General features: G+C 37.7%; 3 protein-coding genes and 1 pseudogene across 3 annotated transcripts; 1 reads left to right on the forward strand and 3 right to left on the reverse strand.

Annotated features, from left to right (window-relative positions):
- Positions 1–18,210: 18,210 nt before the first annotated feature.
- Positions 18,211–19,189, reverse strand: LOC125104922 (olfactory receptor 11G2-like). Its single transcript, XM_047737858.1, is given in 2 exon segments — positions 18,211–19,173; positions 19,175–19,189. Coding segments are annotated over 2 exon segments (966 nt in total). The 5' UTR covers positions 19,178–19,189.
- Positions 19,190–28,292: 9,103 nt separating this feature from the next.
- On the reverse strand, positions 28,293–29,237 carry LOC125104920 (olfactory receptor 11H6-like). Its single transcript, XM_047737856.1, has one exon. The coding sequence runs from the start codon at positions 29,235–29,237 to the stop codon at positions 28,293–28,295; it is 945 nt and encodes a 314-aa protein (XP_047593812.1).
- A 17,144-nt stretch (positions 29,238–46,381) lies between these two features.
- LOC125104912 (olfactory receptor 11H6-like) lies at positions 46,382–47,323 on the reverse strand. The gene has a single exon (XM_047737833.1). It carries the CDS (start codon positions 47,321–47,323, stop codon positions 46,382–46,384), a length of 942 nt encoding a protein of 313 aa, XP_047593789.1.
- Positions 47,324–71,635: 24,312 nt separating this feature from the next.
- Positions 71,636–72,089, forward strand: part of LOC125104400 (olfactory receptor 11G2-like) — a 943-nt pseudogene continuing 489 nt past the window's right edge.

Below are 72,089 nucleotides of genomic sequence, written 5' to 3' on the forward strand. Positions count from 1 at the left end.
TATATCAATAAGTGTGGCCAGTCATAAATTATGTTAGGGTAGTAAGTGCCCTATGGACACTTATTCTAGAAACCCTTCTGTGTATTGCCATATACTTGTAGATACAATGTGACCTATGAATGGTTAAATGCATTTTTCAGGACTTGTCATGCTTTCTCACCCCTTAATACTCTTGGCTTTTATCTGTACTCTTTTTTCACTTGCTCCCATATCAACTTAGGATTCCTTTCTTTATAGCACATCTTGTCCATTTACCACTTGTTTATGAGCCCCACAAGAGAAAGTAATATGTCTTATTCACTTCTGTATAGTCACCTTCTAGCTCAGTGCCTACCAAATTAAATATATTTAATTGTTTTAATGAGTAAGTGGTCATGGAGGAAAATGGTACAACAGGAATAAAAATGTAGCCACTTTCACTTTTTCATAGTTTATTTATTCTCATAGCTCCTCAGAGGAGGAAGTCATTTCTCCTTTGTTCTAACAGAACCAAAGAATTTTAGTGGGATAACATTAAGAGGTTGTTTTTTTTTTTTAATCATTTTTAAAAAAATTTATTTTCAGCATAACAGTATTCATTGTTTTTGTACAACACCCAGTGCTCCATGCAATCCGTGCCCTCTCTAATACCCACCACCTGGTTCCCCCAACATCGCCCCCCACCTCTTCAAACCCTTCAGATTGTTTTTCAGAGTCCATATTGAAGAGGTTGTTTCTTTTCTTCTTTTTCATTTTCCACCAACAATCAGTCCTCTTCCTAATTTCCCAAAGAATCAAAGAATTATGAAGAAATGTTTCCCTGGTTCTAATTTCATAGTAGAATAATTTTGAAGTTTATTTTTTTAAAGCTTTCTTTTTTTTTAAGATTTTTATTTATTTATTTGACAGAGAGAAAGATTACACAAGTAGGCAGAGAGGCAGGCAGAGAGAGAGAGAGAGGGCAGTCTCCCCGCTGAGCAGAGAGTCTGATGAGGGGCTTGATCCCAGGACCCTAAGATCATGACCTGAGCTGAAGACAGAGGCTTAACCCACTGAGCCACCCAGGGACCCCAAAGTTTATTTTTTAATGTTACCATTACCATTGTTTAAATCCAATACATGCTTTGTAAAAATTCAAAAGCATATATAGTGATCGTCTTTTTCTTTCCCTGCCCCAAACACCCAGTTCTCTTTCTCAAAAACAATCACTGTTCTGCTTTCTTCTTTCTTCTTCAAGAAGTGTATAATGTATTTATGAACACAAACATACACTTACCCATAATCTTTCTCCACCTGAAAGATAGCCCAAGATAGAGATTTTTTTCATCTTGGTTTTCATTTAATTATGTATGTTGAGGATAGTTTTAGATCAATAGTTTTTTATGGATCTTCACTTTTGAAAAAAGATTTTATTTATTTATTTGACAAAGAGAGGGATCACAAGTAGGCAGAGCAGCAGGCAGAGAGAGAGAGGGGGAAGCAGGCTCCCTGCTGAACAGAGAGCCCTGTGCAGGGCTCGATGCCAGGACTCTGGGATCATGATATGAGCCAAAGGCAGAGGCTTAACCTACTGAGCCACCCAGGCGCCCCAGATACTCATTTATTACAGGTTTGTAGTATATTTCATTCTATGGATATATAGTAATTGAACCAGTCCTTAATTGATAGGAATTTAGATTGTTTTAATTTTTTGCTGTTAGAAACAGTACTAAATATTCTTGTATGTATGCCATTTTTTCTTATATGTGAGTATACTCAGATCAGTATCTAAGAGTGGAATTGCTAGTTCAAAAGGAATGCCCTTTATTTTATTATTATTATTATTATTTTTAATTTTTATTTTTTCAGCATAACAATATTCATTATTTTTGCACCACACCCAGTGCTCTATGCAATCCGTGCCCTCTACAATACCCACCACCTGGTGTCCCCAACCTCCCAACCCCCACCCCTTCAAAATTCTCAGATCGTTTTTCAGAGTCCATAGTCTCTCATGGTTCACCTCCCCTTCCAATTTCCCTCAACTCCCTTCTCCTCTCCATCTCCCCTTGTCCTCCATGCTATTTGTTATGCTCCACAAATAAGTGAAACCATATGATAATTGACTCTCTCTGCTTGACTTATTTCACTCAGCATAATCTCTTCCAGTCCCGTCCATGTGGCTACAAAACTTGGGTATTCATCCTTTCTTTTTTCTTTTTTTTTTTTTTTTTTACAGCTTTATAAACATATATTTTTATCCCCAGGGGTACAGGTCTGCGAATCGCCAGGTTTACACACTTCACAACACTCACCATAGCACATATCCTCCCAAATATCCATAACCCCACCCCCTCTCCCAACCCCCTCCCCCCATCAACCCTCAGTTTGTTTTGTGAGATTAAGAGTCACTTATGGTTTGTCTCCCTCCCAATCCCATCTTGTTTCATTTATTCTTCTCCTACCCCCTCGACCCCCCATGTTGCATCTCCTCTCCCTCATATCAGGGAGATCATATGATAGTTGTCTTTCTCCGATTGACTTATTTCGCTAAGCATGATACCCTCTAGTTCCATCCACGTCGTCGCAAATGGCAAGATTTCATTTCTTTTGATGGCTGCATAGTATTCCATTGTGTATATATACCACATCTTCTTTATCCATTCGTCTGTAGATGGACATCTAGGTTCTTTCCATAGTTTGGCTATTGTAGACATCGCTGCTATAAACATTCGGGTGCATGTGCCCCTTCGGATCACTACGTTTGTATCTTTAGGGTAAATACCCAGCAGTGCAATTGCAGGGTCATAGGGTAGTTCTATTTTCAACATTTTGAGGAACCTCCATGCTGTTTTCCAGAGTGGTTGCACCAGCTTGCATTCCCACCAACAGTGTAGGAGGGTTCCCCTTTCTCCGCATCCTCGCCAGCATCTGTCATTTCCTGACTTGTTAATTTTAGCCATTCTGACTGGTGTGAGGTGATATCTCATGGTGGTTTTGATTTGTATTTCCCTGATGCCGAGTGATATGGAGCACATTTTCATGTGTCTGTTGGCCATCTGGATGTCTTCTTTGCAGAAATGTCTGTTCATGTCCTCTGCCCATTTCTTGATTGGATTATTTGTTCTTTGGGTGTTGATTTTGCTAAGTTCTTTATAGATTTTGGACACTAGCCCTTTATCTGATATGTCATTTGCAAATATCTTCTCCCATTCTGTCAGTTGTCTTTTGGTTTTGTTCACTGTTTCCTTTGCTGTGCAAAAGCTTTTGATCTTGATAAAATCCCAAAAGTTCATTTTTGCCCTTGCTTCCCTTGCCTTTGGTGATGTTCCTAGGAAGATGTTGCTGCGGCTGAGGTCGAAGAGGTTGCTGCCTGTGTTCTCCTTGAGGATTTTGATGGATTCCTTTCTCACATTGAGATCCTTCATCCATTTTGAGTCTATTTTCGTGTGTGGTGTAAGGAAATGATCCAATTTCATTTTTCTGCATGTGGCTGTCCAATTTTCCCAACACCATTTATTGAAGAGGCTGTTTTTTTTCCATTGGACATTCTTTCCTGCTTTGTCGAAGATGAGTTGACCATAGAGTTGAGGGTCTATTTCTGGGCTCTCTATTCTGTTCCATTGATCTATGTGTCTGTTTTTGTGCCAGTACCATGCTGTCTTGATGATGACAGCTTTGTAATAGAGCTTGAAGTCCGGAATTGTGATGCCACCAACTTTGGCTTTCTTTTTCAATATTCCTTTGGCTATTCGAGGTCTTTTCTGGTTCCATATAAATTTTAGGATGATTTGTTCCATTTCTTTGAAAAAAATGGATGGTACTTTGATAGGAATTGCATTAAATGTGTAGATTGCTTTAGGTAGCATAGACATTTTCACAATATTTATTCTTCCAATCCAGGAGCATGGAACATTTTTCCATTTCTTTGTGTCTTCCTCAATTTCTTTCATGAGTACTTTATAGTTTTCTGAGTATAGATTCTTAGCCTCTTTGGTTAGGTTTATTCCTAGGTATCTTATAGTTTTGGGTGCAATTGTAAATGGGATGGACTCTTTAATTTCTCTTTCTTCTGTCTTGTTGTTGGTGTAGAGAAATCCAACTGATTTCTGTGCATTGATTTTATATCCTGACACTTTACTGAATTCCTCTACAAGTTCTAGCAGTTTTGGAGTGGAGTCTTTTGGGTTTTCCACATATAGTATCATATCATCTGCAAAGAGTGATAGTTTGACTTCTTCTTTGCTGATTTGGATAACTTTAATTTCCTTTTATTGTCTGATTGCTGAGGCTAGGACTTCTAGTACTATGTTGAATAGCAGTGGTGATAACGGACATCCCTGCCGTGTTCCTGACCTTAGCGGAAAAGCTTTCAGTTTTTCTCCATTGAGAATGATATTTGCAGTGGGTTTTTCATAGATGGCTTTGATAATATTGAGGTATGTGCCGTCTATCCCTACACTTTGAAGACTTTTGATCAGGAAGGGATGCTGTACTTTGTCAAATGCTTTTTCAGCATCTACGGAGAGTATCATATGGTTCTTATTCTTTCTTTTATTAATGTGTTGTATCACATTGATTGATTTGCGGATGTTGAACCAACCTTGCAGCCCTGGAATAAATCCCACTTGGTCGTGGTGAATAATCCTTTTAATGTACTGTTGAATCCTATTGGCTAGTATTTTGGCGAGAATTTTTGCATCTGTGTTCATCAAGGATATTGGTCTGTAGTTCTCTTTTTTGTTGGGATCCTTGTCTGGTTTTGGGATCAAGGTGATGCTGGCCTCATAAAATGAGTTTGGAAGTTTTCCTTCTATTTCTATTTTTCGGAACAGTTTCAGGAGAATAGGAATTAGTTCTTCTTTAAATGTTTGGTAGAATTCCCCCGGGAAGCCGTCTGGCCCTGGGCTTTTGTTTGTTTGGAGATTTTTGATGACTGTTTCAATCTCCTTACTGGTTATGGGTCTGTTGAGGCTTTCTATTTCTTCCTGGTTCAGTTGTGGTAGTTTATATGTCTCTAGGTATGCATCCATTTCTTCCAGATTGTCAAATTTGTTGGCGTAGAGTTGCTCATAGTATTTTCTTATAATTTCTGTATTTCTTTGGTGTTCGTTGTGATCTCTCCTCTTTCATTCATGATTTTATTTATTTGGGTCCTTTCTCTTTTCTTTTTGATAAGTCTGGCCAGGGGTTTATCAATCTTATTAATTCTTTCAAAGAACCAGCTCCTAGTTTCGTTGATTTGTTCTCTTGTTTTTTGGTTTCTATTTCATTGATTTCTGCTCTGATCTTTATGATTTCTCTTCTCCTGCTGGGTTTAGGGTTTTTTTCTTGTTCTTTCTCCAGCTCCTTTAGGTGTAGGGTTAGGTTGTGTACCTGAGACCTTTCTTGTTTCTTGAGAAAGGCTTGTACCGCTATATATTTTCCTCTCAGGACTGCCTTTGTTGTGTCCCACAGATTCTGAACCGTTGTGTTTTCATTATCATTTGTTTCCATAAATTTTTTCAATTCTTCTTTAATTTCCTAGTTGACCCATTCATTCTTTAGAAGGATGCTGTTTAGTCTCCATGTATTTGGATTCTTTCCAAATTTCCTCTTGTTATTGAGTTCTAGCTTCAGAGCATTGTGGTCTGAAAATATTCAGGGAATGATCCCAATCTTTTGATACTGGTTGAGACTTGATTTAGGACCAAGAATGTGATCTATTCTGGAGAATGTTCCATGTGCTCTAGAGAAGAATGTGTATTCTGTTGCTTTGGGATGGAATGGTCTGAATATATCTGTGATGTCCATCTGGTCCAGTGTGTCATTTAAGGCCTTGATTTCCTTGTTGATCTTTTGCTTGGATGATCTGTCCATTTCAGTGAGGGGAGTGTTAAAATCCCCTACTATTATTGTATTCTTGTCGATGTGTTTCTTTGATTTTGTTATTAATTGGTTTATATAGTTGGCTGCTCCCATGTTAGGGGCATAGATATTTAAAATTGTTAGTTCTTCTTGTTGGACAGTTCCTTTGAGTATGATATAGTGTCCTTCCTCATCTCTTATTATAGTCTTTGGCTTAAAATCTAATTGATCTGATATAAGGATTGCCACTCCTGCTTTCTTCTGATGTCCATTAGCATGGTAAATTCTTTTCCACCCCCTCACTTTAAACCTGGAGGTGTCTTCGGGTTTAAGATGAGTTTCTTGTAGGCAACATATAGATGGGTTTTGTTTTTTTATCCATTCTGATACCCTGTGTCTTTTGATTGGGGCATTTAGCCCATTAACATTCAGGGTAAGTATTGAGAGATATGAATTTAGTGCCATTGTATTGCCTGTAAGGTGACTGTTATTTTATACTGTCTCTGTTTCTTTCTGATCTACTACTTTGAGGGTCTCTCTTTGCTTAGAGGACCCCTTTCAATATTTCCTGTAGAGCTGGTTTGGTATTTGCAAATTCTTTCAGTTTTTGTTTGTCCTGGAAGCTTTTAATCTCTCCTTCTATTTTCAATGATAGCCTAGCTGGATATAGTATTCTTGGCTGCATGTTTTTCTCATTTAGTACTCTGAATATATCATGCCAGCTTTTTCTGGCCTGCCAGGTCTCTGTGGATAAGTCTGCTGCCAATCTAATATTTTTACCATTGTATGTTACAGACTTCTTTTCCCGGGCTGCCTTCAGGATCTTTTCTTTGTCACTAAGACTTGTCAATTTTACTATTAGGTGACGGGGTGTGGACCTATTCTTATTGATTTTGAGGGGGGTTCTCTGAACCTCCTGAATTTTGCTGCTTGTTCCCTTTGCCATATTGGGGAAATTCTCTCCAATAATTCTCTCCAATATACCTTCTGCTCCCCTCTCTGTTTCCTCTTCTTCTGGAATCCCAATTATTCTAATGTTGTTTCATCTTATGGTGTCACTTATCTCTCGAATTCTCCCCTCGTGGTCCAGTAGCTGTTTGTCCCTCTTTTGCTCAGCTTCTTTATTCTCTGTCATTTGGTGTTCTAGATCGCTATTTTTTTCTTCTGCCTCATTTATCCCAGCAGTGAGAGCCTCCATTTTTGATTGCACCTCATTAATAGCTTTTTTGATTTCAGCTTGGTTAGATTTTAGTTCTTTTATTTCTCCAGAAAGGGCTTTTATATCTCCCGAGAGGGTTGCTTTAATATCTTCCATGCCTTTTTCAAGCCCGTCTAGAACCTTGAGAATCGTCATTCTGAACTCTAGATCTGACATATTACCAATGTCTGTATTGATTAGGTCCCTAGCCTTTGGTACTGCCTCTTGTTCTTTTTTTTTGTTGTGAATTTTTCCGCCTTGTCATTTTGTCCAGATAAATTTTATGAAGGAGCAAGTAAAATACTATAAGGGTGGCAACAACCCTAGGAAAATATGCTTTAGCCAAATTAGAAGAGATCCCGAATTGTGAGGGGGGAGAAAGGGGATAAAAAGGGGTTCAGAAAGAAAGAAAAAAAAAAAAAAGAAAAAAAAGAAACTATTAAAAAAAAGAAAGCCGATAAAGAAAAAATATAAAAAGAGGAAAAAAATATATATATTAGATAAACTATTTAAAAAACGTTAAAAAAAGAAAACGGTAAAAGTTAAAAAAAAATTTAGCAGAAGAAGAGAAAAAGAAAAAAAAATTGAAAAAGAGAAAAAAAATTAAATTAACTGCAAGGCTAAAAAATCATGGTGAGAAAGCCATGAGTTCCGTGCTTTGCTTTCTTCTCCTCTGGAATTCCACTGCTCTCCTTGGTAGGTGAACTTGGTCCTGGCTGGGTTTCCCATTGATCTTCTGGGGGAGGGGCCTGTTGTAGTGATTCTCAAGCGTCTTTGCCCCAGGCGGAGTTGCACCGCCCTTACCTGGGGCCGCGCTGAGTAATCCGCTCGGGTTTGCTGGGTTTGCTTTCGGGAGATTTTGTTCCCTGAGCGCTTTCCGTAGAGTCCGGAGGACGGGAATAAAGATGGCGGCCTCCCGGTCTCCAGCCCGGAGGAGCCAAGAGCCCGGGGCCCCACTCCTCAGTGCGCCCTCAGAGAACACGCCCAATGACTCCCGCCACCCTGGCCTCTGGCCGCGCTCCGAGCTGACCGAGCCTGCGACCGGTTCAAGGCGACCCCGAGCTGAGAGTCACTCCTCGGCTCTGTCTCTATAGCCGGCTTCCCCGTTCTAATACCGGTAAGCTCTGCGACACTCAGACAGCCCTGATCCTTCTGCGACCCTGCGGGAGCTGAGGCCGCGCTGACCCCGCCTGGGCTTCACCCCAGTTAAGCCTCTGGAGCGATGTCCCTCAGGGGAACCAGACTTTTAAAAGTCCTGATTTTGCTCCGTTGCTCCGCCGCTCGCCGGGAGCCGGCCCCTCCCCCCGCGGTCCATCTTCCCGTGGCTTTGGATTCACTTCTCCGCCAGTTCTACCTTTCAGATAGTGGTTGATTTTCTGTTTCTGTAATTGCTGTTCTTCTTCTCTTCAATCTCCCGTTGGATTTGTAGGTGTTTGCAATCTTTAGATAAGCTATTTAGCTGATCTCCCGCTACCCGAAGTAGTCTCAGCCTGCTACTTCTACGCCATCTTGACTCCTCCCCTATTTTATTATTATTTTTAAAAAATTTTTTTAAGGAATGCCCTTTAAATCAATCTATTGATCTATCTATCTATCATCTATTTATTTATTATGTTAGTCACCATACAGTACATCATTAGTTTTTGATGTGGTGTTCCATGATTCATTGTTTGCATATAATACCCAGTGCTCTATGTAATATGTGCCCTTCTTTCTTTTTTAATCATTTTTTAAATTTATTTTCAACATAACAGTATTCATTGTTTTCGTACCACACCCAGTGCTCCATGCAATCTGTGCCCTCTCTAATACCCACCACCTGGTTCCCCCAACCTCTCCCCCCAACCTCTTCAAACCCTTCAGATTGTTTTTCAGAGTCCATATCTCTCATTGTTCACCTCCCCTTCCAATTTCCCCCAACTCCCTTCTCCTAACTCCCCATGTCCTCCATGCTATTTGTTATGTTCCACAAATAAGTGAAACCATATGATAATTGACTCTCTCTGCTTGACTTATTTCACTCAGCATAATCTCTTCCAGTCCCGTCCATGTTGCTACAAAAGTTGGGTATTCATCCTTTCTGGTGGAGGCATAATACTCCATAGTGTATATGGACCACATCTTCCTTATCCATTTGTCTGTTGAAGGGCATCTTGGTTCTTTCCACAGTTTGGCAACCATGGCCATTGCTGCTATAAACATTGGGGTACAGATGGCCCTTCTTTTCACTACATCTGTATCTTTGGGGTAAATACCCAGGAATGCAATTGCAGGGTCATAGGGAAGTTCTATTTTTAATTTCTTGAGGAATCTCCACACTGTTCTTCAAAGAGGCTGCACCAAATTGCATTCCCACCAACAGTGTAAGAGGGTTCCCCTTTCTCCACATCCCCTCCAATACATGTTGTTTCCTGTCTTGCTAATTTTGACCTTTCTAACTTGTGTAAGGTGGTATCTCAAAGTGGTTTTAATTTGAATCTCCCTGATGGCTAGTGATGATGAACATTTTTTCATTTGTCTGATAGCCATTTGTATGTCTTCATTGGAGAAGTGTCTGTTCATATCTTCTGCCCATTTTTTGATATGATTATCTGTTTTGTGTGTGTTGAGTTTGAGGAGTTCTTTATAGATCCTGGATATCAATCTTTTGTCTGTACTGTCATTTGCAAATATCTTCTCCCATTCCGTGGGTTGCCTCTTTGTTTTCTTGACTGTTCCCTTTGCTGTGCGGAAGCTTTTGATTTTGATGAAGTCCCAAAAGTTTATTTTGGCTTTCGTTTCCTTTGCCTTTGGAGACATATCTTTTTTTTTTTTTTTAAAGATTTTATTTATTTATTTGCCAGAAAGAGAGAGCACAAACAGAGGAAATGACAGGCAGAGGGAGAGAAAGAAGCAGACTCCCATTGAGCAGAGAGCCTGATGACCCAGGACCCTGAGACCATGACCTGAGCCGAAGGCAGAGGCTTAACCCTCTGAGCCACCCAGGTGCCCCTTTGGAGACATATATTGAAAGAAGTTGCTGTGGCTGATATCGAAGAGATTACTGCCTATGTTCTCCTCTAGAATTCTGATGGATTCCTGTCTCACGTTGAGGTCTTTTATCCATTTTGAGTTTATCTTTGTGTATGGTGTAAGAGAATGGTCGAGTTTCATTCTTCTACATATAGCTGCCCAGTTTTCCCAGCACCATTTATTGAAGAGACTGTCTTTTTTCCACTGTATATTTTTTCCTGCTTTGTCGAAGATTATTTGCCCATAGAGTTGAGGGTCCATATCTGGGCTCTCTACTCTGTTCCACTGGTCTATGTGTCTGTTTTTATGCCAGTACCATGTTGTCTTGGTGATCACAGCTTTGTAGTAAAGCTTGAAATCAGATAACATGATGACCCCAGTTTTATTTTTGTTTTTCAATATTTCTTTAGTGATTCTGGGTCTCTTCTGGTTCCATACAAATTTTTTGGATTATATGCTCCAGCTCTTTGAAGAATACCGGTGGAATTTTGATTGGAATGGCGTTAAAAGTATAGATTGCTCTAGGCAGTATAGACATTTTAACAATGTTTATTCTTCCGATCCAAGAGCATGGAATGGTCTTCCATCTTTTTGTGTCTTCTTCAATTTCTTTCCTTCTGTAGTTCCTTGAGTACAGATCCTTTGCCTCTTTGGTTAGGTTTATTCCCAGGTATCTTATGGTTCTTGGTGCTATAGTAAATGGAATCGATTCTCTAATTTCCGTTTCTGTATTTTCATTGTTAGTGTATAAGAAAGCCACTGATTTCTGTACATTGACTTTGTATCCTGCCCCATTACTGAATTGCTGTATGAGTTCTAGTAGTTTGGGGGTGGAGTCTTTTGAGTTTTCCATATAAAGAATCATGTCATCTGTGAAGAGAGAGTTTCACTTCTTCATTGCGAATTTGGATACCTTTTATTTCTCTTTGTTGTCTGATTGCTGTTGCTGGGACTTTTAATACTATGTTGAACAAGAGTGGTGAGAGTGGGCATCCTTGTCGTGTTCCTGATCTCAACGGGAAGGCTGCAGGATTTTTCCCATTGAGGATATATTTGCTGTGGGTTTTTCATAGATAGATTTGATGAAGTTGAGGAATGTTCCCTCTATCCCTCTACTTTGAAGCGTTTTAATCAGGAATGGATGCTGGATTTTGTCAAATGCTTTTTCTGCATCAATTGAGAGGACCATGTGGTTCTTCTCTCTTCTCTTATTAATTTGTTGTATCACATTGATTGATTTGCAAATGTTGAACCATCCTTGTAGCATAGGAATGAATCCCACCTGGTCATGGTGGATAATCTTTTTAATGTGCTGTTGGATCCTGTTTGCTAGGATCTTGTTGAGAATCTTATCATCCATATTCATCAGTGATACTGGTCTGAAATTCTCCTTTTTGGTAGGGTTTTTGCCTGGTTTGGGGATCAGGGTAATGCTGGCTTCATAGAAAGAGTCTGGAAGTTTTCCTTCTGCTTCCATTTTTTGAAACAGCTTCAGGAGAATAGGTGTTATTTCTTCTTTGAAAGTTTGGTAGAATTCCCCAGGGAATCCAACAGGTCCTGGGCTCTTGTTTTTTTAGGAGGTTTTTGATCACTGCTTCAATCTCGTTACTAATATCAGTCTATTTAGGTTGTTGATTTCTTCCTGCTTCAATTTTGGGAATTTATAGTTTTCCAGGAATGCATCCATTTCATCTAGGTTGCTTAGCTTATTGGCATATAACTGTTGATAATAACTTCGGATGGTTGTTTCTACTTCCTTGGTGTTAGTTGTGATCTCTCCCTTTTCATTCATAATTTTATGAATTTGGGCTTTCTCTCTTTTCTTTTGGATTAGTGTGGCCAATCGTTTATCGATCTTATTGATTCTTTCAAAAAACCAGCTTCTAGTTTCATTGATACGTTCTACTGTATCTCTGGTTTCTACCTCATTGATCTCAGCTCTAATCTTGATGATTTCCCTTCTTATGTGTGGAATTGGTTTGATTTGTTGTTGATTCTCCAGTTCTTTAAGGTGTAGAGACATCTGCTGTGTTCTGGATTTCTCAATTTTTTTGAGAGAGGCTTGGATGTCTATGTATTTCCCCCTTAGGACCACCTTTGCTGTACCCCATAGGTTTTGGACCGAGTGTCTTCATTCTCATTGGTTTCCATGAATTGTTTCAGTTCTTCTTTGATCTCCTGGTTGATCCAAGCATTCTTAAGCAAGGTGGTCTTTAGCTTCCAGGTGTTTGAGTTCCTTCTGAACTTCTCCTCGTGATTGAGCTCCAGTTTCAAAGCATTGTGATCTGAGAATATGCAGAGAATAATCTCAGTCTTTTGGTATCGGTTGAGTCCTGACTTGTGACCCAGTATGTGGTCTATTCTTGAGAAGGTTCCATGTGAACTTGAGAAGAATGAGTATTCTGTTGTTTTAGGGTGGAATATTCTGTATATATCTATGAGGTCCATCTGGTCCAATGTGTCATTCAATGCTCTTGTTTCTTTATTGATTTTCTGCCTCAATGATCTGTTTATTACTGAGAGAGGCATGTTAAGATCTCCTACTATTAATGTATTCATATCAATATGATTCTTTATCTTGATTAACAGTTTTCTTATATAATTGGCTGCTCCCATATTGGGGGCATAGATATTTACAATTGTTAGATCATCTTGGTGGATAGTCCCTTTAAGAATGATGTAGTGTCCTTCTGTATCTCTGACTACAGTCTTTAGTTTAAAATCTAATTTTTGTGATATGAGAATCGCTACCCCAGCCTTCTTTTGAGGCCCATTGGCATGAAAGATGCTTCTCCATCCTTTCACTTGCAGTCTGGGTGTATCTTTACGTTCAAAATGGGTCTCTTGTAGACAACATATGGATGGGTCCTGTCGTTTTATCCAATCTGCAACCCTGTGCCATCTTATGGGCACATTTAGGCCATTCACATTGAGAGTGATTATTGATAGATACTTTTTTATTGACATGGTGTTACCTTTGAAATCTTTCTTTCTGTAGATTGTCTCTATATTTCTGGTCAATGCTATTCTTAGGATTTTTCCTCTTTTATAGAATCCCCCCTTAATATTTCCTGCAGTGTTGGCTTGGTGGTTGCATAGTCTTTTAAGCCTTGCCAGTCTTGGAAACTCTTTATCTCGCCATCCATTTTGAATGTCAGTCTTGCTGGATAAAGTATTCTTGGCTGCATGTTCTTCTAATTTAGTGCCCTGAATATATCTTGCCAGCCCTTTCTGGCTTGCCAGGGCTCTGTGGACAGGTCTGACATTATTCTGATGGGCTTTCCTCTCTAAGTAAGGAGCCTCTTTGTCCTAGCGGCTTTCAAGAGATTATACCTACAATTATGATTCCTCAATTTGACTATCAGGTGCCTTGATGTTTTTCTGGAATCTGTCATCTTGGATGGTGACCGTTTGGCCTCTAGTACATGAACGCTGGTTCCATTTGCGAGATTGGGAAAATTTTCATGAAGAACTTGTTCCACTATATCTTCTAGACTTCTTTCTTTCTCCTCCCCTTCAGGGATTCCAATAATTCTGATGTTAGAACGTTTCATGGCGTCATTTATTTCCCTGATTCTGTTTTCATGGTTTCTAAGCTGTTTGTTCCAGGCTTCCTTTTGATCCTTTCTCTCTATCTGTTTGTCCTCCAGATCATTAATTCTATCTTCTGTCTCAGTTACCCTAGCTTTGAGAGAATTTAGATTAGATTGGAACTCATTGAGACCATTGTAAACCTCAGCCCTGGTAGCTTTTAGCTCTGCCCTAACATTGTGAACATCCTGTCTGGTCACTTTCAGTTCAGCCCTAATTAATTCCATTTGGTCATCCATGGCTTTCTCCCACCTAGCTATTGCCTGGATAATTGTTAGCCTGAATTCTCTTTCTGACATATTGTCTATGTTGATAGCCATTAGCTCTGTTGCAGAAGGCCCATCCTCTGTATTTTTCTTCTGTTGGGCATTCCTCCTCCTATCATTTTGGCGAGAGATGACTGAACAGATGTAGCTGGTTGTATCAACCGTGGTGCAGTGGGGTGCACCCTGGAACACTTCTGAGCAATCAGGATTCCCCACCCAAATGAGAGAAAAAAGAATAGAAAAAGAAAAAAAAAGAGAGAGGGAGAGAGAGAGAGGAAAGAAAGGGAGGATGACAGAGAAGGTGCAGCCCAAATGGGCCCCAAGGTAAGATTTATGAGGTATACAAACAAAAACAGACAAACAAAAAGACTGATTAAAGTATATAACAAAAGAAAAAAATATATATGCAAATAAAGGAAGAACCTTGTTGAAAAGAACCCCAAGTATAAGATTTATATACTATCAGGACAAACACAGAACACAGAAACACTGGTGGAAGGAAAAGATGGGACAGTGGTTATAAATTCTCAGTGTGGGTGAGGAAGGTTGTTTTGAACTTCCTGGATGTATCTTGATATCTTTGTTAAGGGACTCAACTTTCCTAGGCTAAAGGGGGATTAAAAATTGGTTTACCTATAGGGGTAGTATTGATTGGGGGAAAGGGGATTACTTGGAAGTTTAACTCTATATGAATATTAGAAAATTAAAATAAAAAAGGAATAAACTAGACTAAACTAAGCTAAAATTAAAAAAATATTCAAAAAATAGAAATGCAAAAGAAAAACACAGGTGTATGTATCAAAAAGTTCAGGTTAGAAGGTTATTATGCAATTTGATGTACTGGACAGCTCGCTGTGATGGTAAATAGGTTAAAAAATTATCTATTTAAAAAAATGAGCCAGAATAGTGGGAAAAATTAAAAATAAAAGTTGTCCTATGAAGTAGTGGTGGTGGTTCTCGTGTAGTCTTATTTATTTTTTTTCTTTCCTGGTTGGTTTTCTGGGGGAGGGGCCTGCCACGTGGGTTTTCAGTCAATGATGTTCCCTGAGTTAAGTCCTCCAGTCCCCCTCAAGGGGGTGGGCTCTGAGGAAACCAGTTTTTTCAGGCTTTTGTTCTCTGGAGGTTTTTATGTTTGTTCACCTTTTTTTTTTTTTTTCCTCTTGCCTTGACTGCTTTTGATGGTTTTTGTAGGTTTAGAGGAAAGCAAACTGCACCCTGACCTCCCTCTCAGAGAGAAGCCTCAGTCTGTTCTTCTGTGGGTGTTGCAGAGCCCATATACATCCCCCCTTGGGCCGCTGGCGGAGCAGGTTCTGAGTCGCGGTCCCTGGGGAAGCAGGATCTTCTGCTGCAGCTGTTTGGTCAGCTCCAGACCGCCAGAGAGGTTCCAAGCAGTGATCACACACTGAGATTTTCCCGCTGGCCCGGGCTGGGAGTGCCTGGTCTTTCTGGGTCTAAGAGCGCCCCGCTTGCACGCACCTCTTTCAGGGGAGGCTGTGGGTTGCATGCGAGTCTCAGGTTCTGAGAACGGGGCGCAGGTCCGAAAGCACCAGACGAGGCCTTCGCGCACCTCTCTCAGGGGAGAGTTTGGGGCACGCATCTTAGGCTGTGAAACAATGGCGCGTGTCAAAGAGCACCGGCTGGGCCTTTGTACCTCTCTCATGGGAGGATGCGGGGCACTCGCATCTCAGGCTCTGTAGCAGGGCTCGCTCGTTCTGCTGTCCGGCGTGGCTCCCATCCCCTCACAGGGGCCAGAACCCACGCAATCTCGGGCACGCTGGTGGCTCAGGGACCAAGACCTGGCTTCTCTGCTGCACTCTCTCTGGCTCAGCGCCAGGGGAGGCTGTCAATAAGTGCCCAAATTAATACCCATCACTGAATGCCTTTAAAATTTTTTTTTTACATTTTTTTTTTTTTTACAATCACAAAAGGTTGAATCTACAGAAGACAATTATTTATTTCATGAATAAGTTTTGGTAAGTTGCCAGTGGGTTGCGGAATGCCTTAAATTATAGGATACAGGCCAAGGAAATAAGTGTTCTAGGTGAAAGAAGCTAAAATAGTTTTAAAGCAATACTTTTAATCTTCAGTATGTTAACATTTAATTGTAGGTACATTAACTAAACATCCAGATAGTGAACACCAACAATGTGTCACACATTTTTGCTTCTTAGTTTTCTATATATGATTTCAGTTAATTTTCATGCTGAAGTAATTATCAGCATTATCCATATTATTAGTACCTAAGTGTAGGAAAGAAACTGAAGCCCTAAGATCCATAGTCACTTACTAATGTCACACAGATAGTGGAATTTGTGCCCTTTAAATTTTGATAGTTTTTGTCAAAATGTCCTCTATAGCTGTTGTAACAATTTATGTTCTACTAGCAAAGGAAGAGCTTGGTGTTTACACCAACATCATGTTTAATCTTTGTCAATTTTTGTATCCTTCTAATTCTGAATAAAATAGAATGTCATTTTAGATATTGAAAACATCTGCCATTTTTTTTCATTCATTTGTCACTTTTTCTTATGTGCTGATGCTATTTTCTTCTTGATCTGTAGATATATATATATATATATACATACATATATATATAGCTTAATATATACATATATTAAGCTATTAATCTTTTGTCTATAATTGATATTCCCAACATTAAATTTCTGGAGGGCAGAAATTTAATCTTGACCAGAAAAATAAGGCCAATTTGTTGTTGTTGAAAGGATAATAGAAAACTGTAGCTTTTGCCATAGAGTTATAACCTTGTGTAATTTGTAAGGTTAACTACAAATGAAAAATTAGAGGCTGAATTATCCCTATTGAAAATAAGGGAAGAGATTTTCTGCCCCCCCCTTTTTTCCTTGAGCATTGACTTTAGAAAACTTATAAATTGTTTTTCTGTCTTTGAAATGTATGTAAAAATTTAAAACATCTAAATGAGCCTCTTTTTTTTTATTACATTCAGTTAGCCAACATATAGTACACCATTTCTTTTTGATGTAGTGTTTAATGACTCATTAGCTGCATATAACACACAGTGCTCATCACAACACATGCCCTCCTTAATACCCATCACCTGGCTACCCCAGCCCACCACCTCCCTCCCTTCTATAACCTTCATTTTGTTTCCTGGAATTCAGAGTTTGTCATGGTATGTCTTCCTCTCTGATTTCTTTCCTTTCAGTTTTCCCTCCCCTTCCCCTATGGTCCTCCATGCTATTCTTTATGTTTCACATATGAGTGAAGCCATATGATAATTGTCTTTCTCTCCTTGATTTATTTCACTTAGCATAATCCCTGCTAGTTCCATCCTTGCCAGTGCAAATGATAGGTATTCATCTTTCCTGATGGCTGAGTAATACTCTGTTGTATATATGAACCACATCTTCTAAATGAGCCTCTTGCCCGATTTTGACTCAGGAATGTCTCTGTCAAGGACCTAGGAAGTCTCACTGAAACGTAATCATCAGAGGGGTAGTGCCTCAATCTCCCAGTTTCTGTGGGGGTATAGGAGCCTAGCTTTGGTGGCCTATCTTCCAATCTACAAAACTATCTCAGGTAGTATAAATAGACTTATTTTTCCTTTGTAGGAAGCCAATTGGCAAACACATAGGGCCATCCCAATTATGAGGTGAATCTAGGATGAACCATGTGTGACAAAGGGTGCTGTCCAGTCTTTCTTGAGGACTAATAGTTATTTATCTTGAGAACATGTATGTAAATGGGTTGTATCTGGTTGGCTACAAAAAGGAAAGATATTTCTTTATGTATTTGCCATCTCTTAGCAGATTGCTATGATACACATATTCCCTTGCTTTAATGCTTATTCAATAATAAAACTGTTTTATACTGTTCTACCACTGTGGAGAGGTTTTCTGACTTGGCAGGAGATGTTTTTAATTCTATTTCTCCAACAAACTCCATTATCACTCTAGTACTTTACCATTTGTAAAATTAGGGAGATGGAGTGCACCTTTGAGATCCCTTATAGCCCCATTAAATCTAGGAAATAAACTGTCTGGTGTATAAAGTTAAAAAACAATACATATAATTTTCTGAGTGATGTGAGTTGTCTTTTTAACTAAGAAATTAAAAACAGGAGCACCTGGGTGGCTCAGTTGGTGAAGCATCTGCTTTTGGCTGGGGCCATGATCGCAGGGTCCTGGGATCGAACACCATATTAAGCTTCTTGATGAGCAGGAAGCTTGCTTCTTCCTCTCCCTCCCCTACTGCTCCCCTGCTTGTACTTGCATGCGCTCTCACTATCAAATAAATATATAAAATCTTAAAAAAGAAAAACAGATTCTATCCCCAAATCTTTGAAACCAAGACTTATTTTTAGGTTCCCAATAATTTCTTCATAGCATGTTTCATATCTTTGTTCCTCAGACTATATATTACAGGGTTGATAAGTGGAGTTACTATGGAATAAAACAAAGTTACCATCTTCTGCATCCCAGCTTCACGCTCAGATGTTGGGCTCACATACATGACCATCACTGAGCCATAGAACAGTGAAACTACAGCCAGGTGGGACCCACAGGTAGAGAAAGCTTTTCTTCGTCCAGCTGCTGAAGGGACCCTCAACACAGCTCTCAGGACCAGAGCATAGGACCCCATGATAAAGAGAAAGGGAATAAATAAGAGCAGAGAACTTAAGGTGGAGCTAGTTAACTCTATTACAGGGGCTCTAGTACAGGTGAGGGCCAGCAAGGGACCTGGATCACACAGGAAGTGATCAATGATCCTGGATCCACAGAACGTCATTTGGGAGATGATGATGATGGGAATCAAGAACCAAAAGAAACCAAGTATCCAGCAGGTGACCACAAGATTGGTACAGAGACGTCCTGTCATAGTGGTTGGATAATGTAGAGGCCGGCAGATGGCAAGGTACCGATCAAATGCCATAATAGCCAAGAAAAAGCATTCTGTAGAGCCCAAGGAGAAGAAAAAGTAGAACTGGAGAAAGCACCCAGAGAAGGAGATGACCTTGGTGTCAGAGAGGAAGTTGGCTAACATGTTGGGGACAGTGGAGGTGACATAGCAGATCTCTAGGAAGGAGAAGTTGGCGAGCAAGATGTACATGGGAGTGTGGAGTTTCTGATCCCAGTACACAGCACAGATGATAGACCCATTGCCCATGAGGGTCAAGAGGTAGACAACAGAGAAGAGCATAAAGAGGAGGATCTGCCCTTGCTTGGGGCAAGGGAAGCCCAGAAGGATGAAGCCAGTGATGGTGCTGGAGGTGTTGGGGGTGTCGGAGATTTTCATGGGTCTGGGAGCTGTGAAAAGACCATCACATTTTTGAATATCTGTGTAGATGGGGACCCAGATATGTATCAAAACCACCTTGTGGAATGTGATAAACACTTATATCTCAGTAATTGCTATTTTTGTCTAATCCTGAAATACTGTTCTAGTTTAGTTGTTGGACTGAAAGCCACAAGAAGTAGGTGAATATCAGTGGATAGATAGAGACGTTTCTTTATTGTAAAATATATGCCAAAACATGCTTAATACATAGATTATAACTTTAATATTATACATAAACCTCTGTAGTAACTACCCCTGAGGTCAAGAAATAGACTATCATTTGCACCCTAGAATCTTCCCTCATATTCCATCCCAATCAGTATCTTCTGCCTCTCTGTTCTTCCAACTGTAACGTTCTCCTTTCCTAATGGTAATGATTCCTTGTTTTTCTTTATTTTAATAACTAAGTATGCTTCCCTATAGTGAAGTATTTGGTTTTGCTTATTTTTGTACTTTACATAAATGGAATTATACTTTTGGCTGGCTTCTTTTGTTTAACAGTAGGTTTGAGAAATTAATGTTATTGCATTCTCTGTAGTTTCCCCATTTTTACATCTCTATATTATTACATTCAATGAATAAGCCACCACTATGAATTATGTCCACTTTGGAGCTATCAGGAATAATTCTACTATTATTACATTCTATGAATAAACCACCAGTATGAATTATGTCCACTTTGGAGCTATCAGGAATAATTTTACTATGAATATATAGTTCATTTTCCTGGCTCACACTTGCACTCATTTCTATAGTCTGGACCATAGACTGTATCTTCAACTTTATTAAACTAAACAGTGTTCCATCATTGTTGTGCCTTTTTTCACTTCCATTGGCTGTATATGAAGGCTCTGATTGTCTACGTTCTTTTCTAATGTTAAGGTCAATGTGTACCAGGGCCTGGGGAATGCTATATAGACTGTGTTTTAACGGCTTCACCCTTTTTTTTTTTTTTTTTTTTCCTGGTGATTAAAAAAAAAAAACCCCTCAGATTGTTTTTCACAGTCCATAGTCTCTCAAGATTTTATTTACTTATTTGACAGAGAGATAGAGAGTACAAGTAGGCAGAGGGTGGGAGAAACAGGCTCTCTGCTGAGCGGGGAGCTGATGGGGGACTCAATCCCAGGACCCTGGGATCATGACCTGAGCCAAAGGCAGCTACTTAACCGACTGAGCCACCCAGGCATGCAATAATGTCCTTTCTAAAGGGCTGTAGTAAAGATTACTGGATGAGATAAATGTCTGTAGCAGTACCTTGACCCGTGACTGACCCATAAAAGCTTAAGAACTAACTGGCTGTGGCTAGAAGCTTGTAGATTATGACTTTGGCTCTTCTAAATACTTCATAACCTCTTTACCTGTGTCAGCAAGGGGAATTCCAAACTGAAGCTTCTGAAAAGCTGCTTTTTTCATTTCCTTAGAGAGATGGCAGTGACCAGAGAGGAGAAAAGAAGTGGAAGTGGTTTGTGGAAGGATGAAGGGGTTATAAACAGAGTCTGTCAGGAAGTAACCCAGTTTTTTTGATCCTTGAAGAACCATTTACTGCTTCTGAAAGGAAAACAGTGTCAAGAGACATCTTTCTGCTCATTATGCCCTTCCCTTGGGGAATTTCTTAATTTCTCTGTGTGTGTGTGTTTGTGTGTATGTGACCTATACAAGTTGAAGTATTGTCTTTGTTTTAAATCTCATGTAGGTAGAATGATATATTAACAAATCAATTAATTGTGTCATTTATTAGCCAACCTACAAATCTATCTCTAACTTCCCTAAGTGTGCCCCTTTGAAATTCCTACCTTCTATCCTTTCCTGACATCACTCCCCAGGTAACCACTGATCTATCTCTTACTGCAGATGTTTGCACTTTTCATATGTATATATGTATATGTATCATACCTTACTTTTTTTTTTTGGTTTAGTTTCTTTCACTCAGCACAAGTATTTTGAGATACATCCATGTTGTCGTATCTGTCGAGGCATTATTCCTTTTTCTTGCTGAGTCATATTCTGTTGTATAGACAGACAGGAATTTGCTCATGTGTTTGGGCTTTTGATGGATGTTGGGGTCACTTCCAATTTTGTGTCATTATAAATAAAACTGCTAGGAACATTTATGTGTAAGAGTTTGTATGTCACATGCTTTTTTCTCCTAGGAAAGTAGCTAGGGGTGTAACAGTTTTATGAAATGGTAGACACATACTTAACATTTTAAGAAACTGGCAAACTGTTTTCCAAAGTGCTTGTACCATTTTACATTCACACTAGCAGTGTATGAAAGCTCTGGTTCCTTTATATCACCACCAACATTGGTATAGTTGTTCTTTTAAATTGTAGTGATTCTGGGATATATATGGTGGTAGCACATCGTGGTTTTAATTTGTAATTCCTTAATGAGAAGTGATGTTGAATAGATTTTCATTTGTTTATTTTCCATTTGTATATGTTCTGTTCTGTGTGTGCTCAAATATTTTTCCATATTTTTATTGAGGTATTTGCTTTATTATTATTGATATTTTTAAAAATTTTATTTATTTATTTATTTTTAAAAAATTTCTTTTCAGCGTAACAGTATTCATTGTTTTTGCACCACACACAGTGCTCCATGCAATACATGCCCTCTCTAATACCCACCACCTGGCTCCCCCAACCTCCCATTCCCCACCCCTTCAAAACCCTCAGGTTGTTTTTCAGAGTCCGCAGTCTCTCATGGTTCACCTCCCCTTCCCATTTCCCTCAACTCCTTTCTCCTCTCCATCTCCCCATGTCCTCCATGTTATTTGTTATGCTCACAAATAAGTGAAACCATATGATAATTGACTCTCTCTGCCTGACTTATTTCACTGAGCATAATCTCTTCCAGTCCCCTCCATGTTGCTACAAAAGTTGGGTATTCATCCTTTCTGATGGAGGCATAATACTCCATAGTGTATATGGACCACATCTTCCTTATCCATTCGTCCATTGAAGAGCATCTTGGTTCTTTCCACAGTTAGGCGACCGTGGCCATTGCTGCTCTAAACATTGGGGTACAGATGGCCCTTCTTTTCACTACATCTGTATCTTTGGGGTAAATACCCAGTAGTGCAATGGCAGGGTCATAGGGAAGCTCTATTTTTAATTTCTTGAGGAATCTCCACACTGTTCTCCAAAGTGGCTGCACCAACTTGCATTCCCACCAACAGTGTAAGAGGGTTCCCCTTTCTCCACATCCTCTCTAACACATGTTGTTTCCTGTCTTGCTAATTTTGGCCATTCTAACTGATGTAAGGTGGTATCTCAATGTGGTTTTATTTTGAATTTTGAGTGTTTTTGTTTTTTAAAAATGTATTCCAGATGCAACTCCTCCAACAGATATAAGCTCTGCCAATATTTCCTCCTAGTCTGTGGCTTGTCTTTTCATTCTCTTGATAATGTCTTTCCAAGAGCAGATATTTTTAAATTTGGTGGAGTCCAGGTTAGGAATTTGTTGTTTTATGCATCATGCTTTTGGTGTTGTATTTGAGAAATCTTTGCCTAAGCCAGAGTCAGAAGGATTTTCCCCTGTGTTGTCTTTTATGTATTCTATAGTTTTAGGTTTTATAATCGATGACCCATTTTGAGTTCATTTTTGTGTATTTTGAGAGGTATTGAGATACTAAATTTATTTTTTTGATATGGGTATTCAGTTATTCCAGCACCATGTATTGAAATTACTATTCTTTCTCCACTCAATTGCTTTTGTTTAAAATCAGAACTATTTCTGGATTCTATTTTCTTCCATTGATCTCTTTGATTAATTTAATGTCAATGGCGCATTGTTTTGATCATTTGTAGTTTTATAATATGTCTTAAACAGCATTACTCCAACTTTATTTTGTCTAGTGTAAATCCTTTGCATTTCCAAATAAATTTGAAAATTTGCTTTCCAATTTCTCCCAAAAAAGTCCCACTGGGATTTTGATTTCGCTTTCATTGAATCCATAGATCATTTTGGGAAGAATTGATATCTTAACACTACTGAATTTTCCAACCCATAGACAAGTTGTATCTTTTTTTTTTTAAAGATTTTATTTATTTGACAGAGATCACAAGTAGGCAGAGAAGCAGGCAGAGAGAGAGGGGGAAGCAGGCTTCCCGCCGAGCAGAGAGCCCGATGCGGGGCTCGATTCCAGGACCCTGGGATCATAAACTGAGCCGAAGGCAGAGGCTTTAACCCAGTGAGCCACTCAGGCATCCCAACAAGTTGTATCTTTATAGTTAAATACCTCTTTAATATCTCTCAAATATATTTTGTCATTTCCATTGTATAAATCTTTTGCATCTTTTATCAATTCTGTCTGTATTCAATATATTTTGATGTCATTGTAACTGGTATTATTTTAAAAAACTCAATTTCTGTATGTTCTAGGACTTGCTTATAGAAATATAATTGGTTTTGATTTCTTTATTTAATTTTTTACGGATTTATTTATTTATTTAACAGAGATTGAGAGAGAGAGAGAGAGAGAGAAAATTCAGAAGCAGGCAGAGCTACAGGCAGAGGGAGAGGGAGAAGCCGGCTCCTTGCTGAATGGAGAGCCAGACTTGGGACTTGGTCCCAGGACCCTGGGATCATGACCTGAACCAAAGGCCGATTCTAAACTGACTGAGCAACCCTCTGCTTAACTGACTGAACCATCCAGGAGCCCCCAAACAATTGATTTTTATATATGGTTCTTGTATCTTGAAATCCTGCAAGACTTGCTTATTAGTTATAGTAGCCTTTTTTGTTGATTCCACTGGATTTTCTACCCAGATGGTCATGTCATGTTTAGTTAAAGACAGTATTCCTTCTTTTTTTTCAATCAGAATGCCTGTTACTTTTTTGCTTTGCTTAATTGCACTAACATTTCCCACATGATGTTGAATAGAAGCGGTAAGAGCAGAATTCTTGTCTTGTTTCTGATTTTAGGGAGAAAGCATTCACTTTCACCATTAAGTATGATGTGAGATGTAGGTATTTGAAAGCATTCTTTACAGATCAAAGATGTTCTGAGCTTTGCGCAGTGGCAGTATTATAACTGGCGAGGTTCATCTGAGGTATGATTATTGTTAATTGAAAGCTCTTCACAGGTTGAAGAGGTTTCTCTCTATCCCCAGGTTGCTAGAACTTTTAACAGGAATGGGTGTTGGCTAGAATGTAGTTCAATATGGGCAGGTGTATTACCTAGACTCTTATGTGCCAGACTTGGGCATTGACATCGCCTAACAGGGTTTAAATGGGAAAAATAATGTCCAATTTCAAACAACCTAGTTCTGAGAAAAGTGTTGCCTGTACATTCTGATTGTTAGTTGAGAGTTTCCTGTATTAATGTTTCATTTTTAAGGGAAGTATCACATAAACATCAGCAGTAACTAAGTCTCAGGAAGGTCCTGATAAAATAAAAAGTCATTCTCTGCATCTGGTGTTTTCTTGGCAGCATACACTACTCATGCCAATGACATATGAATGTTTTCTTAGGAAAAGTCAGAGGGTGCATGTATAAGCTATCAGCAGTGCTGCTGTTAGCAGCCTCTGGCATGTGATCTCAAGTTGGTTCAGTTTGTCAAGGTGATTCTCAATTTCACAGATTACTATTCTGCTCTGGAGGGTGATTTGTTCCCATCAGACTGTGTGAGAAAATCACAAGCAGGAAGTAGTTGGTCTCTGTGGATGCTGAATATCCTTTTACTGTGTTTTAATTTTCCTCTTTTTCTGTTTCCAGCATCCTGAGGGCACTGTTCTCTCACTGCCACTCACCTCAGGATCTGCCCTCTAGTGTCCTACAAATTCCACTCACTATCCATTTAGGGTTAAGTTAGAGTAATGAAATATACTCTCTCATTATTAGCTGAATAAGCATTTTATCTTCTACATTTAAGAGGAAAGTTTCTAAGGAAGTAAAAAGAACAAAACCAATGAAAAAACATTTATTCAGAATACAGGTAATTACATTATTTTCCTGAAAGTTTGAATAATAAGGTTTACTGGATTCATGTACTCCTTCTCACCAGTAACCCCATTCCCTACATCTCAATTATATCAGGAGTAAATTTGCCCTAAACTTTCCACCTATTTTTTTGTTCTCACTCTTTCCTTCAACTTCTCACTTTTCTTTGGTAACAGATGTGACAGCCCTGTATGGGTAAATTAATTCCAGTTCAGAAAGAAACTAATAAACTTCTTTTTTTTATTGTGTTATGTTAGTCACCATACAGTACATCACTAGTTTTTTTTCTTTTTTTACATCACTAGTTTTTGACGTAGTGTTCCAAGATGCATTGTTTACATATCTTAAGACAATTTATTGCGATATCAACAATTCCTTCCATTCTTGTAAATAGTCATTGAAACTCAACTTCTATATCACAGACGAGAACTTTGGTATCCAAATAAGGGGTCATTAATCTTTGATTTGTGTGAACATGCTATTAGCTCTAAATTTTATTCTGAAGGTATTCTGGGTTAACTTTTGGATTAAGGCAGAACTTCAGAAAGCTAATATGTGGATCAAAATGATTAGCTCTGGGAAGAACTGCTACTCATGAATTACACTTCTATATAATGTTTTTGCTTCTTATTGAGAATGTTATAAGAAGCATCTATATTGACCATATTATATCTATGTATCAATCTATGTATGTATGTATCTTTCTGTCATTATCATCATCATCTTTCTGTACCAGATACTTTTGGGGACCAATGATTACTGTATTTCTTAGTTTTCCTAATGCAAATCCCCATGAGAGAAATTATTATAGGATTAAGAGCCAGTAATTTACCTTTCCCTGTGAACCCACTTGTTTTCTTTTTATACTGAATGAAAACCATTTAACAGATAATTTTCCCGATTTCTTACTTTGTTTCCCCATTCCTCATAACACATTTCGAGGCTTGACTTTAATATCAGCATAAGATCTTATCCAAAAAGCATCATTTTATTTTTTCTTTCTAAGTTCATATTTCTCCTATTCTTTCTTTTAGTCCTCCTTTGGTATGTCAGATCCTTAATGAAATAAGTTGGAATATAGTATAATACAGGCACATATAAAGAAAGGTGTAAGTAAATAAGTAGTTCTAAGATAAGAAGAACTTATGAAGTGGTAAAGATTTTTATTAAGATGAGGTTTTTAAGCCTTCCTTTATATTACTAGGCTGGCTTTCCCAGGAGTTCAGATAAAGCACTATGTATTGTGGTCTAGAAGATTCTAGATGATCTGATCTTTCCTACCTCTCCTTTCCTCTCCAGCCTCATACACCATCTAGCTTCTGGATAGCCAAATAAACTCACATTCTTTGAAAATCCCAAACCTTTACCTGTACTTACATGGAACTTGGTTCTCCTAGAACTTTGCATGACATATTTTCTGACTTTGAATGATCACCTCCTAATAATGGCATTCTCTAACCATTTCATGTAAATTACCCCATCTACCCTAACATTTTCTTTATTCATATATTCATGTTTTATTGAGAGATAGTTGACATATGACATTATGTTAGTTTCAGCTATACAATGTGAATATTTGATATATGTATATATTATAAAATCATCACCCCAATAAATCTAGTTAACATCTATCTCTACACATAGTTACAAATTTTCTTTCTCCCTTATTATTTGTTATACTACTATGACTAACTGGAATTATAGACTTAATGTGTTTATTGGATTATTAATTCATCTCCCACACTAGAATGTAAATTTCACAAAGACAGGGACTTTATCTTCTACATTGATGTAATTCAGGGCACATCACAGAGATAATTAAATGTTTATGGAATGATGAAAAGTGTCAATCACAGACATTAGCTGAACAACTTATTTTTGATTATAGTTGAGTCAAAGAACAAGGAGTGGTCATTAAATTTCTCTGCATCTGTCTTTATCTCAGTCTCTTAGAATCACTGGCTTTGGTCTTTGTTTGCCTTTACTTCTTTTGGATTGTGCACTCTATTTAAACTTCCTTCACATAAAACTAATTCAAACTGTAATGCCACTATATGACAGTCTTCTTTTAAAATGTGGGCTCTGAGAAACAAACTGAGGGTTCTGGAGAGGTGGGGGTTGGGGGTTGGGTTAGCCTGGTGGTGGGTATTATGGAGGGCATGTATTGCATGGAGCACTGGTTGTGGTGCATAAACAATGAACCTTGGAACATGGAAAAATAAAGTTAAATTAATAATAAGATTGAAAAAAATAAAAAAATGTAAACCTATTTCCAGGTACCTTAATTATCTTGTAAAAGTAAGAAAAGTTAAGAAGAATATAATCTAGTCCTTATTTTTTAAATGGAGGTTATAAATTGATGTAGGAAAAGAAACTAATGCTACTGTCACGGATGTTTGATTCACCTATAATACTCACTGCAGCTTTTTCACTTTTCCCAGCTAATGTAGGATTTTATTTTTCCACGTCACATTTTTTTTTTTTAAATAGTGGCTCTGTAAGATCAGTTTGTGAATTGGTGTTGGTCTCAGTGCATCAGAACCACCTGATTAACATTAAAATAAGGATTTCCAGGAGTCCACTTCAAAGATTCTGATTTAGATTTGGAGAACGGACTGGGAACCTGTCCCTAAGTAATTATGAAACAGGTTTGGGAAACAGTGCTTCAGATCATTGTCAATCTTTTGGATGTAAATTAAATAAAAATTTTGGCTAAATTGTGGTTGGATTCTCACTAGTTTCTTTTTATTTGAGCTACAAAGATATGAATACTCTTCTATGGAGTAGAGTAGAGTAGAGATGTTTAAGCAAGAAAAACCAAGTGTAAGAATGAATGAACTTAATAGAGGCCAGGAAGACATGAAGCTAGGGACTGTGATAATAATCATAGATAAATGGACAAGCAGTTATAGGAAGTCAGGATAGAAAAAGATTCTGAAGTCCAAATATCCAGGTCATTTATTCAAATTATGATCTATGAAATCCTGATTTGAGGGAAAGGTATGATTTAATTCGACATACTGTTGTCCATTATGTAACCTAGCAGGAATAGATGAATTTGAGTCTGTTTCAAGGGACAAATGAATAAACACCTACTTTTTAGGTAGGAATGGAAATAGGGAAAATAATTAACTGTGATTTTGACCAACTCATGAACTCTCATTTGCTTTGACTAATTCCTGTACACATATAAATTTTTCTCAAGGCAGCTTTCATGTCTTTGTTTCGGAGACTATAGATTAGTGGGTTTATAAGTGGGGTCACTGATGAGTAGAACAAGGTTACAATCTTCTGTATCCCACCTGGATTTCCAGAGGTTGGGCTGATGTACATCACCATGAGGGTTCCATAGAAGAGAGACACCACAGCCAGGTGGGAACCACAGGTGGAGAAGGCTTTACGTTGGCCAGCTGCTGAAGGGACACGCAACACTGCTCTGAGAACCAGAGTATAGGACCCAAGGATGAAGAACAAAGTGATGAAGATAATAAGAGAGCTCAATATCGAACAGGAAAGCTCAATTCCAGGGGCAGGGATGCAGGACAGGGCCAGAAGAGGCCCAGGGTCACATACAAAGTGGTCAATGGTGTTGGGGCCACAAAAAGGGAGTTGTGTGATAAGATAGATAGGGATCGGATAGCAGAGGAAAGCTGTGACCCAGCACAGGGCCACCAGGTTCATGCAGAGAAGGTTGTTCATAATGACAGGATAATGGAGAGGCTGGCAGATGGCCAGGTAACGATCAAAAGCCATAAGGGGCAGTAAGAAGGTCTCAGTGGTGCCCATGGAGAAAAAGAAGTAGAATTGAAAGAAACAAGCCATGAAAGAGATGGTTTTGGTCTCAGATAGAAAGTTCTTCAGCATACTGGGAATAGTTGTATTGACGTAGCAGATCTCCAGGAATGAAAAGTTGGCCAGCAAAACGTACATGGGAGTGTGAAGCCTGCGATCCAGCTTCACTGCACAGACAATGGCCCCATTCCCCATCAGTGTCAGGATGTAGGACACCAAGAACAGCACGAAGAGGATGAGCTGAACCTCCCTGGAGCATGGAAAACTCAGGAGTATGAATTCAGTCACTGTGCTGACTCCTGACCTATTCATGGCTTTCTAAGGGGTGGAGAAGAAAAGTGACAATGACAAAGATGGTCTTATTCTTTCATCTTCAAGATTATTTCCTTGGTGGAGATCCCTAACTCCATTAGATTCTGTTATTCCATTAGATAAATAAGATAACTATACTGCTGCAGTCTGTGAATTTCAGAGAGTGCTTGGTATGATCAGACTTTGAAACTTTGTATTCTCTAATTTCTCCTTCAGAGTTTTCTCAAGGTAAAAGACAGGATGTTCTGTGATAAGCAGCTTGGAGAAGGTTGATGACAGCACTCACAAATGTAAGTAGGTATGAACATCATGTATTTTTATCTATAGATTAAGAGCTATAGACCCTTGTTATTGGACACAGAATTTCAATTACTTAAATCTTTGGACTGTTAGGCATCAGAAGAGGGAGAAACAACACACAAATCTTTATGCATTTCACTGTTATTCTGGATCAGTGTTGGTGTCTTAAGGTCACCTGGTAACTGGACAAAAAACATCACACGTACCATCTATTCTTCAGTGTTTGTTGTGGTTTGTTAACTCAATGAAAATTTGAACTCCCAGATACCTACATAATGGCTTTCATATCAGCTCTGTTTTCTACCTGTTGAATTAAAATACTTCTATAAAACCTTGGTCTAGGCTAAATCTCTATTTATAGGCAGAAAACCTGAGCAATATATCTGGTCTATTATTTAAGGATTTTTGAGGGTTTTGCCTGAAGTGTCACTTAAGTGTCCTAGAAGGCCTCTGTTCTTCTGGTTATGGATAGATGCAGAGGCTCACAAACATCAGATACTCCTAAGCAGAAGTCTCTGGGAACCAAGAACAGTGCTAAGAGCCATAAACTGTCCCTCTGGACAAAGAGTCCCCTTCCACTTCTTCATCCCATTTGTCACTCCCATCCTACTCTAGATGTGGAAGATTAGCATTGTTGTGGGATGCTGAAGGAGAATCTTTGTGAAAACTTGCTTGTCTGAGACTTAGATGTTGTGTGAGTTCCATGGTAAGAAAAGCAAAACAAAGCCTATGAAACTGCTTACAATTCTGTTGTTAGTAGTTTGGTCTTATTAATTTATTTTAGGATCCCTTCCATTAGTGGGGGGCAGTCATCATTTGGGCCTAAATGACCCAAGTGACGTGACTGAGTGATGATATTGGTTCATAAAATATAATGCAGAATAGAGATCCAGATGCCTTTAATAAAAGTATTCTAGCTAGGAATATTTATTTATGTATTAGTTATAAAATGCATTTCTTTCCAGTGTAATGCCCATAGCTGTTATGGGCATGTTATGTTGTATGTGTAATGTGCATAGCTTTGCGAATGATCTTGATGATTGCAATTAGTGACACAAGGCATTGGAGTCATTCAGAATTTTTCACATCACACTTTGCTGTAAGGCTCCTCTTTGTGACAAGATCATGATTGGCAAAACCAAACTGTGAGTTAATTCCTCTGTAGCAGGAATACAGAGAAATGCAGAAGCCAAGGAAACCACCAGGAAAGAGATCTAAAAGCAGGAAGTATTCGTTGGTCATTGTGTATGAGGGTTACAAGGCTTTGTGAGCCATGTGGGAGTGAACTCACCACCCTGGAGTGCTTGGTCATGTTCTCCCTCCTTGAGATACCTGGATCATCTGCTCTGTGGCAGAGCCGAACATGGCTAAAGTCAGGGAGAGCTGAAGTTTTTTCTGCCCTGCTCTGTACAGCCACTTTGTCAGTCTTTCCAGATGTCGCTTCACTCACATGCTATTTTCCCCACAAAACCTGGATCCACCTCCTAAATCCTTACGGACTTTTCATACTTCCTCATCTTCGTCTCTCTCTCTTCCCTGATTGCCAGCCCTCTCAGTTGTAAAGATGAACCTCCTTATATTTTTTACGTAATGGGAGGTGCTACTTTTTCCACAACCACATAAAAGAAGGCAGAGCTAAAAGGCACACCTAAGAACTGTCCTATACTTGTATTTCTTCTGAACCTACCTCCTTACAGATCTGGCAGGTGGGACTTGATCTTCTGTTTTCACTGCAGCAGAAGGCAAGCACAATGGAGGGCATTACATCCTGGGTAGAGAGCACGCCAGAGAAAGTGCTTACATTGCTGTACACACGATACTGCTTTGGAGAGAAATTGGCATATTTGTTGCACAACAGGACAATTATCTGTGTTTCTCTGAAATCTGTGTCTGATTCCCCCTAGGGGACATAGTCTCCTGTGAATTCTAAAAGTGAGAATTTATGAGAGGATTGTCAGTTATTTCCCTAGTGTTCCCTTCCCTCAGGAGCCACTTGATTGGCCTTTGGGGCTCAGTTTGTCTAGTGGTGATCAGATAGATATTCTCATGGTTTTCCTAGAACAGATGTTTATTTTGTTGTTTGGACAGGTTACTCTTTTGATGGTGCAGTCACTATAGTGACACCAGTTGAGCTGGGACATGAGCTTTTTATTTATTTTTTGTTGTTTCACATTCAATTTTATTCATATTTTTGAACCTGCCAAAAGTTTTAGATTCTCGTATATGTCAGTATCAGAGTCATGTCATCAGATTTCTCATTCTCATTCCTATTGATTCACTCCATGGGTAGAAAGGATTCATTCCTTCTTATAATGACAAATTTTCTCCCATGTTCACCCTGTGCTTCTAATATGATGCTGATAAGTAAATTCCATTTCATGGTGAACAAGTCCCAGGAGGAGAGAACATGGAGTATGGGATGGAATACCAAAAATTCTAGAAGACACCTCCCCATGTAGCCCTTTAGGTTATTTCAGACTGTTTTAACAGATGGCCCTAAAGGTTGGCATGATTAAAAAAGAAAAAAAAGGTTGGCATGTTTGTTGAAATTTTCTTTCTTCTTTCAAGTGAGTTATTGCTGAGAGAGATGAAGCAAACTTTCAGACCCTTTCATTTTTATTACTTTTATGTCTATGTGTGCATGTGTACATGGGTATGAGTGCACCTAGATCACATATATCATGATGTTTTCCTTCTGTTATTGGTTTGGAGCCAACTGTAATGAGACTGCTCTCTTTTTAATAATAATTTATTGTTGGCTACACAGCATCAATGAGCAAAAGTTTCATGAATGTTTATGACTTGAGGTTTGCTTATTCTCTCAGCATCATTTCTGTAAGGTGGAAATGTTTTTTTTTCTTTTAAGTGGTTACAACACTTTTTGAGTCATGAGAATTGATATCCTCTTATGAATAAGAGCCAGTTTTTTGAGTGATTTATTCACTGAAAGTCTTTGATGTTTGAATGCACAAAGAATTTTCTTGACACTAAAGTCTGCCTAAGGACACTAAGGTCTGCCAAAATTATGATTTGGAAGCCAGGATTTATCTCCCTTTTGTTGGGTGGATGGTGCCACACCAGATACTTGAAGTGAAGTATTAAACTGTAGAATTTAACTGGAGGGAGTTGAAGGACACTTTTGGTCTTTTAAAAAAAATGTATCTATAATTACACATAGGCACACAAATATGTGCATACTATATGTATTCCCATATATATATATATGTATTTTACATACATGTATTGATTTGTGTATGTTGAACCATCCTAGCATACCAGGGATATAAATCCCTTGATCATGGTGTATGATTCTTTTAATGTGCTTTGAATTACATCTGTTAGTATTTAATGAGAAAATTTACATTTATATTCATCAAAGATATTGGCCTATAGTTTAACAGCACTTTACATATTATACATCTGGGTTTACACATGTGGGTATTTATTATACATTTTATTCTTTGAGATTCTTGGATTTGTAATTTGGTGATTGCTATTGATTTCTGAAAAATTTTGGTCATTGTTTCTTCAAATATTTCTTCTTCCTTGAGCATAGAGAATGAGATGTCATTCTGGTAATGTATTAGTTCATATTTCTTTTCAGCTTTGAATAGTGACTATACCACTTTCCTATCTGGAACAGGAAGAAGAACAAAATAATTTTGAGTCCAAGTCTACTTTCACTATCTTCTGTATCATATTATTCTAAGAAAGAAAATGTTTATCCAGATAGGAACAGGGGAGTGGATATAAGTGCAGCAATATGAAGATGTAGGGTAGCTCACTCTATTATTGCTAGTTGAAAGAGTCGTTACAAGCAGAATGTGAATTCTGTCAATTCTGTTTTTTTTTTTTTCCTTCTTGGGGAGTCATTTTGGAGTTGAGAAGGTGGTAGCTCTAGAGTAGTTGTTTCTTCCATTTGGCACCTGCCCTTGAGGGGACTTTTTCTTAAGAATGACTACTGTGAACTGTCCCCAGGAAGGCTGTAATTTTGAGCAAATTCCCTTTGTTATCAGTGTCTCGGTTTCTTCATCTTTAAAGTGGTGATAATAATATTATTTACTTCATATGGTTGAGATGAAGATTAATTATGTTTATTTGTTAAACAGATATATTTACATATAAGGCCTGACACATTTTTAATGTAAAGTAGGCTTTTCCTATTGTTACTGAGAAAGAGAAAAATACAGCCCAGAGACACAATGCCTGAGTGCTATGCTGTAGTCTTCCTCACCAAACCTAATATCTGCATCATGTACCAGATAAGGTTACTTGATGAGTATGGTGGATGAAGACAAAGCAACATCATTTTGGAATCAGATATGAAGAGAAACAAAGACAAGGACACTCTAACAACCACAAAAATAACTGAGCATCACCTTCTCCCCTCTAGTGTGAGTAACTCCTGCTTCTTTACAGTTGAGAACCCTAGTCTTGCTTAATTCCTCCCACATTCTAGGTAAAAATAACTAAGATGCCAATCACTGAATTGCTCACTTTCTGACAGCAGCTTATCTCAAACAGATTCCCATTTTGGTGAACTTTCCCTCAAATCACATAAAGTTCAAATAATATAATAGAATATATAATAGAATATAATAGAATCTCTCTAAGTTTTTACTGAGATGTCCTGTGGTTCATTTGGCATATTCTCCCTTTCTGCAGCAAACTATAAAAATGATTACTAGTGCTGTTATTATCATTAATAGATTCTTAAGATACACTCATCATCTTTACTGTAGCCTACAAGATCTATGTATTCTAGGCTCTGACTACTTTAATAATCTTATTCTCATTCATTCCAAGCCAGTCACACAGGAAATGTATTGTGAACATGCTCGTTTTGCTCCATCCTGAGGGTCCATATGCTAGATATTTTTTTCTGCCTGGAATATTCTTCTCCCAGGTTTTTACATATTGCTTCCTTTCATCAATTCTAATCTCTTTCTCTTTCAAAAACACTTTCTTGACCACCTTGTTTGAAATACAACCCACCGCTTGCCTTTCCTTATTCTATTTTGTTTGTATCACTTAACGTCAATGGAATTATGTAGCTCTTTATTGTCACTCTCTTGTCCTCTCCAGAGTGTAAGCTCTATGAGAACAAAGTCTTTGTCTTGTGCCTTTATTCACTTTTGTATTTCCAGCATCTAGAATAATTCCTGGCAAAAAAGGAAAAATATATTGGAAAATTGCTGAAATGGTAAAATAATTCATTCTTCATGTCTTATGAGGCAAAAAGAAAAAGAAAGCATGGAATCGATTCTCAACAACATGATATAAACTGTAGGTGAGATGAGTGTAGGATGGGAGCAAATTAAAGGTCACCCAAATTAAGGGGACCAAGAGAATGTGTATCTTCATAATTCTCTGGTTACTGTTCCTTAGTTGACACTCTTTTATATTGTAGAAATCTAAGTGCTTTGAATTTACTTTCTGCCTATATTACTATGGGACTGATTCTATTTTTTTAATGTCTTCTGTTGGATTGTTTTCCCAGAATCTAAGTCCATACATCTACTTATTTTTCAAGATCTAACTCAAATGCCATGACCTTTGTATTATATTTTATGTTCACCCTTACAGGCAGAATTGGCTATGACTTTGCTTCTATGATATTATTAATACAATTCCACTACATAACATTCAAGTCATTATATAACTTTTATTATTGTATTGTAAGAGGTTAGAAATTTAGAAATGGACTTCTAGAATGGAAGAGTAAGCGTCTTAAAAACCCACTCCTTCAAAAAAGCATCAAGCAGGAATTATCACAATAAGTTTTGTCACAACTCTGGAAGTTAATCAAAGGCTTGCAACAATTCAAGAATTTTTTTCCCAGTAAAACAGCTGAATTTTGGTAAGAAGAGTGAAATTTGTGGCATTTTAATTGGCCTTATTCTCACACCCCCCTTCCATTAGCCTTAAAAGCCAGCAGCGTTGAACCATGGTATCTGTGAAAACCAGCAGACTAGCAGCCACTGGAGAGGGAAGACTGTGTTTGTAACTCCTCAAAAAGCCTCATCACCAGAGAACTCTCACTATTCCGCTCATCTTCTAGCTGCCTAGAAAAGCCGCATTTGTAGGACTTGTTATTTGGCTTGAATCAGAGTTTGATCAGTGGGAAAAGCCCTATCCCAGGATATTTTTGAAAATAGTGAAGGCAGTTGTTTAACATTGTAGCTCCTTGGGACAGTGCTATTAGCTGGGACAAACGGGAAGCTGGAAAGAAAAAAAAATAACATAAAAAGTAGGTCTGGGGACTGAGATGTCTATAGTGATCTTTGAAATATCCTAGTGTATTCTTGGAGATCTAGAAGACCACACACATGTGAAGAGCTGTGTGACTTAAGAAGGCCATAATGTTTTACCTGAGGCTGCATCTGAGGCTCTACACAAGTAGGAAATGAGAGTTAATGCAGAGTTATAAACTGCTGGAACCCTGAAGCTTTGTCCTAACACAGAGCCCCTCTGCAAAGGGTGAGTAACTTTTTGGTTAAAGGTGTTTAAAGAAATCTCCGTGTAATTATGATCTGACCACTACATTAACCAGACAGAGACTTCAGGAGCTACATATAACAGGTGATAGAGACTTTATAGAGTTAGCACACACACAAAAAAGTCATTGAAGAAACAAACAGCATCTTCAGCTTCCAGAACAATCACATGAAACAACAAGAGCAATACTTGCAGAAGTTGGGAAAATTTGAATTTTCAGAGTTGCCACATTATATTATTTAAAATATCCAGTTTTAGATGGAAAAAAAAAAAGACATGCAAAGAAACAGAAAAGTATGGCCCATAGATGTGATGAGCACTGGGTGTTATATGCAACTAATGAATCATTGGACATTATACCAAAAACTAATGATGTACTATATGTTTGCTAATTGAATTTAAATTAAAAAAACACACAAAAAAGCAGTCATTAGAAACTATCCTCAGGGGAGTCCAGATGTGGGACTTACTAGGCAAAGAGTTTAATCTTTTATAAACAACTTCAAAGATTTGAAGAAAATTATATCTAAAGAATTAAAGGAAATTATGAGACTGATATCTCACCATGTAGAGAATATTAATAAGGAGATACAAATTATAAAAAAGAACCAGATGGAAACTCTTCATTGAAAATACAGTGACCAATGAAATATTTAATAGAGGGGTTCAATAGAATATGAATAGGCAGAAGAAAGAATCAACAAATTTAAAAATAGATTGAGATTATCCAACATGAGAAATAAAAGCAAAAAAAAAAAAATGAACAGTTTCAGAGAACTGTAAGATACTATTGGGCATATCAACATATAATGAGAGTCCAGGAATGAGAAAAGAGATAAAAAGATAAAAAGGAGGAGGAAAATACTCAAATAATGGCTGAATATACTCCAAATTTGATGAAAAATGTGAATCAACACATCCAAGAAGCTTAATAAATTTCAACTGGATAAATTCAAAGAGATCCAAGTCTAAACACACCAGGATCAAACTCTTGAAAGAAGACTGAAAAAATTGTGAAAATAGCAAGAGAAAAACAACTCATCACATAGTAGTGATCTTATAAGATTAACAGCTGACCTCTTATTCAAAACTATAGAAACCAAAACAGAGTGAATTGGCATTTTCAAATGGACTGAAAGAAAAAGATTGTCAACCAGTAATCTTATATCTAATAAACCTTTCTTTTACAGAAGAAAGAAAAATTAAGACATCCTCAAACAAAAATGGAGAGAATTTGTTGCTAGCAAACTTGCATTACAAGCAGTGTTAAAAGAAGTCCTTCAGGTAGAAAGGTAAGGACTAGACTTGAATCTATGTAAAAAAGTAAAGATAAAGAAGATGTGGTTCATATATACAATGGAATATAACTCAGCCATCAGAAAGGATGAATACCCATCATGGATGGAACTGGAGGGGATTATGCTGAGTGAAATAAATCAAGCAGAGAAAGATAATTATCATATGGTGTCACTCATATGTGGAACATAAGGAATAGGGTGGAGGACCACAGGGGAAGGGAATGAAAGCTGAATGGGAGGAAATCAGAGAGGGAGATGAACCACAAGAAACTATGGACTCTGGGAAACAAACTGAGGGTAACAGAAGGGAGGAGTGGGGGGGTTGGGGTAGCTGGGTGATGGGTATTAAGGAGGACACATGTTGGGATGAGCGCTGGGTGTTATATGCAACTAATGAATTATTGAACAGTACATCGAAAACTTATGATGTACTTAGGTGCCTTGGTGAAGTAGTTGCTTAAACATCTGCCTTGGGCTCAGGTCATGATCCCAGGGTCCTGGGATTGAGCCCCACATCAGGCTCCCTGCTCTGTGGGGAGCCTGCTTCCCCTTCTTCCCAACTTGTGCTCTATAATTTTCTCTCTGTATCTCTCCAATAAATAAATAAAATCTTAAAAAAGAAAAACTTACAATGTAATATATGCTGGCTAACTGTACATAATAATAAAAAACCCCTAAAGAACACCAATAAAGATAACAATGAAGGTAATATAAATGTACATTTACTTGTAACTCTTTTCCTCTCCTGATTCAAAAGACAACTGCATAAAACAATAATTTTAAAACTGTGTCAATGAGTTTAAAATGTACAGAGATGTCATTTGTAGGACAATAAAAACATAAAGAAGGGAGAGAAAAGAGGTACATTGAAGCCAAGTTTTTTATACTATTTTTTATGAGATTAGTGATTTTTATTTTTTTTTTAATTTATTTTTTCAGTGATCCAAGATTGTTATGCATCACACCCAGTACTCCATACAATATGTGCCCTCCACACTTAAGATGAAACCACTAAGAAAATAACTCTAAAAATATACCAAAAGAAATAAGAGGTGAATTTAAATGGTATAAGAAATATATATTTTGCACAAAATAAGGTAATAATGGAGGAAGAGAATTTCAAAAATAAAGGAGAGGAAATAATCTTTCCTACTCATTTTATGAGGCCAGTATTACTTTGAGACTTAAACCAGTCAAAGATGTCACAAGTAAATAAAACTACAGATCAATGTTCTTTATGAACATAGACAAAAAGAATCTCAAAAAACACTAGCAAAACAAATCCAGTAATGCATAAAAATACACAACCATGTGAATCTATCACAGGAATGCAAGGTTAATTTCACTTTGAAAATCATTTAGTGTTATTTACCATATGAACAGAATAAAGACAAAAATATATGATCATTTCAATAGATATAAAAAAAGCATTTTGCAAATTCCAAAATTCTTTCATGATAAAAATCTTTAAAAAAGAGAAAGGAAGCAGACAGACAGACCTAGGAATAAGAGGGAACTTCTTCAATCTGATAAAAGGCATATAGAAAATACCCACTTCTAATTTTACATCTAGTGGTGAAATCGTCAGGGCTTACCTATCCTGAGGAATAAGACAGGGATGAATATTCTTTCTACTTATATTTAATATTGTATTGAAAGTTCTCCTCAGTAAGAAAAAGAAATAAAAAGCATCCTGATTCCATTTACAATAGCATCAAAAAGAATAAAAATCTGACAATTAGCAAAAAAAAAAAAAGCAAGACGAGTACTGATAACTACAAAGCATTATTGTAAGAAGTTGCTATAAATCTAAATAAATAGTGATCCCATGTTATTGATGGAAGATTTAATACTATTAAGGTGGCAATACTCCCTGAGTTATTGTCAACAGAAATTAATGACTTGACCTCCATGTTTTTTCGTGTCCTGAGGGCTCACTTCTTTTTGTTACTGAAAGATATTCCAGTGTATAGGTGTATCAGAGTTTGATGTCCATTAACCTACTGAAGGACTTCTTCATTGCTTCCAGGTTTTGGTAATTATGAATAAAGCTACTGTAAACATTTGTGTGCAGGTTTTCTTTGTGGGCATAAGTTTTTGAGTCAGTTTGGTAAATGCCTGGGGGTGCAGTTGCTTCATGGTTTGGTATGATTAAGTGTAGTTTGAAGGAACCTGCCAGATTGTCTTCCAGGGTGATTATATCATTTTGCATTCCCAGTGAATGGCTAGTGAATGGCAGTTCTTGATACTCTGAAACTTTGTCAGCAGTTGTTATTGTCAGTTTTTGGATTTTGGCCATTCCTGTTAATGGCTTATAATGGCATCTCATTATGTTGATTTGTAATTCCTTAATGATGGGTGATGTGGAGTATCTTATCATGTGCTTATTTTCCACCTACACTTCCCTTTGTTGTAATGCTTTTATTTATTTATTTATTTATTTATTTATTTTTAAATTTTTTTATTTTTTCAGCATAACAGTATTCATTATTTTTGCACCACACCCAGTGCTCCCTGCAATCTGTGCCCTCTACAATACCCACCACCTGGTGCCCCCAACCTCCCACCCCCCACCCCTTCAAAATTCTCAGATCGTTTTTCAGAGTCCATAGTCTCTCATGGTTCACCTCCCCTTCCAATTTCCCTCAACTCCCTTCTCCTCTCCATCTTCCCTTGTCCTCCATGCTATTTGTTATGCTCCACAAATAAGTGAAACCATATGATAATGGACTCTCTCTGCTTGACTTATTTCACTCAGCATAATCTCTTCCAGTCCCGTCCATGTTGCTACAAAACTTGGGTATTCATCCTTTCTTTCTTTCTTTTTCTTTTTTTTTTTTTTTACAGCTTTATAAACATATATTTTTATCCCCAGGGGTACAGGTCTGCGAATCGCCAGGTTTACACACTTCACAACACTCACCATAGCACATACCCTCCCCAATATCCATAACCTCACCCCCTCTCCCAACCCCCTCCCCCCATCAACCCTCAGTTTGTTTTGTGAGATTAAGAGTCACTTATGGTTTGTCTCCCTCCCAATCCCATCTTGTTTCAATTACTCTTCTCCTACCCCCTCAACCCCCCATGTTGCATCTCCTCTCCCTCATATCAGGGAGATCATATGATAGTTGTCTTTCTCTGATTGACTTATTTCGCTAAGCATGATACCCTCTAGTTCCATCCACGTTGTCGCAAATGGCAAGATTTCATTTCTTTTGATGGCTGCATAGTATTCCATTGTGTATATATACCACATCTTCTTTATCCATTCGTCTGTTGATGGACATCTAGGTTCTTTCCATAGTTTGGCTATTGTAGACATTGCTGCTATAAACATTCGGGTGCACGTGCCCCTTTGGATCACTATGTTTGTATCTTTAGGGTAAATACCCAGCAGTGCAATTGCAGGGTCATAGGGTAGTTCTATTTTCAACATTTTGAGGAACCTCCATGCTGTTTTCCAGAGTGGTTGCACCAGCTTGCATTCCCACCAACAGTGTAGGAGGGTTCCCCTTTCTCCGCATCCTCGCCAGCATCTGTCATTTCCTGACTTGTTAATTTTAGCCATTCTGACTGGTGTGAGGTGATATCTCATTGTGGTTTTGATTTGTATTTCCCTGATGCCGAGTGATATGGAGCACATTTTCATGTGTCTGTTGGCCATCTGGATGTCTTCTTTGCAGAAATGTCTGTTCATGTCCTCTGCCCATTTCTTGATTGGATTATTTGTTCTTTGGGTGTTGAGTTTGCTAAGTTCTTTATAGATTTTGGACACTAGCCCTTTATCAGATAAAGGGCTAGTGTTGTAATGCTTTTATCTGGATTTGGTAATAGGATAATGGTGAGTCCATCGAATGAGGAAATATACCCTTTGTTTCTGTTTTCTGGAATATATGTGGAAAGTTGGTATCATTTATTTGTTAATTCATGAGTAAAATCATCTGACCTTGTTGATTGTGTTTTTAAAAGGTTATTAATTTACTTTATATAGTTATAGATAGTAGATACACACTTAAAATACTAGAGGTATAGGTATAGATATATTCAGATTATCTATTTCTCCTTGTATGAATTATAGTTTGTGCCTTTTGCGGAATTTGTTCAATTCATCTAAATTATTAAATTTGTGGACATAAACTTACAGAATTTCTTCACTGTTCTTTTAATGTCCATCTATGTCTTCTCTCTGTTTTTTTTTTTTTAACTTGGTTAGCCTGGCTAGAAGTTTAATAATTCTAATTCTTTTTATATATTTTTTTCTTTTTATATTTTAGAAGAACTAACTTTTGTTTCATTGATTTTATTTTTTTCTGTTTGAAATTTCATTGATTTCTGCTCTGAATTTTGTTATTTTTTTCTGCTTGTTTTAGCCTATTTATTTACGTATGTCACTTATTTCTTTTTAATTTCTTAACTTTTTTTTTTGTTATGTTCAGTTAGCCAGCATGTATGATGTAGCATTCAGTGATTCATTAGTTGCGTGTAATACCCGGGGCTCATGGGGCGCCTGGGTGGCTCAGTGGGTTAAAGCCTCTGCCTTCCACTCAGGTCATGATCACAGGGTCCTGTGATCAAGCCTGGCATGGGCTCTCTGCTCAGCAGGGAGCCTGCTTCCCCCTCTCTCCCTGCCTGCCTCTCTGCCTACTTGTGATCTCTCTGTCAAATAAATAAAATCTTAAAAAAAAATATCTAGTGCTCATCATAACACATGCCCTCCTTAATACCCAAAACCCTGTTACCCCCTCCTCCCTACCCTCTGAAACCCCCAGTTTGTTTTCCAGTGTCCTTAGTCTCTCATGGTTTGTCTCCTTCTCTGATTTCTCCTCCTTCAGATTTCCTTCCCTTCCCCTATGGTCCTCTGTGGTATTATGTTCCACATGTGAGTGAAACCATATGATAACTGTTTTTCTCTGCTTGATTTACCTCACTTAGCATAAATCCTCTCCAGTGAAATTGTTCTTTCTCCCAAGGTAGAATATTATACAGTGAATTTTATATATTCTTTTCTAATAGATGTATTTAATGCTATAAACCTTCTTTTTTATTTAATTATTTTTATTAACATATAATGTATTATTTGCCCCGGGGGTACATGTCTGCGAACCATCAGGCTTACACACTTCTCAGCACTCACCATAGCACATACCCTTCCCAATGTCCATAACACAACCAACCTCTCCCTACCCCCCACCCCCCAGCAACCCTCAGTTTGTTTTGTGAGATTAAGAGTCTCTTATGGTTTGTCTCCTCCAGATCTCATCTTGTTTCATTTTTTCCTTCCCTACCCCCCACAATCCCATGCCCTGGGTCTCAAATTCCTCATATCTGAGAGATCATATGATAATTGTCTTTCTCTGATTGACTTATTTCACTCAGCATGATACCCTCTAGTTCTATCCACATCATTGTGCTATAAACCTTCTAAATACGGATTTTGCTGCATCTCTCAAATTTTGATGAGGTATATTTTAATTTTCAGTTTAAAATGAACTGAAATAAATACTGACTTTATTTTCAGTTTTTTAATCTCCTGAGATTGCTTTGTTGCTACATGTGTAGAATAGAAGTGTGTTAAGTTCCACATCTCTGGGGATTTTCCAGTTGTCTTTCTGTTTCTGATTTCTACTTGAATTTCAGTGTGGTTTGATAACACAATTTGCATTATTTCTATTCTTTGAAACTGTTGAAGTTTTTATGGCCCAGAATACAGTCTATTTTGGTGAATAAAGTTGTATGCATGTTTGGGAAGAATGTGTATTCTGTTGTTGGATGGAATATTTTATAAATCCTTATATTTATGGTTTAATGTTCAACAAGAGTGCTGAGACAAGTTACTGCGGGGGAGGGGAGGATAGTCTCAACAAATGGGGCTAGGACAATGGGGTATCCACACGCTAAAGAAGGAAGTTGGGCCCCTATCTCCCACCATATACAAAAACTATTTCAAGATGGTTCATAGGCTTAAATGTAAGAGATAAAGTTGTAAAACCCTCTGAAGAAAACAGGCATAAGTATTTGTGATGTTGGTTTAGGCAGTGGCTTCTTAGATACCAAACCAAAAGAAAAGAGACACACACAAATAAATTGGACTTTATCAAAATTAAAAAACTTCTATGCTGCAAATGATACTGTCAAGAAAAGTAAGAAGCAACCCATAGAATAGAAGAAAATTTTTGCAAATCATTTATCTGATAAAACATTTGTATCTAGAGTATTTAAAAAACTCTTAAAACTCAACAAGAATAAAAAATAACTAAGCCAATTAAAAACAGGGCAAAGGATTTTAATTGACATTTCTTCAAAGAAGATTCATGAATGGTCAATAGTTACATGAAAAGATGCCTAATAGTGATTAGGAAAATGCAAATCAAAACCATAGTGAGATACTACTTCATAATGTCTAGGTTGGAAAAAAAGTAAAAAAGAGAGGGAGTGGAGGAAGAGAGGGAATAAGTGTGGCTGGGATGTGGAGAATTTGAAACTCTTAATAATTGCTGTAGCATTATAAAATAGTACAACTTTGGAAAACAGTCCAGAAATTCTTTAAAAAAGTTATCACATGATCTAGCAGTTTTACTGAGGTATTGTTATGGACTGAATTGTGTCCTTCCAAAATTTATATTTGAAGCCCTGATCTCCAATGCAACTACATTTGTATCTTGGGTCTTTAAGGAGGTAATTAAAGTTGAATGATGTCATAAGGGTAGGATCTTAATCTGATAAGACTACAGTACTTATAAGAAAAGGAAGAAACACAGCAATACTACCCCTGCCTATGTGCATGTACAAAGGAAAGGCCATTTGAAGATACAGTGAGAAGGTAGTTGTCTACAAGCCAAGAAAAGAGGAATTACCAGATACCAAGTCTGCTGGCACCTTGATCTCAGACTTGCAGTCTCTAGAACTATGACAAAATAAATTTCTATTGTTTAAGCCACCCAACCTGTGGTATTTTGTCATGGCAGCCCATGTGGACTAGTATATATCCCGGAGAAATGAATATATATGTTCACACAAAAATGTGCACATGGGTTGTCATAACATATTCATATTAGCAAAAAAGTGGGAACAGCTTAAATGTCCTTCAGTTGATGAATGTGTAAACAAAATGTGGTATATTCATACAGTAGAATATTATTTTACAATAAAAAGAATAAAGTACTCACATATGCTATACGTGGTTGAGTTTGTGGATGAACATTATGCAAGTAAAGGAAGCCAGCCACAGAAGGCCACACAGTGCATGATCCCACTTTTTTGAAATGTCCAGAATAGGCAAAATCTATAGGAACAGAAAGTAGATTAGTGGTTTTCAGGGGCTGAAGGGAGAGGGGAGTAGGGAATGCCTGCTAATGGATATGGGGGTTCTTTTTGAGGTTATGAAAATATTGTAAAATTTGTTAGTGGTAATAATTGCACAATTATGTGAATAAACTAAAAACACTGAATTGTGCACTTGAAAGAAATATTGCTAATTTGGGTTATTCCAAAGTCTAGTACAGTGCCAGAATAGTATTTCATATTCCCTATTCTTTTTCATATACGTATCTCCCAAATGTAAATGTGCAAAAATATTCAAAAAAAGTTTTAAAAACAAAGATGTTTTTAGCAAAGTAGTGATTATTATACTGTGTTATAACATGTCTTATTCCTTTCTAATATTCAAGTTGGTTGATTTGTACCAAGGGGGGTTTTGAAAAGAAAAGGAATGTGGATGGATGTGGTCTTATTCTGTGTTATTGTAGAATTTAGAAGACCCTAATTTTTTTTTTTTTTTGAGAGGGAAGAGGGCTGTAGGGCAGAGGGAGAGAGAGAATCTTTAAGCAGGCTCCATGCCATGTGTGCAGACTAGGTGGGGCTTGATTTCACAACCTTGAGATCATGACCTGAGCTGAAATCAAGAGTTGGGTGCTTAAATGACCAAACCACCCAGGCACCCCATAGAAGTCCCTAAATTTGAATGCAGTGATTCCCGGCCCTCTCTGTGTATTACAGTTTCCTAGGGAGATTTTCAGAATACCTGTGTCTATACTCCACCCCAAATCTGAGTCAAACAGTTGCGAACTACTGTTTGAGTGGAGGTAGCTATCTTTAGAACTACATGTGGTTGTGATTACTGTGAGCCAACAGAGAATCAGCTGTAAATCAGTGGTTTTCCAACTTTAGTGTGTGTAATAACTTATGAGGATAAAATGCAGATTCTACTTCAATAGGCCTGAGATGGGTCCTGAGATTCTACCTTCTAAGAAGATCCCCAGTGATGCCCATCTAATGATCCCCAAACCACATTTTCAGTTGTAAGAGTTGTATAATATATTTTCAAATGTGCAGGAGTGACAGCATGGTTAGTAAGAAGAAAATAAAATAAAGCAGTTGCATTATTGAATAAAGGGCTTGATGAAGAGAAGGAAGCAGGTAATTTCTTAAGAGATTAACTTTCATCTTGATGAGGCTCTTCCATTGATTTGATAATCATTTAATGATTGGTCTGACTACTTTAGACTAACTTCACATACTTCTAGAAGTTTTCTCATTTCATCTGTAGGATATGTAAAATATAGATTGTTATGGAGTTCTCATAATTTCTTTAGATATTATTCTGGCTGTTGATAGGATGACAAGGATGACAGAATCTAGTGAGGAAATATGAACAAATTTATTTTCTTTATTGAAATTGACATTGTTAAAATTTTTGTGCTAGGTATGATGTTGGGTTCTGGAGTTATAGAAATAAGTAAAACCTAGGCCCTGCTCTTAAAAAATTGACAGTCTATTAAGAATAGGGAGGCATGTAGGACTGATTTATGAATAGCTAACTAAAACACAGGAAGAAAATCATGTTCAATAGAAGTACACACAATGTGCTATGGAAAAGACAGTTAATTTCACCTGGTGAAAGGCTTCATTGATGACTGGGTATTTAGAATTTTGAAACACCTTCTTCAAAATGTTCACATCTGTTTGCCAGTTTCTTAACTGCTTTCTGACAGGAATCTCACAGTCTGAACTCATCTGGGAATAAGACATTAACATTACAGACCAGTTTTATGAAACTCCTAGAACTTTCTTCAAGGCATCCTTCATTTCTTTATTCCGGAGGCTGTAGATCATAGGGTTGAAAAAGGGGGTCAAAACTGAGTAGAACAGAGTAGTGAACTTCTGCATTCCCTCTGCTTGTCCTGACCCTGGGCTCACATACGTCATCATGACAGAACCATAGAAGAGAAATACAACAGCCAGATGAGAGGAGCAGGTAGAAAAGGCCTTCTTCTGGCCAGCAACTGAGGGCACCTGGACTACAGCCCTCAGCACTAGGGTATAGGAACCTATAATGTAGAAAAAGGTAGCGAAGATGAGGAGGGAACTCATGGTACCACATATGAGAACTGTCCCTGGGATTGGGACACAGGCTGAAGCCAAGGCCAGCAGAGGACCCAGGTCACACAGAAAGTCATCAATTACATTTGGGCCACAAAATGGTAGCTGGGTAACAAGTATCACTGGGATCAGAAACCAGAGAAAACCATAGACCCAGCAAAAAATGACCAGGCTGCAGCAAAACTTAATAGTCATGACTGTGGGGTAGTGCAGGGGGTGGCAGATTGCCAGGAACCGGTCATAGGCCATGATGGACAGAAATAAACATTCGGTTGTGCCCAGCGAGAAGAAGAAGTACAACTGGAGGAGGCACCGAGCAAAGGAGATGGTTTTGGTCTGGGAGAGGAAGTTAGCCAGCATGTTGGGCACATCAGAGTTGACATAGCAGATTTCCAGAAAGGAGAAGTTGGCCAGCAGAATGTACATCGGGGTGTGCAGCCGGCGGTCCCAGCGCACTGCACACACGATGGCCATGTTTCCAAGGAGTGTCAGGATATAAGTCACAAAGAATATGGAAAAGAGGAGAAACTGTATTTCCCAGCGGCAAGGGAAGCCCAAGAGGATGAATTCGCTCACAGTGTGAGAAATATTTCTGGCCTCTGAAGTCATTTCCTTCTGTCCTGTGAGGATTACAGCAGAAGTTACATGTACAGAGGGAATTATGCCTCCTGACTCCTCCCCAGGAGACAGCGCATTTTCTTGATAGGAGAGGGAGCCTGGACCAAGGGTTTCTATTTTTTTTTTTTTGGGTGCTCCAAAAATACATTTGTTGAGTATACTCTTCTATAATTGACTCTTCACTTTTAAACTGCATACAGACCACCATCAATCTATATACTAAATATTGGTAAATATTTTGAAAAAAGTTTTCTTTACGTTAAAATAGAAATTCAGGTACTTCATTTCTGCATCTCTCATTGGGGTGTCCAGTGTGCCCAGCTTTGGAGAACATTCTCTGTTATCTAGCCTGTACAAAGAGGTGGCTGGCTGAAGGTAAACTGAGATATAAACATTGACGCTGGCAATTCAACTACAAAACAAATTAGAATTGCCAGCTTTACTGGACAAAACAGTATACTATCAGGGTGCCTGGGTGGCTCAGTGAGTTAAAGCCTCTGCCTTCGGCTCAGGTCATGATCCCAGGGTCCTGGGATCGAGTCCCTCATCGGCTCTCTGTTCAGTGGGGAGCCTGCTTCCTCCTCTCTCTCTGTCTGATTTCTGCCTACTTGTGATCTCTGTCAAATAAATAAATAAAATCTTAAAAACAAAACAAAACAAAACAGTGCTATAGCATAAGTGACAGAAATGAGAGAACATGAAGCTTTGAAGTCAGCTATGAAAATAACAACAGAGTGACTTTAAGCATGTTCCAATTTAGTTACATTAAGTGACCATTTATAGGCCATTAGTGTCTATTCTCTGTGTGTAGGATGCTGTCACATGGGCTCCAGGGTTTGATATTATTAGAACCATATGAGAGAGCCTTTGAAATGTGTGGGCTCCACCTGGGTTTGGGACCCACTGGTATGGCAGAGCACACATTTGGAGACATTACAGTTCTTGGCTTTGTACTGCCTAAGGAGTATTTTCTCAGGAAATAGCTTAAGTTCTGAGACTACATTTCTTTCTCTTTAAAAATATGAATAATCATACTTCCACATCCCGGATGACCTGAAAATTGAATAAAATTATATATGCAAAAGCAGTTTAAAAATTATAAAATGCTACCTAAATATAAGCTATTCTAAGCTGTTCAGGGCTTATTCTGCTATATGTTACACTCCTTTGTAAATCTGATAAATTAGGCTTATTTTAAAGTGCTAAAGAATGTTTTTCCTTGTGGAATTCTAGCCAGTGACAGGCTCAGGGCATGTCTTACGTGTGTTGTGTTCCTGTGTGAGTACATGTGTATGTGTATGAATAAGAGCTGTTTCTCAGTCCTCTCAGACCACACCAAATGCAACTCCCTTAGAAGCTTCTTTTGAAGGCCATTTTTTGCCCATCAGACACACTAGAGGCTTCTTCTTAGTAGACTGTTTCTTGGCAAGGTCACCATTGCAGTCCTAGATGATAGGATCATTTTTCTGATGGCTACACCATAGTGGGTATTAAGGCTACATATTTCTGACCTGCAGAACTTCCTGGGGGATCCTTCCCCCACTGCCCCTTCCCGAGCCTGGCCCTTCTGTGGGATGTCCTGGGAAATGAGGATCAGACGTATGCAAGGGATCATAACAGAGGAGCACCAACAAATACTATTTCAAAATAGGCAGATTTTTGGAAATCAGCATCCTTTTCTCCCTCTGGTATTTCTGGATTTTGTGGCTTTTTCAGCTCTGGAAAGTCTGGCTCTTCTTTTGAATACAGGGGAATAGAGACAAGATTATCTAAATTTTAGGTCTTGACTGAGGTTAAGTTAAACCCAGAAGAAGTTTGAAATATGGTGTGTCATCTCTGTTTCACCTTTTTCTTCCTTTCCCATTTTAGAAGCTCAGAAGTCAAATGCTCTATTCTCCTTTTCTTAAAACACCCATTTCTCTGGGTGGGAAAATCCAGTAAACTCATGCATAACCTGAACCCCTAGCATCTGTGAAGACTTTGGCAGTTTTCATTTTCCATGTTATGCACACAAGGGCACATGACAAGATGGCACCCACACCAAATATAATGGAGCAACATTTATGGGGGAAACTTGTAGACCTAGGATCCATTACAGGCATGCAGGCCCCTTTTATTTTGCTCACTATAACCATGGTGGCATACCAAAATCTAGGATATTACATTTTAAGAAGGCACCTCAAGCCTTAAGCTCTGAGTTGTTGGTTTTTTTTTTTTTTTTTAAGCAATAGGATTAGGGAAGTGATAACTCCTCCACTAATGTGTCAGGATATAATATCAACATGAAGGAAACCTGTTTTAGTCCTGTCTCTAGTCTCAGAGTTTGGGGATGGAGTAGAGGTGCTCCAGCTCTTCTCCTAGTGTGATGGGGGTTGCAGTTCAAGCTTTGTGGTTGCAGCTCTAGGACATGCCAAGCTAATAGCAGGACTCCTTGCCTCAGTCATGTGAAGGAGACAGTCATTAAACAACAGGCAATGGATACTTCATTTGATTGAACTTCGTAGGAGGCAACTCGCACTTTGGGAGGGTGGCTTGAAAGGGATTCTTTTGAACAAGTTAACCCTTATGTCTAGTGTGTATCTTTTGGGGGAGCTTCTTAATTACTGTATAGGGGAGCCACAGCAAGGAATTTTGCCCCCATTTCATATATGAGGAAATAAAGACTCAAAGAGATTAAATGCCTGAGATTTCCAAACCAGTCAGTGACAGAGTCAGGACACGAGTCCATGCTTTCTGGCATTCATTTTACTGTCACTATTTTAAGGGAACTTCAGAGTAGGTGTGTCTAGAATGTCTCCCATTCCAGAGAAAAAGTGCACTAAATTAAAAAAATGAATAATTGTTGGTGCTGTAGACATCACTGCATCATCTGAGAGGAGAGGTGTGACGTATCCCAGCCTCTCCTCAAATTATACCACTTTGGTGGGATTGTGTTTTTTTTTTCCTTTTATTTTTCATTTTTACATGGCGCGCGCTCTCTCTCTTTCTCTCTCTTTGTAATAAGAAGTTAAAAGTCACACAAATATCATTCCGAGTATGGTAGTTATTTTACTCTTACCTGACTTTTCTTCTATGCAATGTTCAGCTTCTCTGTTGTGAGGAGGCTGGTTACCTTTTACCCATTTCTGAAAAATTAAGATAAATAATTAAAGAAGTAATGAAAATAATATTTTTTTAAAGAGAAGTTATTAAGAAGGTGTGATAGACAGTGAGGACATGTAAGGGGGCTATAGGCATGCTTCTTTGCAGTTGGGGGTGCTATAATTCTATTTGTTGCAGTCTTTGATTTGTTAAAGACTTTTCATTATTGAAACTTTCTTCACCACTTAGATAATGTTATTCTATTTCTACACTGCCTGTCTGAGTCTCTGTTTTCCAGTTGTTTTAGCATGAAGGACAACTGATTCAATGGGCTATGTCCTAGGGATTCACTTCAGTAAAAAGTGGGATTCTGTTCTTTGTACTCTGGAGGAAATAAACTGTCAAATCTGACCTTGTATTTCTTGGAATAATGTATTGCTCATAATCATTGGCCTCAGAGATATCATGGGTTAAAGTGGGATCTGCAAATTTATTGATCTGACTTTACTGAATCTTGGAGCAGGAAGTAACTTTAGGGATTCTGTGGTCTCTCTTCCTGCCAGCAGTAAGAGCCCCTGTCTTCTGCCTGCTTGCTGATTGTTCATCTAACTTCTGCTGGAACAATCCATGACAAAGAGCTCAATGAATGGCAGAACAGCTTTCATTTTGAGAAGTTGTAATAAACTTCCTAGTTCTCGCTTGCATTCTTGAGTCACATACCCATCTTGATTTGTCCCCTTGGTCTTGCTTTCTTCTACTGCAGGGAAGGAAGGTTAACACTTACTGTGTGCTCACTATATGCACACAGTCCATCAGGATTTTGACTGTGCATGATCCTTCTTGATCTTCCAACAACTACAGAAGTAATAATTGAGCCACAGAAGGCAGTAAGTGCCGGTCCTGGCAGATCTGTGTTATTTCATTACATTATATTGATGCTCAGAATAAGTCTACACAGCATCACTTAAAAATATTTGAGGAAGGGATTCATGTCTTCTTTGAATCTTCTCAATTTATACTAAGCACTCTTGGTTTCTTTAACCGAATTTGACATAATTTACAGGGTGCTCACTGTCCTGGTTGTCTTCTTTTGATCATACCCTTTGGAAGATGTGACCTTACTAAAAGTGAACACAGTACCCCTCATACTGTGTGACTGACACAGAGCATACGTGTCATAAGTTCTTTTGCTCTAGAAACTCACGCAGACTTAGATTTTTTAAGACAGTAACTTTATACTCTTGACTGTTATTGAATTTTTATTTTGCCAAAGTCTTTAGAGTTTATTCACAAGAACTTCTTTAAAACAAGATTGGTCCTATCTGATGCTTGTGTCATTGAGTTTTCAAAGTGAGAGAGGTTAATAATTACTCAATTTTACCAAGGGTTTCAATCAATTAAGATCTTAAGAATATCAAATACTAGATTTCTTTTCTATTTTTTTTTGCCTATAAATTTGATAAAATTTCTCATGTTTCACCTATGATTAAAATATGTAGAACATGAGAAAATTCTTTTTCATATCACTTAAAAATTTTCTACGTCAGCATCTATTATTATCAACAATTGTTGATAGATGGCTAGGCTCAAAATATATAAGTAGTACAAAGGTGGTGAAAATGACAGTGTTATCTCTGGAAGACATTCTGGCATATATTATTAAATGGATGGTTTATGAAAAATTTTTAGAAGCAAATTTTAGGCTTAAAAACTGGTACCGTTACTCAATTTCAGTTAAAAAAAATTTTTTTTTTCGTTCTCCAGAGCCCTTTATAGAGATTCTAGTCATGGTCTCTCTGCATCTGGGTATATAATTTGTCTGGGTCTGAGAACTTATGTTTATTTATAATTTTTGAGTGCTGTTTTACTAAATTATCATATCAGTTCTCTCTTAAACATGTGTTCTCCATGCTTTGAAAAGAAGATCATTTTTTGGAGCTGGCCATATTTTAATTTAGATTGATGGGTGTCATGCCTTTCTCTCTCCAGAGGGCAGGAGATGGCCCAGTCTTTTTTTTTTTTTTTTTTTTTTAAATCTCATAAACTTTGCAAGTGAGGAGACCGTCTCACTACAGTGCTATCAGCTATTGTCAAGACCTTCTCATTTAGGTCTTAGTCCAGTGAAGAGCTCACTAAATTCCTTAGAGAAACTCATGCTTTCTTTATAAGCACTTTATTTTACTGGTCTCTCTCTGTTTCTGTCTCTCTCTCTCTCTCTTTCTCATCATTTATTACTTTTTTCCCATAGAATTACTTCTTTTTTTAAAATTTTTTTAAAAGATTTTATTTATTTATTTGACAGGCAGAGATCACAAGTAGGCAGAGAGGCTGACAGAGAGAGAGAGGAGGAAGCAGGCTCCCTGCTGAGCAGAGAGCCCAATGAGGGGCTCAATCCCAGGACCCTGGGATCATGACCTAAGCCGAAGGCAGAGGCTTTAACCCACTGAGCCACCCAGGCGCCCCCCCCCATAGAATTACTTCTAAGATGACAATATGATTTGGTATTTCTGACCCTGGAAAATTTAAGAGCTGACTGTAATACGGCCCATCTTCCATAGTTTCAGTACGTGTATCATTAAAGAATAATATTTCATACCATTTTCCATAAAATATTTTTAAATAGCAGCATTAATTTCTTGACTGCTGTCTTTGATGCACTTTAGTTCATTTTCTTTTAATGGTCATTTGCCAGCATTTATTGAACATTTATGTGCTGGTACAGTCCTTTCAAACTTATTTTCTAAACTTCATTTGGCTTTATAGCTAATCAGTGATCTAAATGATTTCAAAGATACAATACAATTTCACTAACTACCTACTGAATTCTTGTATAACTTTCAATGCAAAAGATGTTTTGGGACATGTATTTATATTCTTGCATGGTGAAATATCTTAAAAATCAGAAATACTCCTTTCAGTAAAATTAAGGGGCATTTAAAGAAGTGAATATGTAATGTCAGTGTAAAAATTGTGAAAGTTAACATCCCACATTTTTAGATGAAGGTTGGTAACTTAAAGTTGAAAAAGATAATTTTTCTTCTGCTTTTCAAATTAGCATAGGTCATCATTATACCAGTGTTGGTGAAGGTGCAATGAAATGACACTCAGAACTGTTGGAGGGAATATAAACTTGTAATTTTCTTTTCTGGTAAGAAATCTGGAAATATCTAGACCTTTTAAAACCTGTGTACACATTAAAAAAAACAGAGATGTAGAAAAAATTAATAATCAAGTTAATCATAGCAATACAGAAGAATTTCTGGGGATCATGTTAAAATACAGATTCTGACTCAAAAGGACTAGATGGGGATTGGGATTCTAAATTTTTAAAAACATATAGAGAGTTTGAATCACTTTGTTATATATCTGACACTAGTGTAACATTGTATAACTAATGTAACATAAAGTAAGTAATGTTGACTATACCCAAATGAAAAAAAAATCTAGAAAAAAGCAATAAGATAATGCTGATTCTTTGAATAATAAAGGTTTATAAAGTTCTTTATAGAGCTCTCTGTGTATTAAGGGTTTATGTAGTTCTTTATCTACATTTCTGTAAAGAAAGTAAATAATACAAAGGAACAGAAAAATTCCTGTAAAAATAAAAATAGTGGCAATTTTTCAAGGTCAAATGATAGGTTATATAATTCTTTTCTTTATACATGTCTATATTTCTTGAAATTTCTATGAGTACATGTATCACCTATAATCTCAAAAATAATTATCATAAAATATTATTTTTGAAGGTACTTACTCTTCTGGATCTTCTACCTTCTTTGAGCACTTTTTATGAACTTTACTATTCCTGGGACATTCCAAGGTTCTGGGGAGCCCATGATCTGTGTCATGTTTGACTTGCCATGTAAGGTCTCATCCCCCTTCAATTACTATTTGGATTTAAACTCAATGAAGTCAGCCTCTGTGCCAAGGTTGAGGAGAAAGGGAAGGTTCCCAACAGGGCATCCTGAAGCTGCATTTTACTTTTGGGTGACCAATACCAATTCATAAATCTAGGGCAGGGGTTAGAAGTTACATTAAAAAAATCAAGTGCAACTTGAGAAATGTTAACTGTCAGCTCCTGGAGAGGATTGTGTTGTTACTCCTCTCTCATTAGAAAGAGTCGTAGCTTACCCTCAGTCTACTTTTCTTCCCTAAAAGAAACAAAAAGGAAATTGAAATTAGTTTACATTTTGGGTTTTACTTTCCTCCAGTAAATTTTATGGAGAATGCTGTAGTTTAGAATAAAGGTCACAAAAGCCATGACAATAGTAGAACCAGAGCAAATGAAGGCAATAAAATTACCTTTTTACTTTTTGCCTTTCGAGTTGACAACCTTTGAAAGTAATGATTTCTTCTTCAACTAGAAAGGTAGAAAGGTACTTTCTTCGACTCAGATTTCCACACTCAAAATATGACATATTTTTCTCTGTCCCACATTCATGCAATATGGGCACCTGATCTTTGTTGAAGGAGTTGATTCAAGAACTGATGGAGAATAGGAGTCAGGGACTGCTGATAAACATTTCCCTTGGATCTGAGTTCCATCCCTTGTGCTTTCACTTTCAGTGCATTTGGGGAAATGAGTTTTTGGAAGTTGGAGAAGATGTGTTTCCCCCCTCCCCCCTTCTAACAGTGATGAGAATGAAAACTTAGATTCTCTACTTGTCTCTCTGAAACTCTTGCTGGGCCAAAGCCAGCTTACCTAAAGGGATTCTTTGCTGAGGTTTCCTCAGCTATATGGACATTACCCCAAGGACACATGTTTTGATGATTATTTTCCCAAACATCTAACACTCCTTTTCTCATATTGGAATAGCAAGTCTACTCCCATCTGTTGATACTGTCCATTTGACATGCAATTCTGAGTCTCTTTCTGCAATTAAAAGGATACCTATTTTGATTACTCATTTTTAAATTCTGAATCCAAAATCAGTCCATATCCATAGCTGTTCTTTTACTTTGCCATACAAATACTAGCAGTTAATATTTATTGAAAGATTGCTTTGTTATAGGCAGTAAAATGAGTACATTTTTGAATAAGTTCATTTAACTCCTATAATAATCCAACATGTTAAATATTAGTTATTTTTATTTTATAGGTGAAGTCATTGAAGATTAGATAATTTATTCAAGGTTTCACATCTAATAAGTGAGAATGCCAATAACTGAATTTAGTTCTGAGAGCAGAACCCGAGTTCTCAAATACTAAACTATTTACCCTGCATCTGTACTTGCCAGAGAAGGAAAACAGTGCTTACTGACAACTCATCTCATGCCAGGCACTGTGACAAAATTCTTACATATAAGTTATTTTATTTTTCCTTGAAACATTCTGTGTGTTCGATATCACTGTTGTAATTTTTAAAAATTCTGATTATCAAAGTAATATATATTAACACAAAAATTTGGAAGATTCAGAAAAGCTGAGTGCTAAAAAATTATTGATAATTTTATCAAGTAGACATAAATTCAGATAAAAGCTTAGCATATTTTCTTTGCTCTATTTTGTTCTAACAATTTTTATTTGTAACTGTGTGGTCATAAAGGATGTACAATATAATATCCTGCTTATGTAAGCATTTTTTCCATGTAATTAAAACTCTTCAATGCTATATAATAGTGAGTGTTATATTTATAACATTTCCCTAGTGTATTTAGGCAATTTTGAGTTTTCCAGTCTTAAAATAATGCAATAAGAATCTTTGGGTTTACATGTTTAATTTTAGAATATTTCCCTGGAATAGATTGTTTGAAAGAAAATGATAATGTCAAAATATTGTCATATACATTTTAAAGATATATACAATTTAATGCTCGCAATACACATTGCCAAATTGCTTTCCAAAATATATTCTCAAAAGATATGTTGATAAGGATGCCATCTTATGGTATCCTTATAGACATATGGATGATATTTAAAAATATTTCTTTTTATATTGATAGAAGAAAAACATTCATGTCTCATTTTTATAGTTGCATTATGTTTGTTACTAATAATGTATTTTCTCCAGTTTTATTGAGATATAATTGACATACAATACTGTATAAGTTTATGATATACAGCATAATGATTTGATTTAGATATATTGTGAAATGATTACCACAAAGTTTACTTAACATCCATCATCTCATATAGATACAAAAAAAAAGAAAGAAATTTCCTTGTTATGTGAACTCTTAGGATTTACTCTCTTAACTACTTTTATATGTATTGTAGAACAGTGCTAACTATAGTTATCATGTTGTACTTCATATCTGTAGTATTTGTCCTATAACTGATAGTTTGTACCTTATGACCATCTTTATACAATTTCCTCTTCCCCTACCCCCTGCCTATGGTAATCACAAATCTGATCACTTTTTCCAAGTTTATTATTTTTTTTTAAGATTCTAAAAGTGAGGTCATGCACTATTTGTCTTATTCTGATTTATTTCACTTAGCATAATGCCCTCCAGGTCCATCTATGCTGCTGCAAATGGCAGGATTCCCTTCTTTTAAATAGCTGAATAATATCCCATTGTACATATATGCCACAACTACTTTATCCATTGATCCAATGATGGACACTTGGGTTGTTGCCATGTTTTGGCTATTGTAAATAAAGCTGTTATGAACAGGGGTGTTCAGATATCTCTTTGATACTGTGTTTTGTTTTTCAGCTTTTTAAAAAATCATTTTTAAAATTTATTTTCAGCATAACAGTATTCATTGTTTTTGTACCACACCCAGTGCTCATGCAATCTGTGCCCTCTCTAATACCCACCACCTGGTTCCGCCAACCCCCCACCCCCCCACCTCTTCAAACCCTTTAGATTGTTTTTCAGAGTCCATAGTCTCTCATTGTTCACCTCCTCTTCCAATTTTCCCCAACTCCCTTCCCCTAACTCCCCATGTCCTCCATGCTATTTGTTATGCTCCACAAATAAGTGAAACCATATGATAATTGACTCTCTCTGCTTGACTTATTTCACTCAGCATAATCTCTGCCAGTCCCGTCCATGTTGCTACAAAAGTTGGATATTCATCCTTTCTGAGGGAGGCATAATACTCCATAGTGTATATGGACCACATCTTCCTTATCCATTTGTCCGTTAAAGGGCATCTTGGTTCTTTCCACAGTTTGGCAACTGTGGCCATTGCTGCCATAAACATTGGGGTAAAGATGGCCCTTCTTTTTACTACATCTGTATCCTTGGGGTAAATACCCAGGAGTGCAATTGCAGAGTCATAGGGAAGTTCTATTTTTAATTTCTTGAGGAATCTCCACACTGTTCTCCAAAGAGGCTGCACCAACCTGCATTCCCACCAACAGTGTAAGAGGGTTCCCCTTTCTCCACATCCTCTCCAACACATGTTGTTTCCTGTCTTGCTAATTTTGGCCATTCTAACTGGTGTAAGGTGGTATCTCAAGGTGGTTTTAATTTGAATCTCCCTGATGGGTAGTGATGATGTACATTTTTTCATGTGTCTGATAGCCATTTGTATGTCTTCATTGGAGAAGTGTCTGTTCATATCTTCTGCCCATTTTTTGATATGATTATCTGTTTTGTGTGTGTTGAGTTTGAGGAGTTCTTTATAGATCCTGGATATCAATCTTTGTCTGGACTGTCATTTGCAAATATCTTCTCCCATTCCGTGGGTTGCCTCTTTGTTTGCTGTGAAGAAGCTTTTGATCTTGATGAAGTCCCAAAAGTTTATTTTGGATTTTGTTTCCTTTGCCTTTGGAGACATATCTTGAAAGAAGTTGCTGTGGATGATATCGAAGAGATTACTGCCTATCAAGATAAAGAGTCATATTGATATGAATACATTAATAGTAGATCTTAACACGCCTCTCAGAAATAGATCATTGAAGCAGAAAATCAATAAAGAAACAAGAGCATTGAATGACACATTGGACCAGATGGACCTCATAGATATATACAGAACATTCCTCCCTAAAACAACAGAATACTCATTCTTCTCAAGTGCACATGGCACCTTCTCCAGAATAGACCACATGCTGGGTCACAAATCAGGACTCAACCAATACCAAAAGACTGAGATTATTCCCTGCATATTCTCAGATCACAATGCTTTGAAACTGGAGCTCAATCACAAGGAAAAGTTCAGGAGGAACTCAAACACCTGGAAGCTAAAGACCACCTTAAGAATGCTTGGATCAACCAGGAGATCAAAGAAGAACTGAAACAATTCATGGAAACCAATGAGAATGAAGACACTCGGTCCAAAACCTATGGGGTACAGCAAAGGCGGTCCTAAGGGGGAAATACATAGACATCCAAGCCTCTCTCAAAAAAATTGAGAAATCCAGAACACAGCAGCTGTCTCTACACCTTAAAGAACTGGAGAATCAACAACAAATCAAACCAACTCCACACATAAGAAGGGAAATCATCAAGATTAGAGCTGAGATCAATGAGGTAGAAGCCAGAGATAGAGCAGAACGTATCAAGGAAACTAGAAGCTGGTTTTTTGAAAGAATCAATAAGATTGATAAACCATTGGCCACACTAATCCAAAAGAAAAGAGAGAAAGCCCAAATTCATAAAATTATGAATGAAAAGGGAGAGATCACAACTAACACCAAGGAAGTAGAAACAATCATCAGAAGTTATTATCAACAGTTATATGCCAATAAGCCAAGCAATCTAGATGAAATGGATGCATTCCTGGAAAACTATAAACTTCCTATTTTTTTAAAGGAGTTTATAGTTCAGGTCTTATATTTAAGTCTTAAATCTATCTCAAGTTCACTTTTATGAATGGTGTATGATAGGGGTCTGGTTCCATTCTTTTTTTAAATTAATTTTTTATAAATATATAATGTATTTTTATCCCCAGGGGTACAGGTCTGTGAATCACTAGGTTTACACATTTCACAGCACTCACCATAGCACATACCCTCCCCAATGTCCATAACACCACCCTCTCCCGACCCCCCTACCCCTAGCAAACCTCAGTTTGTTTTGTGAGGTTAAGAGTATTTTAGGGTGGGATGCCTGGGTGGCTCATTCAGTTAACCCTCTGCCTTTGGCTCAGGTCATGATTCCAGAGTCCTGGGATTGAGTCCCACATCAGGCACCTTGCTCAGCAGGGAGCCTGCCTCCCACTCTGCCTGCTTGTGCTTTCTCTCTGTCTTTGACAAGTAAATAAGTCAATTATCATATGGTTTCACTTATTTGTGGAGCATAACAAATAGCATGGAGGACAAGGGGAGTTAGAGAGGAGAAAGGAGTTGGGGAAAATTGGAAGGGGAGGTGAACCATGAGAGACTATGGACTCTGAAAAACAATCTGAGGGTTTGAAGGGGCGGGGGGTGGGAGGTTGGGGGAACCAGGTGGTGGGTATTAGAGAGGGCACGGATTGCATGGAGCACTGGGTGTGGTACAAATGAAATGAATACTGTTATGCTGAAAATAATTAAAAAAAAACACACACAAAAGAAAAAAAAGAAAAGAGAGAGAAAAAAAAGAGTCTTAGGGTTTGTCTCCCTCCAGATCCCATCTTCTTTCATTTATTCTTTTCCTACCCCCCAACCCCCCGACTTGCATCTCCATGTTGCATCTCCACTTCCTCATATCAGGGAGATCATATGATAGTTGTCTTTCTCTGATTGACTTATTTCGCTTAACATAATACCCTCTAGTTCCATCCACTTTGTTGCAAATGGCAAGATTTCATTTCCTTTGATGGCTGCATAGTATTCCATTTATATATATACCACGTCTTCTTTATCCATTCATCTGTTGATGGACATCTAGATTCTTTCCATAGTTTGGCTATTGTGGACATTGCTGCTATAAACATTCGGGTGCACCTGTCCCTTCCAATCACCACATTTGTATCTTTAGAGTATATACCCAGTAGTGTAATTGCTGGGTCATAAGGTAGCTCTAATTTCAACTTTGTGAGGAACGTCCATGCTGTTTTCCAAAGTGGTTGCACCAGCTTACATTCCCACCAACAGTGTAGGAGGGTTCCCCTTTCTCCACATCCTCACCAACATCTGTCATTTCCTGCCTTGTTAATTTTAGCCATTCTGACTGGTGTGAGGTGGTATCTCATTGTGGTTTTGATTTGTATTTCCCTGATGCCGAGTGATGTGGAGCATTTTTTCATGTGCCTGTTGGCCATCTGGATGTCTTCTTTGCAGAAATGTCTGTTCATGTCTTCTGCCCATTTCTTGATTGGATTATTTGTTCTTTGGTTGTTGAGTTTGCTGAGCCCTTTATAGATTTTGGATACTAGTCCTTTATCTGATATATCATTTGCAAATATCTTCTCCCATTCTGTCAGTTGTCTTTTGGTTTTCTTGACTGTTTCCTTTGCTGTGCAAAAGCTTTTGATCTTGATGAAGTCCCAATAGTTCATTTTTGCCCTTCCTTCCCTTGCCTTTGGTGATGTTCCTAGGAAGAAGTTGCTACAGCTGAGGTCCAAGAGGTTGCTACCTGTGTTCTCCTCTAGGATTTTGATGGATTCCTTTCTCTCATTGAGGTCCTTCATCCATTTTTAGTCTATTTTCATGTGTGGTGTAAGGAAAGGGTCCAATTTCATTTTTCTGCATGTGGCTGTCCAATTTTCCCAACACCATTTGTTGAAGAGGCTGTCTTTCTTCCATTGGACATTCCTTCCTGTTTTGTCGAAGATTAGTTGACCATAGAGTTGAGGGTCTATTTCTGGGCTTTCTATTCTGTTCCATTGATCTATGTGGCTGTTTTTGTGCCAGTACCATACTGCCTTGATGATGACAGCTTTGTATTAGAGCTTGGAGTCTGGAATTGTGATGCCACCAACTTTGGCTTTCTTTTTCAGTATTCCTTTGGCTATTCGAGGTCTTCTCTGGTTCCATATAAATTTTAGGATTATTTGTTCCATTTCTTTGAGAAAAATGGATGGTATTTTGATAGGGATTGCATTAAATGTGTAGATTGCTTTAGACATTTTCACAATATTTGTTCTTCCAACCCATGAGCATGGAACATTTTTCCATTTCTTTGTGTCTTCCTCAATTTCTTTCATGAGTACTTTATAGTTTTCTGAGTATAGATTCTTAGTCTCTTTGGTTAGGTTTATTCCTAGGTATTTTATGGTTTTGGGTGCACTGTAAATGGGATTGACTCCTTAATTTCTCTTTCTTCTGTCTTGCTGTTGCTCCATAGAAATACACCTGATTTCTGTGCATTGATTTTATATCCTGACACTTAACTAAATTCCTGTACAAGTTCTAGCAGTTTTGGAGTGGAACCTTTTGGGTTTTCCACGTATAGTATCATATCATCTGCAAAGAATGATAGTTTGACTTCTTCTTTGCTGATTTGGATGCCTTTAATTTCTTTTTATCTTATTGCTGAGGCTAGGACTTCTACTACTATGTTGAACAGCAGTGGTGGTAACGGACATCCCTGCCATGTTCCTGACCTTAGCGGAAGAGCTTTCAGTTTTTCTCCATTGAGAATATCTGCGGTGGGTTTTTCATAGATGGCTTTGATAATATTGAGGTATGTGGCCTCTATCCCTACACTTTGAAGAGTTTTAATCAGGAAGGGATGCTGTACTTTGTCAAATGCTTTTCAGCATCTATGGAGAGTATCATATGGTTCTTGTTCTTTCTTTTATTAATGTATCAAATTGATTGATTTGCAGATGTTGAACCAACCTTGCAGCCCTGGAATAAATCCCACTTGGTCGTGGTGAATAATCCTTTTAATGTGCTGTTGGATCCTACTGGTCAGTATTTTGGTAAGAATTTTCACATCTGTGTTCATCAAGGATATTGGTCTGTAATTGTCATTTTTGATGGGATCCTTGTCTGGTTTTGGGATCAAGGTGATGTTGGCCTCATAAGATGAGTTTGGCAATTTTCCTTCCATTTCTATTTTTTTGGAACAGTTTCAGGAGGATAGGAATTAATTCTTCTTTAAATGGTAGAATTCCCCTGGGGAGCCGTCTGGCCCTGGGCTTTTGTTTGTTTGGAGATTTTTGATGACTGCTTCAATATCCTTACTGGTTATGGGTCTGTTCAGGTTATCTATTTCTTCCTGGTTCAGTTGTGGTAGTTTATATGTCTCTAGGAATGCATCCATTTCTTCCAGATTGTCAAATTTGCTGGCGTAGAGTTGCTCATAGTATGTTCTTATAATTGTTTGTATTTCTTTGGCATTGGTTGTGATCTGTCCTTTCATTCATGATTTTATTTATTTGGGTCCTTTCTCTTTACTTTTTGATAAGTCTGGCCAGGGGTTTATCAATCTTATTACTTCTTTCAGAGAACCATCTCCTAGTTTCATTGATTTGCTATTATTTTTTTAGTTTCTATTTCATTGATTTCTGCTCTGATCTTTATGATTTCTCTTCTCCTGCTGGGTTTAGGGTTTCTTTCTTGTTCTTTCTCCAGCTCCTTTAGGTGTAGGGTTAGGTTGTGTACCTGAGACCTTTCTTGTTTCTTGAGAAAGGCTTGTACCGCTATATATTTTCCTCTCAGGACTGCCTTTGTTGTGTCCCACAGATTTTTAACTGTTGTGTTTTCATTATCATTTGTTTCCATGAATTTTTTCAATTCTTCTTTAATATCCTGGTTGACCCATTCATTCTTTAGAAGGATGCTGTTTAGTCTCCATGTATTTGGGTTCTTTCCAAATTTACTTTTGTCATTGAGTTCTAGATTCAGAGCATTGTTGTCTGAAAATATGCAGGGAATGATCCCAATTTTTGATACCGGTTGAGACCTGATTTATGACCCAGGATGTGATCTATTCTGGAGAATGTTCCATGTGCACTAGAGAAGAATGTGTATTTTTTTTGTTCTGGGATGGAATGGTCTGAATATATCTGTGATGTCCATCTGGTCCAGTGTGTCGTTTAAGGCCTTTATTTCCTTGTTGATCTTTTGTTTGGATGATCTTTCCATTTCAGTGAGGGGAGTGTTAAAGTCCACTTCTATTATTGTATTATTGTTGATGTGTTTCTTTGATTTTGTTATTAATTGGTTTATATAATTGGCTGCTCCCATGTTAGGGGCATAGATATTTAAAATTGTTAGAGCTTCTTTTTGGATAGGCTCTTTGAGTATGATATAGTGTCATTCCTCATCCCTTACTATAGACTTTGGCTTAAAGTCTAATTGATCTGATATAAAGATTGCTATCCCAGCTTTCTTCTGATGTCCATTAGCATGGTAAATATTTTTCCACCCCCTCTTTTTAAATCTGGAGGTGTCTTCGGGTCTAAAATGAGTTTCTTGTAGGCAGCATATTGATGGGTTTTGTTTTTCTATCCATTCTGATACCCTGTGTCTTTTGATTGGGGCATTTAGTCCATTTACATTCAGGGTAACTATTGAGAGATATGAGTTTAGTGCCATTGTATTGCCTGTAAGGTGACTGTTATTGTACATTGTCTCTGTTTCATTCTGGTCTATTGCTTTTATGGTCTCTCTTTGCTTAGAGGACCCCTTTCAATATTTCCTGTAGAGCTGGTTTGGTGTTTACAAATTCTTTCAGTTTTTGTTTGTCCTGGAAGCTTTTTATCTCTCCTTCTATTTTCAATGATAGTCTAGCTGAATATAGTATTCTTGACTGCATGTTTTTCTCGTTTAGTGCTCTGAATATATCATGCCAGTTCTTTCTGGTCTGCCAGGTCTCTGTGGATAAGTCCACTGCCAATGTGATATATTTACCATTGTATGTTACAGACTTCTTTTCCCGAGCTGCTTTTAGGATTTTCTCTTTGTCGCTAAGATTTGTAAATTTTACTATCAGGTGACAGGGTGTGGACCTGTTCTTGTTGATTTTGAGGGGGATTCTCTGCATCTCCTGGATTTTGATGCTTGTTGCCTTTGCCATATTAGGGAAATTCTCTACAATAATTCTCTCCAATATACCTTCTGCTCCACTATCTCTTTCTTCTTCTTCCTGAATCCCAATTATTCTAATGTTGTTTCATCTTATGGTGTCACTTATCTCTCGATTCTCTCCTCGTGTTCCAGTATTTGTCTCTCTTTTGCTCAGCTTCTTTATTCTCTGTCATTTGGTCTTCTATATCACTAATTATTTCTTCTGCCTCATTTATCCTAGCAGTAAGAGCCTCCATTTTGATTGCACCTCATTAATAACTTTTTTGATTTCAACTTGGTTAGGTTTTAATTCTTTAATTTCTCCAGAAAGGGCTTTTATCTCTCTGGAGAAGGTTTCTCTAATATCATCCATGCCTTTTTCAAGCCTGGCTAGAACCTTGAGAATCATCGTTTTGAACTCTAGGTCTGACATATTACCAATGTCCATATTGATTAGGTCCTTAGCCTTTGGTATTGCCTTTTTTTGTGGTGAGTTTTTCCGCCTTGTCATTTTGTCCAGATAAGAATATATGAAGAAGCAAATAAAATATTAAAGGGGTGGGAAAGACCCCAGGAAAATGTGTTTTAACCAATCAGAAGAGTCCCAAAATCATGGGAGGGAGAAAGGGGATAAAAAGAAGTTCAGGAACAAAAAAAGTTAAAAAAAGAGAACAAAAAATATTCAAAAAGAAAAGAAAAAAATATATATATTAGACTGGTGACTAGAATAGGGTCACCCACTTAATTTTGGGAGTATTTTGGTCTCTTAGAAGAAACTACCTTCCTATATTTTAAAGAATGGAAAACATATATAAGGGTAGACACAGTGAAGGGATGGGATATGCCTATAAAGATGAGAAAAAAATTTTTTTAAAAAAATTTCTAAAAAAGGAGTTGATAAAGTAAGTTGGTTGGGAGAATAAAGAAAAAGAAAGTGGAGTGAAATTGCTTGGGTTGGAGACTAGAACAAGCCCGGAGCTAGATTCAGGGTATATTTTGATCTATTAGGAGAAGTTGTACCCCAGATTTTTTAGAAGAAAAAACCCTATGTGTATACAAAAAATAAAGTTGGATATAATGTAGGATAAAATATGACTATAATAATGAAGGTTCAAAAAAGATTATTATTTTTTTGAAAGGTATTGTTAAGATAAATTTGTTAAAAAAACATTAGAAGAGGAAAGGGTAAAAGTTAAAAAAAATGTAGCAGAAGAAAAAAATTAATTAACTGCAAGACTAAAGAATCATGTGGAGAAAGCCATGGATTCCATGCATTCTTTCTCCTCTGGAATTTGGCTGTTCTCCTTGGTAAGTGAACTTGGTCTTGGCTGGATTTCGTGTTGATCTTCTTGGGGAGGGGCCTGTTGTAGTGATTCTTAAGTGTCTTTGCCTGAAGCGGACTTGCCCCGCCCTTACCAGGGGCCAGGCTAAGTAATCTGCTCGGGTTCACTTTCAGGAGCTTTTGTTCCCTTAATGCTTTCTATAGAGTTCAGGAGGATGGTAATAATAATGGGAGCCTCCCAATCTCCCGCCTGGAGGAGCTGAGAGCTCCAGGCCCCACTCCTCAGTGTGTCCTCAGAGAAAAACACTCAATCACTCCTGACTCTTTGGCCTCCAGCCGTGCTCTGAGCTCACCCAGCTATGACTGGTTCAAGGTAACCCTGAGATGAAAGCTTACTCCTTGGCTTTGTCTCTGTAGCCAGCTTCCCCACTCTAATACCTGTGAGCTCTGTGACACTCAGACACCCCCAATCCTTCTGTGACCCTGCAGGACCTGGGGCCACGCTGACCCCGCATGGGCTTCACCCCGGTTTAGCCTCTGGAGCTATGTCCCTCAGTGGAGCGGACTTTTAAAAGTCCTGATTTTGTGCTCCGTTGCTCCGCTGCTTGTGGGGAGCCGGTCCCTCCCCCCATGGTCTATCTTTCCATCACTTTGGATTCACTTCTCCACCGGTCCTACCTTTCAGAAAGTGATTGATTTTCTGTTTCTAGAATTGCTGCTCCTCTTCTCTTCCATCTCCTGTTGGATTTGTAGGTGTTCACAATGGATTGATTAGCTATCTAGCTGATCTCCTGCTACCTGATGTAGTCTCAGCTTGCTACTTCTCTGCCATCTTGACTCCTCCCCCTGGATTCATTCTTTTTATATATGAATATCCAATTTTCCCAGGACTGTTTATTGAAGAGCTTGTCTTTTCTCCATTAAGCATTCTTGGCTCCCTTGCCAAATGTTAGTGAACCATACATGCATGGGCTTCTTTCTGGGCTCCTGAGTTGCTCCATTGGTCTACGTACCTGTTTTTATGGCAATACCATACTATTTTTATTACTATAGTTTTATAATGTAGTTTGAAACCATAAAGGTTGATCCCTCCAGATTTGTTCTTCTTTCTCAAGATTGCTTTGGAGTCTTTTGTGTTTCCATACAAGATTTAGTATTATTTTCTCTATGTCTGTGAAAAATACCATTGGAATTTTGATAGGGATCTTATTAAATTTGTAAATTACTGGGGCACCTGGGTGGCTCAGTGGGTTAAAGCCTCTGCCTTCAGCTCAGGTCATGATCCCAGGGTCCTGGGATCAAGCCCCACGTCGGGCTCTCTGCTCTGCAGGGAGCCTGCTTCCTTCTCTCTCTCTCTCTCTGCCTGCCTCTCTGCCTACTTGTGATCTCTGTCAGTCAAATAAATAAATAAAATCTTTAAAAAAAATTTGTAAATTACTTTGGGTAGTATGGACATTTTAACAATATTAATCCTTCCAATCCGTGAACATAGAATATATTACCACTTATTTGTATCTTCAGTTACTTTTGTCAATGTCTTATACATCAATCTTTATTCTAAAGCCTAAAATAATGGAAATAGACATGATGCCATTATATTTATTTCACTTTGAAAATTAACAACCAGTTCCTCAAGAAAAGGAAGAAAAGAAGGTCACCAGTTATGGAATATTTTGTTTATAACTTTGTAACTTACCTGTTGTGATAATTAAAAAGAGGGAAATTGAGCTGACCAAATTGTATCTGTTCTTATCTGAAACAATGGTTCTTAAAGAAACTTCCACAATGGATAGAATGAAACTTTTTAGGGTCTGAATATCCCGCAAGAAGTCTGAGAAGACAACAGATATATACTTCTAGGAAGTCTACGGGTTGTGCATCCTATTTGTCTCTTATGACTCACTAAAAATTAAAAAAAAAATTATGTACACTAGAGGGCAATCAGGATGTGTCCCAGTGTTCCTTTGTGTGGGTCCTTGGGATAAAGCAAACAAACTGAAGGAGGGGAGGCAAAGGAGCTATCTTTCCCTTAAATAATAATCCTGTCAGAGCCAGAAGTAGTTGAGTGCTAGAAACTGATACTTTCTTCTGGAAACAGGACACTTGGATTTCACTGGAGGTTAGACAAATCTCACTAGAGTGAGTGTGAATGAATCCCTATTTTATTCTATCTTTCATACAATAGATGGCTAATATACATGTGTGTTAAATGAATGAATAGATGTCTTTAGGAAGTCATATTAATTGAGAATTTAACCACATGGTATATCATCTACTTTAAGTGGCCAGATGGGGAGAGGCCCCATGAGTTTTCTCTTTGATAAAATTCCTGTGAGAATGAATATTACTTTGAAAAATTCCAGATGTACAAGGAAACAAATCTTGGTGAAATTTTTCTCATGTCTCAACTTAAAAATCTTATTGTATCTTAAAAATTTCTAAACCAGTTTTAGTCCTTTGTATCATGAAAAACTCAGACTCACATCTCATAATTCTAGTATCTCTTGTGATCCTATAATTATCCTCTTAGTAACTTAGCTTCAATATGGCAACTTTCTTTTCATGGTTCCCCTTCACAATCTTCCCAAATTGCTTCTGACCCTCTCCAAATCACTTTGCTGTTCTTGCTTGTAATCACAGTCACCTCAGCGATCAGGTCTTTTATATATTTATATATAATAATGTAGTGCCCTGCCCTGCTTATTGTTAGCTTTGCTTAAAACATGCTCATTCAAGTGGATGCTGAAAATGATGTTGAGATGGGAGAGGATGGGGGTGGGGAGTATTCCCTGTTACTAGCTACTATTCATGCTGGGTTGGCAAGAGAGGGGAGACCTGCTATATCCTATAGCAGGCAGAAGAGGGGACAGATGTCCTCAATATTATTATTTGATCAAGCTCTCTCTATGCTGCTTTAGCTTGCAATCTATTTGGGTTAGATTGATTATGAACTTTGGAATCATGCAAACCTGGGTTCATGTCTTGTCTGTCTGATTTACTACTCTATGACATGAGAAACTATTGTATATTGATGAAACCTGTCATTCCAGTGGCTTACTTAAAGTTTATCTCTGGGTAAGAAAGAGTTTTGCCAGTTCAGATCTAGGGACACTACTTCACTCCTGCCTTTCCAGCTTTAACATATGCAAGGCAGTAGAGGAGAGAGCTGTGCCTGGACTCTCAAGTTTTAACCAAAATGGATTTTTTTTTCCCACAGAAAAAGAATTTTCTTAATAATGGTTCAACACCCCCCCCCAAAATCTATAACAAAATCTATAGTTGAAATACTTACTGTGTGAAGGGGACTGAAAACAGAATAGAAGCTAACAGGTTGGAATCAGAGAAAAAGGAAAATTGTATAGAATAATGTCAAAGGGGCTCAATTCATGGGGTAAGGAATAATTTAAAAATACTGCAATAATCAGTTGAGCTTCTTTGAGCCACTCTGGAATGGAGCTATAATGTTTTTATTGAGATATTTATTCTGAGTTCCATATGTGATTTTATTTTTTCATTTTTTATTTTAAAAAAATATTTTATTTAGAGAGAGAGAGAAAGAGAGCACAATCAGGGGGAGGGAAGAAGGAGAGGGAGGGGGAGAATCAGATTCCTCATGCGGGGCTTAATCCCAACACCCTGGGGATCATGACCTGAGCCAAAGGCAGATGCTTAACTGACTGAACCATCCAGGCGCGTATGTGATTTTAGGACATGTTTTCAAAGGTTAGTTAGGGGCATAGAAGTGCATTAAGTTCATATCATTCCTAAGATTGAATGTGCGAAGATCAGAATGTATATAGGAGCTAAATATTCTTCTTTGAGGTTCAAATAAATCCTTTTTAGGAAGAACCTGCTCATATTTTGGTTATGGTAATTAGGGCAATAAAATGAGTCCTGCTCCCAAAATTTACTTTATGCTAGACACTGTGCTAGGTGCTTTACAAACATTATATTTAATGCTTTGTTAATGTTCCATGGTAGGTATTACCCTGATTTTGCAGATAAAGAAATTGAAACTCAGAGAGAGAGAGAATCACTTGTCCCAGATTATAAATCTTACATTAAAAAGAGCTAGGATTTCATTTTGGATCGTTTTGAATTCTGACTCTTAATTTTTCTTTAAAACTAAAAAAAATATTTGTATAATCATGATAAAGCCTACACCTTATTTATTTATTTTTTAAGTTTTTTTTAATTAATTATTTTTGTTAACATACAATGTATTATTTGCCCCAGGGGTACAGGTCTGTGAATCATCAGGCTTACACACTTCACAACACTCACCATAGCACATACCCTCCCCAATGTCCATAACCCAACTACACTCTCCATACCTCCCTCCCCGCAGCAACCCTCAGTTTGTTTTGTGAGATTAAGAATATCTCATGGTTTGTCTCCTTCCCGATCCCATCTTGTTTCATTTTTTTCTTCCCTACCCCCCACAACCCCCCACACTGCCTCTCAAATTCCTCATATCAGGGAGATCATATGAAAATTGTCTTTCTCTGATTGACTTATTTCACTCAGCATAATACCCTCTAGTTCCATCCACGTTGTTGCAAATGGCAAGAGCTCATTTCTTTTGATGGCTGCATAGTATTCCATCCTACACCTCATTCTTTTTTTTTTTTTAATATATTTTATTTACTTGTCAGATAGAGAGTGAGAGTGAGCGAGCACAAGCAAGGGAGTGGCAGGCAGAGGGAGAAGCAGGCTCCCTGCCAAGCAGGGAGCCTGATGCGGGACTCGATCCCAGGACCCTGGGATCATGACCTGAGCTGAAGGCAGATGCTTAACTGACTGAGCCACCCAGGTGTCCCACTACACCTCATTCTTTTTTTTTTTTTTTTAAAGATTTTATTTATTTATTTGACAGACGGAGATCACAAGTAGGCAGAGAAGCAGGCAGAGAGAGAGGAGGAAGCAGGCTCCATGCTGAGCAGAGAGCCCGACGTGGGGCTCGATCCCAGGACTCTGAGATCATGACCTGAGTTGAAGGCAGAGGCTTTAACCCACTGAGCCACCCAGGTGCCCCCCACTACACCTCATTCTTTAAACAGTCACTTTGACTTTGTACTTAAAAAAACACTAAGATGTCAAGCCCTTTGGTTTTTCACTAAACTGTGTATATTTAAAATGAAAATTGAGGGAAAATAATATACATAGAAAATAAAAATGAGCAGGTAGAAAATCTGTTCTAACTAAAATATAAATTATGCCATGCTTTTTAAAAAAAGGGTAAACTGGAAAATTTTGCAAAGGAACTGAAATGCTATAGAGCTAACATAAATGAAAGGGATTTCACAGAGGTTAATTTGAATCAAATTAAAATATTTAAGTATTTTTAAAGCACATATTACATTCCTTAGTTTAGACTGGGAATTGCTGAGTTATCATTCAGTTTTTTATGAACTCTCTTTTATTTTATATCCTTGTCTTTCTAACTCAGTAATATAGGCTCCATATTTTACTTTTATTGTTGTCAATGAAAGAGAGTTCAAACTTCTCTGGCACCCATAGAGTATAATAGTAATTCTCAAAAACCAGGCATTGTCTTTGTAACACTAGAATCATCTGGGGATGTAAGTCTTTAATGGAAATTAATTAGTGAATTAATGTATTTGTGTATGGATGTGCCTTTCTTATTATGATCTGCTAAGCTTCTATAGTAATGTCATTAAATAGGGAAATTTGTGGACCTTGTGATGCTGAGTGAAGTAATATTTTAGGCAATAAAATATTTCAGTGCAGTTTAAGGGTGTAAACTCCTTCCTGAAGCTTATTAGCTGTACTAGAGTTAAAGGTGAGCATTTAAGGTATATAATGATTCATTTCTATCTCTTTTTCTCATAGGCTAAAATAAGAAGAAAAAGCTTTGTAGAAAATAGTTAAAGTAATACTTGAAGTAATGTTACTAGTGGTGTTTTTCTATTTGTCTTCCAACAGAGCTATTTTGAAAACAATTCTTCATGTTGACTAATTTTGTTATCTACTTATAATACCACCTAATTCTGATGAGAAATTGAGGTGTTAAGGAGGGCTGAATAAAATAGGAGACTCTTAATATGTAGTTCTGATTATGTCTCTGTACATATTAAGTTAGAAATGCATGTTTTGCCTAACAATAATGACACTGCTGTCATTCATGAATTCATCCTCCTGGGTTTCCTATGTAGTCAAGAGGTGGAAATTCTCCTTTTTGTTTTGTTCTCCATCATCTACATTTTGACTTTGTTGGGCAACAGTGCTATTATCTGTGCTGTATGGTGGAACCAGCAATTCCACTCTCCTATGTATACTTTATTGTCCAACTTCTCTTTCCTGGAGATCTGCTACATCAATTCCAATGTGCCCAACATGTTGTTCAACTTCCTATCCAAGATCAAGACCATCTCCTATAATGGCTGCATCTTACAGTTCTACATCTTCCTCTTTCTTTGTGCCACAGAACTTTTCTTCCCGGCCCTCATGGCATTTGATAGGTATCTAGCCATCTGCCATCCACTGCATTACCTTACCATAATGACCAGGAAAATCTGCGAAACCCTTGTGTCTGCTT

The sequence above is a fragment of the Lutra lutra genome, chromosome 7 (genome assembly GCF_902655055.1).
Source record: "Lutra lutra chromosome 7, mLutLut1.2, whole genome shotgun sequence".
NCBI lineage: Eukaryota > Metazoa > Chordata > Mammalia > Carnivora > Mustelidae > Lutra > Lutra lutra.

Coding starts and splice junctions, on each gene's coding strand:
- LOC125104920 (XM_047737856.1), bottom strand. CDS start 29,237: ATGAATAGGTCAGGAGTCAGCACAGTGACTGAATTCATACTCCTGAGT.
- LOC125104912 (XM_047737833.1), bottom strand. CDS start 47,323: ATGACTTCAGAGGCCAGAAATATTTCTCACACTGTGAGCGAATTCATC.